This window comes from Psammomys obesus, unplaced genomic scaffold (genome assembly GCF_907164565.1).
Source record: "Psammomys obesus unplaced genomic scaffold, mPsaObe1.curated_primary_1811, whole genome shotgun sequence".
NCBI classification, from domain to species: Eukaryota; Metazoa; Chordata; class Mammalia; order Rodentia; family Muridae; genus Psammomys; species Psammomys obesus.
Window position 1 is genome coordinate 47339306 of NW_026585644.1, and position 71826 is coordinate 47411131.

A 71826-nucleotide genomic window follows, 5' to 3' on the forward strand; every position below is an offset into this window, starting at 1 on the left:
GGAACAGCTCTGGGCAGCTGAGCATTTCAGCCTCACACAACCTCTGGAGTCCTTTCCTACCCCTGACCTCCACACAGCCCGTGCTCCTGTAGATGCTCTCTCTCCCGTTACTCACTTGGGCAGCTGGGTCTCTCTGGAGCAGGCACTGACTGGGGTGGTTATTATGCTTGGTGATCTCATTTATTTCTGCGTTTTGTTTCTTGCTTTTGTTTTCAGACATGGGCTTTCTCTGTAGCTCACATTGACTACTTTCTCTATAGCTCAGGCTGGCCTCAGGCTAGCAGGAATCCTTCTACCCCAGCCTCTGCATGCTGGGATAGTTAGGCATGAGGACCGTACCCCACAACATTTTCATTTCTGTGGCCTAAGAGGCTGGGTGTGAAGAGGTTAACTTCATTTTGGTAGCTATTCCCTTTTGGCATCTACAAGTGGACTGGCTAGGATCTCTGCTTTCCTGTTGCCGCAGCAATGACACAGAACCCAGAGCAGAAGTGGATCTGGAGACGGTTAACTGGCTGTGCTCCCGGCAGGCAAAGGCTCCTCCTCACAGAAATGGCTGGAAACTTTCTCATTCTAGAGTTCCTCATCACTAGGGTGAGAAAAGGGTGTGGTTCTGGGTCTCCCCAGAAAGTCTGGCTCTGGACAAAAGAGATGTAGCTTGTCCATAGGTCGATGCAGGACTCCTGGCTCTGTGACACTGAGTGTTCTGGAGCTCTGGGTTCTCAGTACTAAGAAAGCATGAGGCTTGACAAAAAGCATGCCCAGATCAATCTTTGTCAGCTCCACTGAACTGCTGGTTTGGTGGTTTTGATTGTTTTTGTTTTGCCTGTCATCTATCTATCTATCTATCTATCTATCTATCTATCTATCCATCCATCCATTATCTATCTATCTATCCATCAAGACAGGATCTCACTATGTAGCCTAGGCTGGCCTGAGGCACATGATCCTCCTATCTGAGCCCTGCTGGGATTACAAGCACCATGTTTGTTTTCTTTGTCCTACTCCTGGGGCGTTGCTACCCCAGTACCTCCTGTAGGGCTTTCTGAATGTCTCTGGACCAGCCCCTACTCAGACCTCAGATCTCAGTTTGAATAGCACTTCCTTAAGGAAGACTTCTGCAGCTAGACTAGGGCCGTTTCCTGTTTCAGGCTTCCTGGTGTACTGACTGTCTGCTTTCAGACAGACACATGCCTTGTCCCTCACATTTGTCCAGTTTCTTCTGCCACCCATGAGGTGGAGGTTGACTGTGGCTTCTTTGAATTGAAGTCTGGGCAGAGGGTCCATTAGATGAGCAGCACTATTCACAACTTTGGGAAAGAAAGAGATTGGGTGAGGGTGGGGGTGGGGCAGGTCACCGGGTCACCAGGTGCCTCCTGGGAGTCATGGGCAGGGAGATTCAGCCAATCCGGAGGTCGGGACTCTCTTGCCAGGACGGCTTTGCTCTCCCCGGTGGCTTTCATTATTTTTCATTCCCAGACTATTTTGGAAGCTGGCTGCTATGGGAACTGAGTCTTTGGAAGGCCCAGGCCTCTTTTTTCCCTCCTACCCCCACCCCCTTCCATCTCTATTCCTTCTTAATTGGTTTTTAGTTCCCTGGCTTTCAGGCCCTCTGTTTATTTTGATTGCAACTCCACAGAACAAATCTTTAATGAAGCAGCTTGTGGAGAGAGCCATTAGCAGCCGCCTGCCTCAAGGGAGTGGGGGAGGCGCCTGGCCTGGGTCCCAGCCTGGACTTCCACTCAGTGAGGAAGCAGTGGCCAGGTAGTGGGAAGCAGCCTGTGCAGGGGCCCAGCCCTCCTTCAGGTGTAGTCTGGAGATGGGAACAGTTTGCTCTCCATAAGCTGTCAACAGCCTCTGCTGAGATGGCCTTAATAGCTCTCTGGAACACTGACAGGGCTTGGGCTTCCCAGTCCCCCTGAGTCATCCCAGTAAACCCAAAAGGGTCTGTTATGAGCACCTCGCTGTCCAGACAAAGGGAGTAGGCTGCACAACCGAGAAGCCTGTTTTCTGGCCAGCAAACCTCCGAGGAAGACACAGACGAATGGAGTAACCTGCCTAGAGTCACTGCATTCAGGCCGGACCAGCACCCGATGGTCCAGACAGTGCTGTGCAGGCCCCAGCTTTCCAGAGCAAATGTCTTTGTCAATGCTGTGTGGGCCTGATACCATTTATGGGTTTACTCCATTGACAGGGCACAGTCACTTCTGTCCAAAGTTTTGCCAACAGGAAACGCATATGAAGACGTTATTGTTGTGGGTGTGGAGGACAGAACGATCCCAGCAGCTTCCTCACCTTGGACAAGCCTTGTCTTCAGTTGACCTCACTGGCCTGGCCCATTGTCCCTTCCTCACTGACCTCATTCTGCCAAAGCCACTCATCTCAGGAAGAGACCCCAGGGCTGTAGGGTCAGGGAGCTTCCTTCCTTTAAGCAAGCCCTGTGGCCTTCAGACTTGGAGCTGCCTCTCTGAGAAACTCTGGGGTGGGCTTCAGCCTCTGTCCCACCCCTGCTTTCTGTCCTGATGCCTCCCTCTTCTGCCATCCTTGATTTTGTTCTCACGGTCACAAACAGCCTCCTCACTTCCAGTCATCACAGTTGAGTTCCAGGCCAAGAGAATGAGGGAAAGGGGAAAGTTGACATCGCCAAATCGGTATTTTTATCAAGAAAACATGACCTTTTCAAGAGCCCTAGCATAAAACTCTTTATACTCCTAATTGGTCAGAAATAGGTTGTATCTTGGCTAGAATTGGGGAGATCGTGCGGAGAAATTTTGCAGAGGATTTTCATAAGAGATGAGGAAAGGGAGAAATGCATACTGGGAAGAAAGAATGGTCTTCCGTAACAGGATTGGCATCAGCAAGGCAACTGAGGCAGGGATCAGCCCAGGATCTATAGTCTCTTTCTCCGAACACCTGAGGCTGTTTCCGGGTCACCACCTCTTTCCGAAGACACCTTGGCAGTCATGCACTGCCCTGGGCTGGAGCATAAATTCCTTGCTAGACTCCCTGGGTGCGTAAGATGCAGACTGACGTCCCTGCCCCTCGCCTCCGAGATGAGGTTGTAAACCACAGCTAGTCTGATTCATCCTTTGTGCACACCCTCTCATTAGAACGTGGCTGATTCTTCTGCTGGTAGAAACTGTCATCTTTGGGGACATCTCATCCCCAAAGCTGAATCACCTGTTCGGAACCTTTGCTGCCCTAGGCTTTTTCCAACCTGTGCTACCCAATCTGAACACTTGTCATGGAGGTATCACTTCAAAAGGAGAGTTCCCAGTGGAGCGGAAGCACACCCACACGTCTGTCTACTCCTGTCATAGGCAGATACTGGGGTGCGAACAACTCAGCTGTGGCGAGCTCCCTCTGGGTGCTGTGGGAGTGTCCTGGAAATATCAACAGATTTCAGAATATCCACTTAAGGATTTACTTGCTATGATTTGAGAAGTTCAAAGTCAGCGTTAAACCTCAGTGGCCAGTAGGGGATGTGCTCCTCCATGATCTGCCACTGTGGAAACCACCCCCCCCACACACACACACACAACACATTGTCTGGCACCTGTAGGAACTGGGGGGTGGGGGACATGCTTGCTAAAGATGATTTTGGCCAGCACCCTGACTACAGTCTGTGATCTAGGCCCTGTGCCACAATCTGGAAGGAACTCTCTTCTTAATCCTAGCTCAGGGACCCTCTCGTCCCTCAGAGGCTCCCCAGCCCTCTAGAGATCAGGATTCCACCACCAAGAATTCCAGTGCTCTTGCATGTTCTATTCTCCTACCTTCAGTGATTCAATGGGTCAACTACCGTGTTCCAGCAACAAGAGAGGCTGGGATGTAGTACTCCTAGAAGCTCAGCCACAGGAGGACGCAGGGTTAGGGAGGGATCTGATGTGAGAAATGAACAGAGGGGCCACCTGGTGCTAAAGTCCTGTGGTTGCCTCCCTATGGTCTTCATGGTGCAAATCCAACACGCGCGTGGCAGAGTGGGTGCACAGCCAGAGGAGGTGATCCAGACAGCAGGAGACTATCTGGGGACCAGCGAGCCCCTTTTGTAGGATTCTCATGTTTATCTTCTCATGTTACCTCCCCTGAATAAGAGGAATGGGCAAGAGGCCTCTGAGAAGAGGATGTGCCTTCTGGATCTGGGAATGCTGGGAGTGAACTTCTCTCCTCTTGGAGGCATTGAGGATATAGCCCTCTATGTCTGCAACTCATTTTCCTTAAAAATGAACCTCACTGGGTAGGGATGGGGTAGAGTGGAAAGCGGTTGCTGGCTACATGCCTCTGTGGAGAAATTATAAGAGTGTATGTAGTTCAGTTAAGTTTCATAAAAGAAACATGTATGCATCCTGTACCCAGCTCAAGAAACAGGACATTGCCAGAGTCCCAGAAGCCCCTTTTGTGAGTCCTTCTGGTCCTTGTATCTCTCTGCCTGGGGAATCATTACCTTGAACACGACAGTTTAGGCTGCAAGGCACTTTACACAAATGAAGGCATATGCTGTAGCCTTACAGGGAATTGTCTGTTCAAAATTATATGGGTGAGATTCTGCTGTGTCATTGTGTGAGGTGTGGTTTATTCATTCTTAGTTTTGTATAATATTTCACTGTATGAGTATATAGCAATTTCCCTAGTTTACTTTGATGAGCACTTGAAAGTTTTTCTAGTTCTTAGCTATGACAAATGATGCTGCCATGAACATTTGGAATAGGTCTACAATTGTGTGGGGTATTTGTATTGGTAATGGAATACCATTAGCAGGGAAGGGATCTATTTAGTTTAGGTAGTTTAAGCAGTTTGTAAGGCAGTTGTACTAACTTATGTCCCAACAGTATGTAAGAGCTCTAGTTGCTCCAGAGTCCTGTGAACACTTGCTATTATCAGTGCTTTTCTTTAGCCACTCAGTCTAGTACTTGTGTAATGATGTTTCATTATGGCTTGGTTTTCATTTGTGCTTTCTTCACAGGACCATTGTTGACTGTTGGCTTTACCTTCTAAATGCCATCTCCAGTAAGGAAGAGAAATGGGAAGAGGTCTCCGTGAAGGGATGTGTCTTCTGGACCCAGGAATGCTGGGAATATACCATTTTGCTACTTGGAGGCCAAACAGAAGTAGAGTGCCTGGGAGTGATGGCTAGGATCAGGGGTAGCCTGGTCTTTATAGTGAGTTTTAGTCCAGCCCGGGCTACATAGCAACACCCTATCTCAAAAAGCAAAATGAAACAAACAAACAGCAAATAGCCATGTTTCAAGCTAGGCCTGATGGCATAGGGCTGCAGGCCCAGCTGCTTGTGAGGCTGAGGTAGGAGGATCACAAGTGTGAGGTTTTCCAGATCTATAGAATGAGTTCCGGGTTGGCTTAAACAAGTAAGACTCTATCTCAAAAACTGAAAGGTAAAAAGAATTGGAATATGGTAGAGTGCTTGCCTAGGTTCTACCCTCAGTACTGGAAAAGAGGAGGAGGAGGAAGGAAAAGGAAAGAGGGAAGAAGGAAGAGATGGAGGAAAAGCAAGAAGAGGAGGAGGAGGAGGAGGAGGAGGAGGAGGAGGAGGAGGAGGAGGAGGAGGAGGAGGAGGAGGAGAAGGTGTTGTTTCCCCTAAAAGAATGTTAGATTGAAATTGTTCATGCAAGCCTGGCATGGTGGCAAGCACCTTTAACCCCAGCACTCGGGGAGGCAGAGACAGGGGGATCTCTATGAGTCTGAGGCCAGCCTGGTCTACAAAGTGAATCCAGGACAGCCAGGGCCACACAGAGAAACTGTGTCTCAAAGAACCAAAGAAAGGTGTAGCTCAGTGGTAGAGTGATTGCCTAGCATGTGAGGGGCCTTGGCTTTATTCTTAGTGTCACAAAGGAAGGAAGGAAGGAAGAGGGGGGAGGGAGGGAAGGACGAGGGAGGGAAAGAGGGAAGAAGAATGAATTGTGAGTTTAATCTTTCTTCCACTGTAGTGCAGCCGTAACTCAGTTTCATGACTGCCAGAACAGCTTTCTACAGTTGAGCAAGGGCTTGCCACAGTTTAGATGTGATTCATCTTGTAACAACTTTGTTTTCTCATTTTTTACTTTTTATTTTTATTATTTATTTTGTTTTATTTATTTATCCTTTTGAAGACAGGATCTCACTGTGTAGTCCACACTGGCCTCCAACCTAAGTCCTCTGAAGGACGCACAGAGTGCTAGGAATAGAAATGTGTGTTGCTGTCTGACTTCTGTTTTGTTGTGATCTGTGTTCATCCATGTAAGGGGGAACAGTCACAGAACTGTTAGCAGAGGAACACTAAATCAGGCTGCGGTCAAAGCCCATCAAAAAGAATGACAAATTAACGGTCTTGCTAATTGGTGGCCTTCTGATAGTGCACTTTTGTTGCAGATCACCATCTGAAAATATTACGAGTTTTCCTCCAGCCTGGTGTTGTGCTCCTGCGGGCTGGTTTGGGAGCTGTCTTAGTGAGTGTTCTATTGCTGTGAAGAGACACCATGACCACAGCAACTCTTATAAAGGAAAATATTTAATTGGGGCTGGCTTACAGTTTCAGAGGTTTCCTCCATTGTCATCATGGCCAGGTGCTGGAGAAGTAGCTGAGAATTTTACATTTGAATTTGGATCTGCAGGCAGCAGAGAGAGGGAGATGGAGGGAGGGAAGGAGGGGCTGAGACTGGCTTGACTTCCTGACTCCTCAAAGCCCATCCCCTGTGACACAATTCCTCCAACAAGGCCACACCCACCCCAACAAGGCCACACCTCCTACTCCCTCTAAGTAATGCCACTCCCTAATGACCAAGCATTCAAATCTATGAGACTATGGGGGCCATACCTATTGAAACCACCACAGGAAAAATACATGCAAACAAGCATCCATGTTGCTGAGGATTGAAGTGGAGATGGCCAGGAAGCAAGACGGAGGAATAAACAAGTTCTTTTTTTTTTTTTTAGTTCTCAACTTCAGGGGAAGCTTCACTGGGGCCCACACTGCCACAAGGCAGAAGGCCTGACTCTATAGGGTTGTCCTCACAATATTATTCTTGTGTTTACTTGTTTACCGGTATGTGTAATGTGCTTTGCGTGGGGCGTGTGTTCTGCTGTGTGCATGTTCTTGTGTGCACAGGAAGATGTCTAGAGTCTTTCCTGAATCACTCACTATGTTTGTTTCTTGAGACAATGTCTCCCACTGAATGTGAAGCTCATGGACTTGGCTAGGCTAGTTGTCCAAAACACTTTGAGGATTTGCTTCTTTTTTACCCTCATTCCACCATCTGCCTTTGCAGTTCTGGGATTATAGGTATGTAATCTACAACATGAGTCTTCTATGCTCCACAACACCAGTTTTATATACTCTCTCAAAATAACCCAGTGCCACAAAGAATAGTCTAGAATTACAAGTACTTACTTTTAACCTGACTGAGATTGTCCATCTGGAAACACCTACTCCTGGGGTTATCAACCCTTTTCTGTGAAGGGCCAGACTGTCAATGTTTTTAGTGTTGTGGGCCATATGCCCTCTTCCAAACATTGAGGTCTGCCACCTTGAAGGATCAGCATGCAGTTCCAAGGAAAGAGGCCTGACTATGGCCAGGGTTGGCCTGCAGGCTGAAGCTAATGGAACACTGCTGTAGAACACACCTCACCGGCCAACAGTATTGGCTTCCTAAAATAGCCAAGGAGGGGCATAGAAGGAAGTCAAGGCCTCGGGGACAGCGGCAAACCTCCACTGCATCTTGTACACTTGTCCTCTGGGACACAACCCTGTTCTCTTCTTTTTATTTTTATTTGCATGTTTAATTTCAGACTTGCGGAAGATGTTTTGTTGTTTTTCAAAACCGTAAAACAGCCAAGTTTCATGCTCCACGGGAAAGCCCCATCTGCTCTAGTGAGTGCTGTGTTTCTTTTGCTGATGTGGCCACTCTACAAGACCCTGATGGCCACTCAGGGCGTCCTCTGTCCACACCACCTCCCAAGTGTCAGGCAATGGAGAAAGGACAAAAAGTATTCTCAAGTCAAGGCTGATGGAACGTTGAGAAGTGCTTTAATCTCTCTGGTCCAACAAGTTCTGCCCTTGATCTTGGAGCAATGAGAAAATCTCCTTCATGAGATCTCTATGAACTGGAACCCGCATCTAAGGCTGTCATCTTGAATGCTAGAGTCAGCCTTGCCTCATGAGAAGCAAATACCCTCACGTACTTCATTTGAGCTGTTTAACCTACAGGCCAGTCTTATTCCAATATCAATCCCTGAACAATCTCAAAGCTTTGATTGAGTGTGTGTGTGTGTGTATGTGTGTGTGTGTGTGTGTTGAGACAGGATTTCTTTGTGTAGGCCTGCCTTTCCTGGAACTCACTATGTAAACCAGGCTGGCCTCAAACCCACAGAGATTTGCTTCCTTCTGCCTCTCAAGAATTGGGATTAAAGGGTAAGGACTACCATATCCAGCCTGATTTATATTTTTAAATAAAATATTGTTCTAGCAATATGAAAACATTAGTTTTTTTCTCTGTTTTAGAATATAAGGAGTTTTTTTTTTTAAATAAATACCACATAAATTGCTTGACAGCATTGTCTACTCTCTACAAAAGATTAGAATTCTTGCTACTGTGGTGTTCAAAAGCAACAGTACCCAGAAGCCCAAAGCAGATATTTTGGGGTCCAGAATAAGAGTGTTGAGAACCATACTTTGTCCCCAGAAACGGAGCAGTTCTGAGAGAGAAGAGCCACTCACATGCAGAGTCCCCTTGAGCATCTCTGCTGTGGGGAATTAGTGTTGGTCCTCCCAGACTTATTGACCCCTAAGTAACTCTTCTAAGTCCAGATAATCCTCTGAAGATCAATGCACACACCCATCACCATCAGCTCGTCAAAGCCTGACAGGCTCAGGGCTGGGAGGAAGGCAGTCTGGGCTAGTTGAGACTGACCCCTTGGTCACTATTCAGGATGATCATTCAGGTCTGGAATGGAGCAGCTGGCAGGGGTGCCCAGCCTGAACGTCAGAGAGGGCTCTCTTCTCCATCCCATACTGGGTCTGTTGGGGAAAAAGAGAAATTTACTTAGAATCATCCTAGACCAACATTTGCTTTGTTCTTTTTGGATCTACTCTGCTTTGCAAAGACACCCCAGAGGGAATGCTAAACGTGGCACCCGGGTAATGCAATGGTAATCGAAACAGACGCTGGAGGATCAACCCCGGAGAACCTGAAGCCTGTTCCCAGACAGCCTGGACTGGAGGGTAGATCAACAGAGACAAACTTAATCCCTGTCCTCACAGAGACCTGCCCACTGGGCTTTAGCAAAAGCCACTGTGCTTTTCCTCTGTTCCTGGAGAATTTTGACAAAACAGCCCCGAGCCCTATGAGGAAGGAGGGCAGAAGGTCCCACCACAAATGGATTGGGGACTTTAGAAGTCTGTTGAGCTCTGCATCTGGAGGGTCTGAGCAGACTGCAATGAGAAACAGGCCTTGAGAGGGAATCAAGACCAAGCTGTCTCTAGAGTCGAAGGGGGAAAAAAAACAATTCATTTGATCTGCTCCCTTCCCCATACAATAATAAGCACTGAGAAACAGAGTGGGGTCTACGGCCATACCACTCCAAACATGCCCGGTCTTGACTGGTCTCAGAAGCTAAGCAGAGTCTGGTTAGGACTTGGATGGAAGAAACAGAGTGAATGAGACCCACCCATGCCAGACCCAACTGGGACATTTCAAGTGTATAACTCCCCAATTCCAGTCTAATCCTCTTCTCAGAGCATACAGTCTGGTAGAGTGAAGTACTAAGGATGTAATTCATTCATTCATGCATTCATTGGTTTACTAAGTAGCAGCTGTGTGCCTAGCTCTGTGTAAGAGCTGTGGGGGACTCAAAAGAAACACACCATCTGGTTTTTGTACTCCAGGAACTTAAATTCCAAATGCAATTGTGCACAAAAATATGCACACTCACACCTGAGACTACATGAGCACATGCATACATGTAGACACACAACTGGGAGCAGTTCCATTTTGGTATAGCTGTAGAGTTCCTCCCATAATGAACCATAAGGACCGAAAGTGTCACAGGTGACCAAAGTGTGAGGAAAGGGTGTGTGCTGGGTGGGTACATAGATGTCAAAGCACTGTGTTTCTCAGAGTACTTCCTGCCCAGCACCTCAGCCAACTCCTCACTCTGAGTCCCCGGAATGCTCTCGTTAGGGCGGTGTTTACCCACATCCCCCAGCCTGGACTCGCACAATGCAAGTCATCTGGGAGTTGAAGTCAGTGGATTTGACTTAAAGCAGGACTTTGGAGACAGAACTAGGTCCTCCTGTAAGTATGGAACCCAGGTGATGGGACTGGAGGAGAGAACAGAGATGCCGCCTCTTTCTGGAACTCAAACCCATCTACAGCCTGGGGTCTTTCTTCCTCCTGGGATTCCAGGCTGTGTGACACATTCCGGGAGGATTGAAATCTGTAACTACCTCTGATCTCCAGGCTGTGTCAGGAATGGAGGGTTGTGCGTCCAGGGCTGGGTTTGTCTGAGGTAGAGATATGAGGAGGCTTGCCCAGTCACCTGCAGAATAATGGCTGTTCAAGGTTTCTGTGCCAGGAAAAAGAACATCATTCTGTCTCTAAGCCCTGGGTCTAACACAAAGACGTGGAGGAGGGGCACAGTGTCCCTAGGGTAAAGACCTAAGGAGAAGAGATAGGAAGGAAAAACAAAAAAAACAACACCCCCCAAAGCTAGTGATATGAGCATCAGCAAACGGCGTGGCTATCTGTAGTTGGTGACCATAGGACTCTCCCACCAGAACAATCACACCTACCAGCATGGCCACAGAGGCCACACTGATACTATCATCTCTAAATCTTTGGGCTCTCCTGGGCCTAAGCATCCTTGATTATCCTCAAGGGCACAGATATGTCCTCTGTAGGTGATGAGGATTGATTCACACTCATCCCGAATCGATGCAGGCTGCTCACATCTGTTCCTGGAGATTCAGTGATGGTTCATGACCATCTGCAGCATTTGAGGCCTCACCAGAGGCTCCAGGAATCAGATTAATTCTATCTCTGCCTTCTTGGAGCTGAAGTAAAGAAAGAAAGGTAGACACTAGATGACATGGGTGGGAAGGGGGACAGGTGTGCTGTTGGGATACATGACCACACCCTGAGCTGTGGGCCAGAGTTAGTCAGACGGACAAGGAAGGGGAGGAAGACACTGTGGGTTGAAGGAAAGCAAGCATACAGAGACACCTCCACCCCCACTAAGTGCCTGCTAGGGAGCGCTGGGAGATCTGTGGAAGTATACATGGTACAAATCTCTCAGAAAAGAAGACGCTGTAAATAAAGAGACATGAGAGCGTGGCCTCTTTGACCTGATGATTTCATTTCTAGAAATGTATCCAAAAGATACAACACAGAGGTGTATGACGGGGTGTGGCCTAAACATCTCTCCGTGGGGTTGGTTGGATCCATCATAGCACATTTTACGATAACACTCTATGTAGTTTCAAAAATAAATGAATGCCACGGCTGTCTCTCTTGGTCTATTTTTCAAAATTGCAGGGGTGAAGCAGTAGAGAGAAAGAGAGATCTGTGAAGAGAAGGGGAGAGTCACTGGGGCTCCTGGGTGGTTCTGGGGGAGACAGGGAGGTCAGGCAGAGGTTGGGCATACAGAAGAGAAGGGAGGCTCAGGTCCAAATGGCCCTGACCTGGGGCAGGGGGTGGCGTGCTCTGGCTCTGGGACAGCTGGGCCCCTGGCACCGGCTCCAGGCTCTGGGTTTAAAGGGCTTTAAAAGCTTATTAAAAAGGTTCCGTAGACATCAAATGGCTCTTAAAAATCAATATTTTAATGATTTGAGTGCAAGGGAATCAGAAACATATGGATCAAATTGCCCTCAAATTATACACACTTTTAAAAAATGTGTTGGTCTTTAGCAGGCTCCAAATATTTGAAAAACAGACAGACACAAAGTCCTCATCTCCAGACAGAGGTCACCTTGAAGAATCTGCAGAGGAGGTCCATAGGAGCTGGCAGATCTCAGTGGGAGAGTCGTGGTAAGTCCTCTAGGGGGCCTTCTGCATAGGTGAGACGGCACGGAGCAGTTACATTCTTGAGTATACGAAGAGGTTTGCTGCTATGGCTCTGGTTTCCCCATAAGACAGGTAGGCTCTGAGAGCAGAGTTCAAAAATCACAGTTCTCATTTCAAACCCTCGTTCTCCCGAAGCCCAAGGCAGGAAGAACAAAGGTGTGTCTGGGATCTAAAGGAAAGGTGTTTCACATATGAGCTTGGCTTGACTCAGTTCAAACCCACTCCTGGTTTCTGCACCCGCTTCTTCCTCTGTCCTGGCACCAAACCTTACCTTGGGAGAAGCAGCAGAGGCCATGGGGACTGGTCATCAGTCTGGTGGAATGCCAGCTAGGGGGGCTGTGGGCTTCATTTTGGGCGAAGAGCTGCAGCCTTCCAGTTTTCAGAGGTGGCAGTTGAGTTGGGAGCGGGGCACTCTGTCTTTTGAACTCTGTCCCTGAAGCCCGGAGGACATGAAGCACACCTGGAGCCTGGCCTAAGGACAAAGCAACTCCAGGGGAATAAATAGGGACCTGTCTGGTTTCCTCTTCCAGACCATTCTGCCCCCTTAGGCCTTTTTGGTCAAAACAAAGTCCCGAGTAAGCTGAATGGAGGGAGAAGATGAGAGATTACTGTCCTGGAAGGAAGGAAGGAAGGAAGGAAGGAAGGAAGGAAGGAAGGAAGGAAGGAAGGAAGGAAGGTGGCTCAGATTCATCCTTGGCTACTCCATCTTTTTAGGATTTGCCTTGTCCTTGGACCTCTGAGCCTCGGCTCTCTCCATCATAAACTTGCGATGCCCATTAGTCCCTAAATGCTGGACTAATGCATTCCAGGCCCCCAATGGCAGTCCCCAGGGCCTCACAGTTCCGATGCTGGCTCCTAGGTGGTCCTTGTATGTCTTGAGTGCTCCTCTATCAGAATCGGCACGTTCCACATGGATGAGCATGGGCCAGGATCAAGGCTTGCGTCTCTCTCAGCTCCTCAAGCCCACAGTTACTGTCCAGTCTGAGGAGGACCAGAAACTGAAAAGGTGGCAACTGGGCAAGGTCTCAAAGCAGATGTTGGTGGCCCAGGACTATGGGACGAAACAGGTCACTAGCAGGTGGCCACTGGCCTTTGGGGAGACATTAGGAGCCTCAAAGGAGATAAGCCAGCCACGTCTGCTCACTTTATAGATTCTTTGCAGCCTGCGCCCTGCACTTTCTCAGAGAATTCTGATGACGGGCCTCACACCTGAATGGGAATAGGAGGGTTGGTAAAGTGGGGGAATTCACTGGGATCTAGACAGAAAAAAGAAGCAGGATGCAGAGTTCGAGGACACCTGAATGCTTTTGGGTGTCTCAGGAAAGGGCTGAGAGTTGGTGACTGAATCCTGAGGACCATGGCCATTTTGCCTGCACAAGCTGGTGTATGGCATTAAAAATGCAGAGGAAAACAACAAGCAGGGACTTATAGGTGTCTTTTTAACACAATGAAAGGAAGGGGAGCAGGAAGTGGTGCCTGCCTCAAATTGCTTCTCCTTGTCACTTAGCACTCAACTCTGGAGATCCCACCACAGAGAGAAGCAAGGACCTGACTTGGACCAGACAGCTGAAATGGCAGCCGAGGGGAAAGAGACTCCTCTGTACACAGGGCTGCCCTCCTAAGAGTGTGCCGGGGTCTGCGCCAGGACAAAGGAAGGTCTCCGAGTCAGGACTAGGCCTGGGCCTCGGTAGATCTGCAATGGCCCTCCAGCCCTGCCTTCACACTTGACAGTCTAACATCCGAGGACGCCACATCACTTGCCCGAGAGAACACCCCCTCTCTGAAGCTTGGTGTAACCCCTGCCACCACTTCTGATGGTGAGGGCTAATCACTGACTCCCACATCGACACGGTGCATCTGGGGATCACGCTAAACTCAAATTTAGTAGGGTGCACCCCATCCTCCACCCGTTCTCCTGCCTCTCCACCCTCTCCCCTCCATAGCACACCGACGTCTGGGTTCAGATTCCTTTCTCCAAAATCTCCACGCTGGCATCTTTGTCTCAGATCTCCATCTTTAAGGTCCAATGGGATGCACAGCCAAAGCTTCTCTCTCTCTCTCTCTCTGGACTCCTGTATGTCATTTGCCGCTCAGTCGAACAGACCACAATTCTAGGATTTATCCTTGACCTTGACCTTGTCCTCATCCCCTCAGGTCAGTTCATCATAGGCCTTCCTACTCGCTCTGCCTCTCACATCTGCCCCTCATCTTCTTCCAGTAGGCTCTAATGTCACCCAGTCTTTTTTTTTTTTTTCCTTTCTCTCTTTTTTTAATTGTAGAAATGAAACCCAGGGCCTCATGCATGCTAGGCAATTGTTTTACCACGGAGCTATTTCCCTAGTCCTCGTTTTACTTTTAAAGTTTGTATGTGTATGTGTGCACAAGTGCCAGATAGTGACGGCAGGCGTTCGCGCTGAGCATGCTCCACCTTGTGATTCATTTCCCCATTATTTTTGAATCACAGCCTGTCACCGCACCTGGAGCTTACTCATTTGGCTTAACTGGCTGGCCAGAAAGCCCCAGGGATGCTCCTGCCTCTGCCTCCCCAGGGATGGGGTCCCTGTGCTGGCTTTTACATGGGTGCTGGGGGTCTTCATCCTATGCCGTAAGCACTTTACCGACTCAGCTGCCTCCCTGGCTCTCACTTTTTATTTTCTGATTCAGAGTCTCAGCTAAGTTGCTCAGACTAGCCTTTGAATTCACTGTGTAGTTCAAGTGGGCAGTGATATTCCTGCCTGAGCCTTCCTCGTAGCGGGAATTACAGGCCTGTGCCACCATGCCTGGTGAACTTGTCCCATCTTCCTTCCCACCCATCCTTGCTGCTCTTTCGAAGAGAGCAGGCCGTCTGGAACAGGCTTCTCGGGCTCTCTCTCAAGAATCTGGTGGGCGCCTCACTGCCTACCCATGACTTCCGAGGCAGAAACTGGCTTCTGTGAGCTGGCCCCATGCTTCTTCTAGCCTCTCTGGCTCCTACCCTGCCCCCACCCTCTAACTCAGGCCCAGGGAACCCCTGGCAAGCCCAGGTATCTTCATTCTACTCACCTCTGTGCCTTTGCATATGCTGAGCCCTGAGCCTGCACCTATGCTCACCAGCCCCTCTCTAGGCCCAGGCCTCCCTGACATCCCCAGTTCCCAGACTGTCACACCCAGCCCAGAACAGTCTTCAGCAGCACTGCTTCTTCATCTTCCTCCTAAAGGGCTAGCTGCTCTCAGTGACGGCTCAGTGCTGGGCGATTGTGCCTCCGACAAAGAACGCAAAGGCTGTGTCTAAGCAGTTGTCGCCAGCCACGCCCTCAGGACTTCTTTTTCAGGTCCTACTCAGTGTGCTCTTCTGGCTTGCATGCCTTGTCACCAGGCACCTGTTCCTTTGCAACACACAACCCAGTTTTAATTTTGTTGTTTTGTTCATTTGTTTTCCTGTGGAGGTGCATACATGTGGAGGCGGTCAGAGGACGAATTTGTGGGGCTGGAGCTCTCTTCCACCTTCTCAAAGAAAGGTTCCAAAGATTGCTCTCAGGTCGCCAGGCTTGCACAGCAATCTCCATTGCCTGCTAAGCCAACTCACTGGCCCTTAAAAAAAAAAAAAAGTTTAGGATGTTTTGGGTAGTCAGGCTGGTAGGGCAGGCTTGGGGACTCTCCTTGTCCCTTCTGGCAACCAAGGGAAAGTGCAGAGAGCCAGGTTCCCTCACAGTGAGCCCCTGGAAGGTAAGCTTTGGGCCTGGCACAAAGCTGTGGTAAGAGGATGGGAGAAAAAAACCAAAAATAAAAAGCAAAAAAACAAAAAAAAACCCAAAATGTCTCCCTGACCTCACTGCAGACAGAGCTGGCCAGGCCCCTGCGCACACAGTCCCCAGGCCCTTCAGCATTCTGTTGTCAGTGTTCCCTCCCAGCCTGCTCCCACTCTGCATGCTGGCTCTTGGAGACACTAATGCTGTCACCGTCCCAGTGGATGTGTGCCGGGGCCAGAAGGACTGTGTGTGCGTGTGTGCAGGCACGAGGGGCTCTGAGGGGGCTGAAAACAAAGGCCCAGAATGAGATCCAGGGCACAGCTGAACTGCCCTGAACTTGCCTTTTTGTTTTCAAGGAAATGCATAATCCAAGAACCACCCACAGCCTGGCGGCCCAGCTAAGCTCGGCTGGAATGCACTGCCCCTCCCGTTTGTTTTTTTTTTTTTTTTTTTTTTTTTTTTTTTTAGCCTGTAACCCTTCCCCTGCCGCTCCCAGCTCCTCAGCTGCTGGGGGCCGGCTCTGCCTTAGCCTCCTCATAGATCCTCCACTGGGAAGGTTGGACACCGAGCCCTACATTCCTGATGGCTCTCCAGCTCTGTCCTACGTGTGCAGACGTGGCCAGTGGGTGCAGGGACGAACTGTGGCCTGCAGTTTCTTCCTCCACTCAGAGAGGCACTACAGGTAGGCCAGGCTGGAGAACTGCCAAGGACTGGGGAGACCTGGAGGGTCCCGAGACCCTTTTTATGACTGTGAACGGTGTCACTGTGAGCTAGTAGAAGAATATGAGGAGGGGGACTCTGGTGAGTGGCCAAGAGCGTCAGTAGGAGGGGCAGCACTGCTCCACAGTTCCCTCAGACCCTCTATGTCCACCCACCCATGCCAGCATTCCATCCAGCCTTCACCTCAGGAGGAGGCGGCACTGTCTGCCCCATGTTTCTTCCCTCAGCTGTCTCCCTCACAAACACCAGGGCAGAGCAAGCCCCCGCCCCCCCATCTGATCTTGGTGCTAAACCGAGCTGTACCTTCTCAATCCCAGAGGCTAAGAGGTCAGGTGTTTAACCTCTGCCCACCTCACCTCCATCCCATTCCCACCCCAGCCAGCCCTCTGTTCTTCAGGTTAGAGACCTCCTGCAGAATTCCCTGAGGTGACTGTGGCTCCAGGCCGGCCTCTGCTCACTCGGAGGCGGGTGTGGGGGTAAGAGACAGAACGGAGCACTGCCTGTTGAATCCTCCACGTCCTCCTTTGGAGGCCTGGCCTCTGGCCAGGAAGGAGTGCTAGAGGTCAGCTCAGCCTCTGTCTCTCCTGAAGATAGGAAGGTGAGTCCCTTCAAACGGAGGTGCTTAGAACCACGGTGGAGCTATCGATTTCAGAGGCTGGGAGACTGGGGTCTATCCTGAAAAAGACCAAGACCCTTGGGTTGAGTCTCAGGCTTTAGGGTCCAGGCTGGCTAGTGCCCTGGGCAGCTGGCAAGAAGGACAGAGCCAGGACGAAGCTCAGCGTGGCCCCACTGAACATTTGGTGCAAATCAAAGGCCTTTTCCAGCCAGGACAGGAATGCTGCCGAGTGGGATTTAGGACCAGACCTGGCAGGGATTGAGTCCTAATTGAGGCCCTTTTAGACTTTTAATTATAAGCAATATTTTCCCCAAGCTTCCTAAATTGACCGTGGAGACCCGCTGGTGTTAGTGCCTGTGCCATGAACAGGAAGGGGGTAAATGGTTGTTTAAAAAAAGTGTTTGCAGCAGGCTTATTTTAGTAAGCGTTTTGAGGTGAGAACGCTCACCCAAAAGCAGACACTGAAGTCATGTTTCTGGGAGGAACAGGCATGAGTTTAGAGGTGGACGCCTGCAGGCATGATCAGACACATGGGCGGAACACGCGCTTAGACAAACACCTGTAGAGGAACACACAGTACAGACAGTTGCATAAACACTAAACTGGAAATCCCTCCCCGAGCACCTGGAAGCTTCAGAAAAGAACATACTGTTGATGGCTCCGCCCACTCCTCACCTTTACCTCCTCCCAGCCCTCTAGGCTTCTGAGGCCTTCCAAAGGCCTGCTTACAGAGGCCTGGTTACCAGTATGCAGTGGGCTGGCTGCTAAGTGCTTTTGCTTGTGTCCCGGCCTCAGGGAGGCTCAACTGTCTGGGAAGAAATACCAAGCCTTTGTAGGAAAGACAGTCAGCCTTCAGCGTCCCAGTTAAAATCTTGAGGCACCTTCCTAGTGAGATACCCCAGTAGTCTGAGGAACAGCCTGTCCAAATTAGAGGCAAAGCTCACAGGTGTCTCTGGAAATCTGGCTTCCAGGGAGCAAGCTTCCCTAAGCACAGGATTGCCTACCTTCAACAGGGCTCCCAGAGCAAGCTACAGGGATCCCACAGTGGGCCTGGTGTATAGCCTGTCTTTACAGGCTCACCCATTCTCCCTTCACCCTGGAAGCACTTGACCCCTTTGCTATAACACTGAACCGTCAATGCTGGGCTCTGAAGGTCCCAGGAGCTAGAAAAAGCAAATACACAGACAAGGGTGACAGCTTGGACCTGAGAATCCCTTCCTAGTGTCCACCAATGAGCTCACAAATGGCCACAGATAGGCCTCTGAGAGGGAGGGAGGCCAGAGACAACCTTGCCTGCTCCGGCATCCTGCCAAGAGTACTCTGGGACAGTGGGAGGCATGTGGAGCCCAAAGGCCAGACCAAGATCTTCTAGCCGGGGTTTGAGCAGAAGGAACCTTGGTGGCTGTTACAGGCCGTTGCTGTTGTACTTATCTGGGGCTCCTGGTTCTTACACCACGTCCTCAACGGCCTCTGGAGTCAAGGGGCCCTGTTGTTCCCTCCCCAAACAGACCGTTATGGTTTCCGTTGTTTGGGGAGGGGGGGTGGGGGCTGTCTGCTTAATTAATCATTTTGGGCCACCCTGGGAAACTCATTAAACCACCTCAGGCTGGGAGCCGGAACGCTGCCCTCAAAGTTAGACAGAACTTTCTAGTTTGCTATACTGGGGTCCTGTTTTCTTTCCATTCATACATACATATGTGTAGGAAAGGGTGTGTGTGTGTGTGTGTGTGTGTGTGTGTGTAGCAAGCGTACTCTTGCAGCTACCATTCTCTGTGTGTTTTTGTTTCCTAGATTCTGCAAGGAACTTCCCCTGATTCTTCTTAATTACCAGAGGAGAAGAAATTCAAGATGCCTAGAGCAAAGGTCAAACTCCACCTGTTTTCCTTGCACTTCTTTTGCTGGCAGTTCCCACAATAGTGTAGATAAGTAAAAGATTAAGGCAATCTTTTCTAATTAAAGTAATTTTAAAACGGGGGTGATTGTACCTTTCATCTGAAAGGGAAAATATTTACTCATCTAACTGCAGGCCCTTTAAAAGCATTCAGGAGATCTATTTGGATAAAAGGATGCGGATGCTTCTCCCCTTCCCCCACCGCCTGCTCTCCGCCTGCACACACACACACACACACACACACACACACACACACACACACAGAGATTGGTTTATGGAATAGTCAGGCAAGGGCACCCGGAAAGCCAGGCAGGAAGAGGGGAAGCTAAGAGCCCTGGACCCTTTGGCCTGCATCCTGCCAAGCATAGTGGGGTCAGCTTCTGGGGCCCTTGGAATTTGGGTTTGACCCATGGTGGCGCTTTCTTTTTTTGTGCTTGTTTTCATTTTTACGAAGCCAGGTCTTCTTGCATAGACTGGCTTTTTACAAGAAGAAATTTCTTACAACTTACCACGCAGTCAAGGCTGGCCTGGCTTATCCTCGTGCTTCGGCCTCCGAGGTGCTGGGTCTTCAGGCATGACTGGCTCTATGAGTGATGTTTCACCATTGCTCTCTCTTCCTAGGCAATGACCCAAGGCCCTTGGCTGGCCTCTGGCTGCTGTGTCCCCTTTAAGCCTCTTCCCTCTTACTTGGATGGGTGGTTGGTCAGCCTTCCCCACCCACGGCCCAGCGGACAGTTCTTACACTGGTCTTTTGTACGAGTCCATGTGCCAACCAATAAACATTTACTCAGTAATAGAGGGTGTGTATGTGGCATGGGCTTCCTGCAAAATGAGCAAAATCTAGCAGTGGTCTTCTGCTCCTACCCCAAAACTAAGCCCAAGCTGTGTGGTGTGGTGTCTCTTTGGTTTCTAGAGGCAAATGAATCACCCAGTTTTCTGGTATGTGAGGCTGAATGGCACAAGTTGAAACTTTCCAAGATAGGGGGCTTCTCTAGTGAGGTGTGGCACTGGAGACAGAGGCAGTCTACTCCAGGGGGCAGGGGCTGGGAGGAACAGGAGATGTGACAAGGCAGGAAGTTAACAACCAGGTCAAGAGTCTCCTCTCTACACCTAGTCTCCACTACTAGGAGATGCTTCAGAGACGGGCAGCTTCCCAGGTCCTTCAGAACCTGTCAGGGATGCTCCAAGAATAGGCCAGCTCACTTGGTCTCTAGCAAGGGCTTGGCCACCTCTGTCTATCCCAAGCCAGATAGCAACCTTGGCCTGATCCATAGCCCCTATCTGCAACACTTGCACAAGATGACCTGGACAGAGCCAGTGTGGGCAGACCTAAGTCTACAATGGAGCCATCCCATCCAGGGAAGACTGGACAAGGAGCAGGGATGGGCATGGAGCTCTCTCTATGTTGTAAGCTCACTGTCAACAGTCCTTTCTTTGGATTCTCTAGTAAAGCCATCCCCAAACCTCCCTCTTCCTAGGCCTGCCCAAACCAGTTATGGACTCTAGAGTGACTGACCTCATTCTGTCATTTCTCTGCCTGATCACCAACTGTAATACCTCTAACCCCAGGAAACAGATTCACTGTTGTACCTCACGCAGAGGACCTTGAAACCCACCGCACACTGCATGCTTGAGTATGCCATGGCCTTACTCCCTGAAACGTCTTCAGCTCAGGGCTCCTGCAAACCTATGTGCACAGGTGTCCACTACAAAAAGGACAACTGAATACAGGGTGCCTGGATGCCCTGAAGCCCATGAATAGAGCCCAAGGGGTAAGCTTTTCTCTTCCGGTGCATTGCAATGCCTGGGTAACCCTGGCCTCCTTCCAGTGCCAATGTTATCTGTCTACACTAGCCCCCTCTGCTCTGGTGCTGCCTCAGCCTGAAGCGGCAAGGCGCTGGCAGCACGGTGCTGGACTCCATCAGTGCGGGGGAGTGTGTCTGACCTAACCTAAGCATTTGGTGATTAACTTACTCAATGGAAACTGTCCCTGGGGAACTGGAATCCTTGCTACAAAAATAAATTGTCCCTCTGGACCAGCTTTTCTGATCTTCCTTTTTCTGCACAATGCGCCCTCCTCCACGCTAGTCTTTCTATATCCCTATCAGCTTTTACTTTATTCTTTCCTCCCACTGAGACCCAAACAAATCTGGTAAACAGACCATCAGGCCACTCTCTTAAAGAGATAGCTCATGGCTATTGCAAGCTTAGTTTCCCTTCCTGCTGGTAGGCTGCAAAGGATGAGTGGGAGACGGGGTTAGGAGGTGGCCCATCACTTAGGAGACTAGGGGTAAGGGGAAGCCAGCCTAAGGCAGAAAATTACCCTAGGATCATTTATCACCCCAGGAAGGAACCAGGGGAGTGTGTGTGTGTGTGTGTGTGTGTGTGTGTGTGTGTGTGTCTGTCTGTCTGTCTGTATCACAACAGCAGACTCCTCTGAGTGGGACCAACTATTTGGGTTTAAACATCGAGACCATTGTTTTCTTTTATCCCTGAGATCAGAAAAAGCTTTTTTCTTTTTGTAGTATGACTTGAAAAATATATTTTCCTATGTACCTCCTCCTCTCCTGCCATCCAACCAAGTAAACACATCTATGGAATGATAGAGGATAAGAGATAATGATATCAGATATCTGGGTCCTTAGTAGTTACATGCTTTCCTCTGGATTTCATCTGCTTGTATGTTGCTGTTGTAGTGATTGAAGTCACACTGGGGGTCAGTGTGTGCGAGTGTGCACATGTGTGTTTGCTTGTGTGCTGGGCCACTATTGCATTGAGAAGCCTCTGCCTCAAATAAAGACCCTCTATAGCCCAAGTACGTGTACTCCTCATTCCCATCCCATCCAAGTGGGAAACTGACAGCTTATAGAGGGCAGGCTAGGCTCATTCTGTTCCCAGTGAATGGGACAAGGTCTTGAAGACAGCTGGGAATCATGCACAGGCTGTTTGCTGAGATCCTGCAGACCCAGCAGCTGCTCCAGGACCAGACCACAGTCCAAGTAGTGAAGTATAAGAGAGTTGTTCCTGCCCGCCTCCGCCCGCATTGAGGTGGCAAAGCTGCCTCTGCCCATTTCTTGCCCCCAGCATCAAGTACCCATAGCTCTTAACCTGAGCCTCCAATGAACCAAATGACATGGAACCAAGGTGGCCTTTCCCCTTTAAGAGAATACAGAGCCTTTCCCACTCCCACTTGGAGCCAGGCAGGAAAATCTCCTGGTGGGCAGGATTACACGATTACTCAGTTTTCCCAAAACAGACCTGAAGGCTTGGGTCTAAAATGAGTTTTTGTGTGAGCCTTTCCCAAAGATTTATGGCAGATGTGGTAGCCCACATCACTCTCTTCCTTCCCTCTTCAGCACCAGTAACTTGCTGTTACCGTCTTCGGGCGCCTAAGATTTCCAGGGACACAGTTCTCAGAGCTGAGTCTGTGGTTCAAATGGCCCCGGCTTGGTGGGAATGTAGCATGTCCTTGGGGCCTGGATCTGCTTTGCCTAGTTTTTTTCATGCCACCATGAGTAGTTCTTGAAACCATTGTGGCTCAGAACAGCAGGAGGCCCTAATAGGGCTTAAGCCAGGAAGGCCCCTTCCTCAGTTTCCTGTAATCTTTCTGTCTGCTCTCCATCCAGGGCCCAACTTCCTAGTGTTGTCCCCCCACCACGTCCAGTGACCTGGACCTGTCCTGCAGCCTCAGCTTACAAGCTGGCCTGTACTTTGCAGAAAGCAAAGTCCTAAACACCAGCCACAGAGCCCTGGCTGGTGTGCTGAATGTCACTGTGGATGGATCCCAGGTTTGGCTTTGAACCAGGCAGATGTTTCCTAGAATTCCCAGCAGCTCTCCTACTACAGAAGTCTCCTTTGGAGAAGCCACATCCTCACAGCTCTTGTTTCCGTAGGGCACTTTCTCCTTGGAGAAGCTGGTGGCAAAGAAATGAAATTTAAATAAATCATTCTTTCAGTAATGCCTGGGACCCTTACAACCAGCATGAACCTCTTCTTAGCCATTTGCCACCAGGATCTGACCTGAAGGTCTGTGTAGAGATAAGATTCTGCCAGCCTAGCAATGTGACAGGCACTGGGGCCTCCCTGGGTGGTTAGATCCCAGGCCATTTTCAGAAACCAGAAGCCTGAGCCCAGAGCAGATTCCAGAAAATAACAGGCCCACGAGCAGAGTTCCAGTCATCTGGGAGCCTTGCTGGTGTGGTGAGGAACACAATAGTTACCATAGGTACAGGATACAAGGCTCTCAGAGCCAGCTCTGGAGGTACAGCCCTTGCCTAGGATGCATGCCAGAGGTTCAGTCGCCAGCACTGCAAACAACACTAAATGTCAAGGCTGGACAGACGTCTCTACAACTCTTAACAGTCATCTGTCAGAATCACCTAGAATGTCCTGATTTAGTAGGAAGGAGGCCTGAGGATCCGCATTTCCAGGAGTGATGCTGACGCTGAAGGGCACAGCTGGAGAGATGGCTCAGCTCTTAAAGGCTCACAGTGGAAAACATGGGAAGACAGTCTCTTTAAAGGTGCAGAGACCAAGGCTCAGATGCATTGTGGGAAGGGTGTTAGGATATACTTAAAAAGTTCACGCACTCAACAGATCTAAATATGAAGAAATTTATTTGGGGGAAAGAAAGGGGAAAGAACCTAGAGAAGAGAAAGATGAGCGTGCCCCCCCCCACCTGAGAGAAAAGTCAGAGAGGAGGGAAGGGGAAAGACACCAAAGCAGAGAGAGAGTGGGTGGGAGTGGCAGACGGGTTGTATCTGGAGCACCTGGCCCAGGTGATGACAGAGGACTGCAGGCAGTGACAGAGGGTGTTGTCAAGACTCTAAGGGCCCCTGAGAGCAGGCCAGTTGAATTGCCTGCACAACAGAACAAAGGGAGAGTATAATTCAGGGGGGTTACCAAGGACTAGCTTGTAGAGCTGGAAGCAAAGGTCTCACGTACTTGGTAAGGTTCTGTCACCAGCTGTCCCTGTTGGCTGCCGTGGCCTGTTGGGGCACCATTTAGAGCCAGCTGTGACTTGGAAAAGTGTGCCCGTAGCAGTCAGTTGGTGCTAGAAACGGAAGTGGCATGTTTTGGCATATCCTGGCCTCCAGGTTGAAAACTGTTTATTTGGCTATTAAGAACACAGTTTCAGCTGAACCACAAAACCAGCCAGAAGTCTTTATCTTGGGTAGCATGCTCCTGGTTTCCTCCTGTGCCTTGGCAGGGCTGTGGAGTGGGGCTGTTTGGGGGAGGGTGGGTCTGGGAAGGGCGTTAGCATTTTTGCCCTCCACTCTGCTTTCAGGAGATCAGTCAGGTGTATAGGGTCAAGCCTTCTTGGTTACCGTTGGTGTTAGTGACAGGGTGGGGAATGAGGGTGCTGGAAAGGTCCCCACCTTTTTCTTTTCTTAGGGACCCTAACACTACTCTGGAGTCCCTGGAGGCAAGTGTGGGGCTGCTTCTGTAACTGACTGTAAGATCAATAACAGCAGGACCATCTTCCCTGCTCCAGAGATCTTGTCTCAAGCTATCTCCTTTCTTGGTTTCAACCAAGATATGGGTAAATTCACCACCCCCCTCGGCTCTGACTCCAGCGCCCCCAATGCCTAGTTTCTCCTTCAGTCCCTATTCCTCTGGGCTTCCTAGTGCCTTTACCACATGGAGGAGCTCATTGGTAGATAAGGAAGATATTTGCTTACAGTTCTTATATCTGAAGTGGCTCCCATAGCAGGAGAGCCTGACGCCCCAGGACTTCAACTCCCACTGAGGATTATGGTTGGGGAGGGCGGGAAAACCAAAGACAATAGCCTTCTGGCCACCCCACTCCCACAACCTCCCAATCAAAGCAAACACAACAAACACCAGGGGGTTGAACAGATCCCTTCTGAGAAGTTGTTTCTGTTGACTAAACACTGGCTCAGTAACTCCACCAACATGGGGGTGGGGGAAGGCATGAGGACCTTTCAGTGAGGGGCCATGTGCTGTGAGGGAAATGAGACAGGTCTGGAAAGAGCTACAACCAGAGCTGCACCTGGAGGCCTGGAGGAAGGGCAACGGTCAGCTGAGGGCAGGCCTGCCTTAGCCTCGCACTGGCTAGCCAGATGGACTGAGAGGAAAAACAGAACTCAAGCACAGGGTTCCTCCCCCAGCCCCAACCCTACATGAGCAGAGCTGGCCCACCCTCGTCACAGCTGGTCAGCATTAGCCATTTCATGGAGACATAGTCTCCTGACTGTTACTGGGGACTCCCCGCCCCCATCATCGCTCTACCTCTTTCCTGGTACTACACTCTCTCGCCTTCTCTTTCTCCTTCTGGAATGCAGCAATAAATTTCCAGGTCTCCCTTAACACCCGTAGGATTTGTTTCCAGAATCTTAGGTTTTAAAATTGCATATCTTATTCTGTCTCTGAATGGGTCAGGCTTGTCAGTCTCATCTCCCTGGTTGTACACAATGAAAACTTGTTAGGGTGGGGACCACGTCTCTTGTCAGTCACAAGCCTCTTTCCCCCGTGACCCACCGGGGTCTCCCTTTGTGGCTGATGAGTGGTTTGGGCATTGACCATTTTGGCTAATGAGTCTTATTCCAGGAGTGTGTGTCAGAGAAAAAGGAGGGGACTCTGGAACACAGCTGGGCAGTTTTCATCTGCCTCAGAGGCTGCCTTGGAACACCGCCCACCCCCATCTGCCTGAGGACGGGATGGGTATGAGGGTTAAGGGCCTGGGAGGTAGGAGAAGGCTCCCTTGGGGAGTACCTTCTCACACTGCTCAGTGACCAACCTGGTAGGAGGTAACCCAGCAAAGGGAGTGTAGGGTAGGCGTGCCATAGAACCTGTGACCCCTGCCCCCGCCTGTTTCTCCTGCCCAGCTCCTGGCTCAATTTCTAAAGTGAGAAATAGCAGCAAAGAAAATAACTGCAGTGCTGCGAGGGCCAGAGATGGCCCACGGGGATGGGAGCTACAGGCAAGATAAGTGTAGGGGCACCGGGACGTGAAGATTAGGCAGCTGAATGAAGACTTCTGCATTGTTTCAAAGCTGGTCAATCACTTCCATATTTATAGACTCCTGACAAACCACATGGCCTAGGAAATGGGAGCGAAGCTTAAGCCACATGCACACGAGCCTGGGAGAACATGATGGTAGTCTGAAAGCCCACCAGGCCAGCGGCTCAAGTGAGAGTACTCGCTGCTCCCTCTTCCTCCCAGCCTCCGGGTCCAACCTCATCTTTCTCACATGGAGTCCATCCCTCCAAGAAAGGAGACAAGGGGCAGGAGCAGAGGAAAGATAGAGGAATTTTCTCCTTGATTTTTGTTCGGTGAGCATCTCCTCGGCATAAGCTGCACACCCTGGGAGAGATCCCCCTAAACTCACACTTCAGAGACGAGGCCAGACTGCTGCTCCGTAGTAAGAACCCATCTGGTTTCTCGAGGGCGTGCCAGGCCCCGGGCCCTGAGCCTTGCCGCTCTTACCTCATTCCCTCATTATAGAACCCTCTTAAGGTGGGAATTATCGTTCCTCGTTTACAGAAGAGGAAAAGATCTCAGGCCAGGGGGCCTGTGCAAACCACAGGGTTCTTAAATGGCAGAGTTGGGAACTGGCATCAAAGTCCTTTGTTACCCAACCCGGCCATGATTCGCTCCAGGGGGCAGGGCCTGCCCTCTCAGAGTCCGTGGTTCAGGGCAGGCCGGAGCAGACGTGCTGTCGCCAGGCCTGGCCTCTCTCTGCGGCAGTGTGGGCTGTTGTGACCCTGTCTCTGAAGGCTGTCATGCTTCCTGCAGGCGAGCAGCCGTTCCTCTGAGAGCTGAGCCCAGAGGCTAATCATCTGGGCAGGCCTGACTCCTCACCAGAGGTGTGAACATGCCTGGGTGTTGGGCTGGAATGAAGCTGCTTTAATGGACAAGTTGGAATCCGTTTGTGAGCAGTAAATTGCCCCAGTCCCCAGGGCCATTTTCCATCATAAATCTAAACTACTTGACTTTGCAGATCCCTAGTGCTAAAGCCATAGCTGGGACAACAGGAAGGCTTATGCGGCCTGTGGGGTGCTAGGGCCAGCCCTAATAGAAGCCACAAACCCTTGGCGTCTCTTGCCCTCTTAATCCTGTCATGCTTAGTCCAAAGGTCCTTGTATGAACTGCCTCCCTGTGCCTGGACCATTCCTCTGGTTGCTTCCTGTCTCTCATAACTTATTTTGTTGCCTCCCCATAAATCTCTTCAAGAGTCTCTCTCCTGAGGATGCCATCTGCACCCATGGCTTCAGAGGCCTCCCTGCATAGGATTTCACAGTTACAACTGTAGGTTCTGACTCTTTCCCATCCCCTTCCCCTGGTAAGCATCTCTACCCAGGGGCCCCACAGGATTCTCAAGCCTATGCTGTCCAACTTGAACTGAACATCTCCTAGCTCCACCCCAGCAGGCCCAAAGCCTGTCTGGAATTACCTTTGGCTTCTCTATCTCTTATTCCCCAGGCAGTTCCTGGTCCTGCTTCTCAACCCTGAGAGGCCATGTCTCCATTTTTTTCCTGTTTCTTCTCGGTGAAATCAAAACACTGGGGCATTTGTAGCCAGATCTTCCTGACTGTTAGCTCCTCCCAGCTGGTACAGCATGTGGTCCTGAGGGCTTGACCCCAAAGCTAGGCTCAAAGTATGTTGTTTCCCAACTTAAACACTGTTGGTGGCTTTGAAACGTCCAAAGCACATCACTCATACTCCAGGCGCCTCTGTGGACCTGGCTCCCAGGCCTATTTTCTCTCTCTTGCTTCTTAGAACTTGCCTGACAGCTACTCTAGAGCAGTGGTTCTTGATCTGTGGGTCATGACTCCTTTGGGTGGTCAAACAACTCTTTCACAGGGCTTACATATCAGACATTAACATTCTGACTCATAACAGTAGCAAAATTATCTGACTCTTGCCTGCTCTTGGGACTCTCCCTCCTGCTGGGTTGCCTCTCCCAGCTACGTTCCAGGAGGGTATGTGCCTAGTCTTATTGTGACTTGGTATGCCATGTTTGGTTGATATCCCTGGGAGGTCTGCTCTTTTCTGAAGGGAAATGGAGGAGGAGTGGATCTGGGAGAGAAGGGAGGGACTTGAAGGATTGGAAGGAGGGGGAGGGAGCAGTGGTCGGGATGTAATATATGAGAGAATAATTTTTTTTAAAGTAACAAAATTACAATTATGAAGCAGCAACAAAAAATAATTTTATGGTTGGGGGTCACCACAGCATGAGAAAGGTAGCAGTGTTAGGAGGGTTGAGAACCGCTGATCTAGACAACGCCATCTCTGCCTATCCCATTCCCACCCTTTGTCCAAGGTCTAGCCAGACATCACACACCCAACCCAAAGGCATCTACAAGCAGACTAACTGGGCTCACGGCTCACTACATGACCTCGCTGTAGGTTTGACGTTTGGACTAGCTGATTCCTTAACCCTTGTGCGTTGTTTTACCAGTCTGTAAACATGAGGAAGTAGTAGCTTTGCCACACTGGAGGCTGTATAGAGAAATTAAGACAGTGGAAAGTGAGAGAGAGAGAGAGAGAGAGAGAGACCATGTTTCCATACTGGAGAGTAGTAGCATGTACCTATAAGTCTCATGGGCAGTGAGTTTCAGCTAATTCTACAAAGCTTCCATCTGCAAAGTGAAAGCAGGATATTTGGTGGGTAGAGAACACTGCCCAAGCAGTATGACCAGATGCTAGTGGCCATGTTCTGACCTGGGTTTATAACCTGGGTTATAAACCTGGGTTTGGGTATTGTAGGATCTGTCGGTGTATTTGTGATATAACCTCCTTGTTTGATCCAGTGTGTCTCTTACAATTTTCAGTTTCCTTCAAAGACTTTTACTATAAGAACCAGGCAATCTGGTTAGAAAAGGGTTTATTTGGCTTATACTTCCAGATCACAGTCCATCACTCAGGAAGCTCAGAACAGAAACTCAATCCAGGAACCTGGATGTAGGAACCATGAAGGAATGCTGGTATGTAACTTGTTTCCTGGCTCATGCTCAGCTAGTATATACATACTGCATGACTCATATTCACATTACTCATAAACGAACATTAAAAAAAATGGCCTCAAGCATGTCCACAGGCCAATCCAATCAAGGCAATTGTTCAATTGAAGTTTGCTCATTCCAGGTGACTCCATGTTTAAGTGGACAATAAAAAAAAAATTAACCAGAATGATAACCACTTTCTACTTGGAAAAGGCATTTGGCCTCTGTAGATTTTTAAAAAATTATTATTGTTATGATTACGATTTTATTTTATAGGTATGAGTGTTTTGCCTGTGTGTCTCTGTGCAGCACACATGCCTGATATCTGCAGAGGCCCAGAGAAGGTGTCCAATCACCTAAAACTCAACTTACAGTCAGTTGTGAGCTGGGTGCTAGGAATTGAACCAGGTCCTTTGGAAGAGCAGCCAGTGCTCTTTGCCACTGAGCCATCTCTCCAGCACCTTCCATGGGTCTTAAAGGTCTTTCTGTTGTAAGATGTAAAGATTCTTGGAGCGTCCTCTCCTTTCTGTGTGGAGGTAGAAGAGACTTGCTGTTCTTCTGGAATCTAATAGGCCTGGTCACTGAGAGTATGCATGGTGGCAAATGCTCTTCTCATCAAAGACCTTCCCATTAGGAAGTATGAGGAAGCCAGAGACCTTCAGAATCACACCATCAGCATTTTACATCCTTCCTTTACTTTACTTCCTTCCTTCTAGTTATTTTGTTTATGCATATATGAGTTTTGTATGAATATTTGTCTTATATGTGCAGGTTCCAGAGGAAGCCAGAAGGTGTTGGATCTCTTGAAGCTGGAGTTAACAGAGAGTTGTGAGCCACCATGTAGGTGCTGGGAACCAAACTCAGGTCCCCTGGAAGAGTAGCAAGTGCTCTTAACATCTGACCCAGCCCAGCACCATGATTTTCTAGCTTAACCTACTCTTGTTAGCAGGCCTCTAGGGCCTGCTCTGGCCTGGCTGTCCTCATATTCCTCTTGATCCAATCTTAGGGTAGTCTCCTGGCCCTTCATAAACTGACTCAACATTCAGCTTGACTCAACCTCAGGCCGTCCCCAGCTCTAGCAGTCAGTCCCAAGGACCCAGGGAGAACCACAAAGGTCCTAGCTCTTCTCAGGAAGATTCATTGTTGACCTGGGATAGCCAGACCAGAAATTCTGCAAAACGCAAACGCAAGCACTTTCAAGCTACAGCTTCATATTTTCAGTCCCTACGGCCTTGTTCCGCCAAAGGCAGTAATGTCCAGATGGAAGAAATTCATCTCAGCGGGAACATGTGTTTCTCTCTGTGATTTTGCCCAGGACTCAGGTCAAAAGCTCTGAAGAAACTGCCTGGAACCAGGCTAGGACAGGAAGCAGGGCCTTTGAGCCTGGAGCCAGAACAGAGCACTCTAACCATAGAGCCTGAACCTTGAACCTTAGGATGCCTAGGAAATGTGACTTGTTCAGGGGCCTCATTCTAGATAAATCCAGGGAGAATATTTGAATTTGCATTGTGATCTCGGGTTCAAACGCTCTTAGGTCTTGAAGGAGATGGCATCTGTGTTCCCAGCATTCACCTCAGACTTTCTGTATGTCTTCCTCTTTCCCCTCTATGCTTTGGGCCACAGATAAAACAATGGAGGTGTAACTGGGTACATGGGTAGAAACAATAATTCACGTTTTCCTGAGAGCCCTAAGCTTTTGCATCTTGCCAGGCTTAGTTATTTTTCCCTTAGTACATTGACTCTATCACCAGGAATGACCTCCATGACCTAATACCAACCACATCCTCCCCATCTACAACATGGGTTCATCCAGCCTTCCCTTCCCTCCCCTCCCCTCTCCCCTTCCCTTTTTTCCCTTCCTTCCTTCACCTGGAACACTCAGGATCCTCTCTTTTGAGCTCTTTATTCTTGGTGACTGCAGGTAGCATCAATCCACACTCAACACCATGACATCTATTGTCTCGTTCGCTTATAAAGTGTCAATTTGACAAAATCACAATTTAGAAATCTTAATTGGTTTTATTGTCCATTCTGGAATCATTAAACTTCATTATATATGAGTGTGTGTGTGCATACACACACACACACACACACACACACACACACACACACACACATGATGTTTTATAAACAGAGAAGAGCTGGAAAAAGCAGAAACAAGACAAAATGCAACACAATTTTACCTTGAGTCTCCTGCATCAGCATCCTTAGTGAATGGAGTAGAGTTGTGAACCACCTCACCAGGCTGAGATTGGTGATTTCAAAGATACTCTGAAAGATGGGAACAGTGAGACAGAGAAGTAGAAAATAATTGGACCGTCTGGGGTGTCTTTATTTTCAAGAAAGAGTTAAGGCAGAGTTATGCCGGTAGTTTGGGAAATCTGACTGCTACCCCTCCTAGTTTCTTGGAAGGTTAGACACTGGTTTGATGTTTTAGTAAAAGCATCTCCATTTTGATTTTGGTCTGGTGTATTAGGGCTTAATGATGGAGCATAATAAAAAACATGAGCCTTCTGTAAATTTTATTGTTAATATGCACATCCTCTGTGTCCAGACACTTTTTTATTTTTTTGAGACAGGGTTTCTTTGTGTAGCCCTGGCTGTCCTGGAACTCCCTCTGTAGACCAGGCTGGTCTCAAACTCACAGAGATCCACCTGCCTCTGCCTCCTGAGTGCTGGAATTAAAGGCGTGCGCCACCACCACTTGGCTTACTTGCCCCTCTCTCTCTCTTGTTCTTTTAAAGATAGAATCTTGCTATGTAACATAGGCTAGCCTTGAACTTGATGCAATTGTTTCATATCCACCTCCCTAAATTTGGGTTGCAGGTATGAGACGCCACCCAGCTCACAAACACACTTTTTTCCTTTTTTTTTTTGAGACATGATTTCAGTGTGTAGACCAAAATGGCCTTGAATTCACAGAGACCTGCCTGCCTCTTATTCATGCACGCTACCACATATGGTGAGGCAGCTCCAGCACACTTTAAAGCAGTTCTCTCCAACAGAAGTTTAAAGTGAAGCATATATGTAATGTAGAATTTTCCATTAGTTAGATTTTAAAGTACAAATAAACCCAAGTAAATTTAATTTTAGCAATACATTTTATTTAACTCAATATATAAAATTGCGACTTTAAGATAGAATCATTATAAAACTATTTTATTTTTTGGCCAAATTTTGATATGCATTCTTTTTTTTTTTTTTTTTCCTCACCAGCAGTGTGAATTTGACTGCAAAAATTCACAGAAAAACTCATCTTAATGACTTAATGACTTCTGTCTCATCCACCCGAGCTTCCCTTTGACAGGCTCCAAGATGGAGCCCAAAAAGCCTGGGCATTCTGGGAGTTAAGCATCTGTGAGTTCACAGAGGAGTCTTTGGAGAGTAGTGGTGATGGTGCTGAGTTGACACTGGGGAGACTCCTGGCAGTGTGCAAGGGAGAGAGGTTGGAAGGCAGAGCAGAGAGACCCCTCACTCTCCACCCTCTGGGGCTCTCTGTGGGAGCAGAAGCAGAGGAAGGGGGCCTGGAAAGAGCAGACAGGTGGGAGTCTGGAGGCTCCTTGACCCCTTCAGGCAGTCAGTGCTGCAGAGGCACAAGATGTCATGGCTTGCATCTCAGTGGCTGAGAACAAGGTAGCTGTTCCTAACGCCAGATAGCCTGACCCAGGGTGGGTAGAGTCATAGACCCTAGAAGTTCCACCTCCTCCAGGAAGCCTGCGCTGTCAGCCTGATGCAGTGGTTTGGACACTTTGCTCGTGAATACTGTCACAGCTGGTGACTGTCCTGCACGAAGTTTCTGCCTGCTTGTAGATAGCCTTTAAGCAGTTAGAACCTCAGCATGTCTTCTAAATAACACGCAATCTTGGATCAACGAACACCTATCTGGGCTGAACAGGGCTTGGGCAGAGAAGGAGAAGGTAGCCAACCTGAACAGAGGGCCAGGATAACCACACCTTGTTGGTGTAGACAACAGAGGCCCAAAGAAAGTCAGAGATCAGCTTAGATCAACCCTTAAGTTAAAAGAAACAGACCAAACACAATGTGTGTGTGTGTGTGTGTGTGTGTGTGAGAGAGAGAGAGAGAGAGAGAGAGAGAGAGAGAGAGTTGGAGGGAGAGGATCCTGGTTGTAGTGGCACTGCGGGGTCCTGAGCCAGGCAATGAAGGCTGTGCCCAAGAAGGCTTTGAGAGGAAACTGGAATAAAAGGCCAGCCCACATGGAGAGGCCCCCACAGCCAGCAGTAAGGAGACCCTCAACTAGGACACCAGCACCGAGCAACCTGATTTCAGAAACTGGAGGTGCTATGGCCTTTCTGTTCCTGGTTAGGAATGTCAGGGTTTTATTGCCTAAAGTCCATATGCAGCCCAAGGCCATATTCTTATGGAAGAGAGACCAAGGCAGACTCAAAGTCACGTTGGAACTAGGTCTAATCTCACAGGCTTTGACTCTTCCCCACCCTCCCCCCCAGGCATTCTCACTGGTCCCCATCCCACATAGTCCCACGTCCCATGTTCCCAGTTTCATCCTCTTTCAAGACTGAGGTATTTTCATGATTCCATCTTCTGGAGAGGAAGCATTTCCCGTGCATGGTTGATTTTAGCAGCATCAGAACAAACTCCTGAAAGAGCTGACTAGCTGTCACCTAGTGGTCTGCAGATTAGGGCCACAAACAGGCTATGGGCCTTTGAGTCGTTTAAAGTCGGGTGGTGGTGTTCTAAACATGAAATCGCATTCGGTTAATGTCACGCTGGAGACTTGTTTTCTGCCCACCCTAAAGTTTGTACTCGCAATGCAAGTTTCTGACACCAGATGGCAGCACTACTCCGTCCTGAACCAAAGATTGCTTGCCGTGCAGAGATGTTCTGAAACTCCTTCATTCATTCATTCATTCATTCATCCCACAAGTATTTATTGAGTGTTTACAATGTGCTGAAAACATTCCTAGATCCTTGGGATACAATATTGAATTCAACACAGGCAAAGCTATGCCCTCTGGGAGCTTCCTCTTCAAGCAGGAAGACAGTGAGTAAAGGGGAAACACATCTGGTTTGTGGAGTGGTGGAAGAAAGAGAACAGAGCCTTAGGGAGAAAGTTGGGAGTGTGAGGTTAAAGCGGACATCAGAGATGAGGAAGGCAGCGATGGAAGTGGGGTGGGATTCTCCGAGGCTGGAACGGGAGGAAGGTGCTGGTAGGGTTTGTTGCTGTATTAGTTACTTGTCTCGCTGCTGAGATAAAACACCCCAGAGAAGGAACTCAAGGAAGGAAGGTTTACTCTGGCTCACAGCTCGAGGGTACAGCCGTGATGGCAGGGAAGTCTGGCGGCAAGAGTCTGAGGCAGCTGACCTCATCGCATCCACAATCAGGAAGCGAAGACACCTCCTTTATACTTAATATTTGGCTTCAGCACGTGAAATGGTACCTCCCACATCAGGGTGGATCTTCCCACCTTAGTCAACCTAATCTAGACAAACCCTCTCAGACACGCAGAGATGTTTCCACCCGGTGAACTTCAAACAATGAGCTACAGTCAAGATGAAACATCACAGTTACACTTGTTGGATGAGGAGACTGGCCTTAGGAGAGGAACAGAGACTGTCCAATGAGAAGCCTAAATCTGGAGGGCTCCAAGTCTCTCCTAGCCTATCTGGATGTCCCATTCAGTCCTGGGACCTCATCCCCTAATTTGGCAGGGCCACAGGCCTATTAAACCCTGCCTGCTTTTCTTTCTGGGCACATTTGTAACCAACCTTCAGTTATTATGTGTAGTTATTGATCTCTTGACAATAAAATATAAATCAGGAGCAATGTATATCAACCCCACCACACCACACCACACCCCCCTTCCCATATCTATGAAACCAGAGGAGGCAGGAGACTCTGGAGTTCTAATAAACCAGGAAGTCCCCAAACAGAGGGTGACTGGGTGCCCGATGACACCATGAAAGTGAATGAATGAATGAATGAATGAATGAATGAATGTCTTAGTCTGCTTTCTGCTGCTGTGACAGAATGCCACAGACAGGCGGTTTCTGGTGAAAAGGAAGTTATCTCCCATGGTCCATGAGACTGAGAAATCCAAAAGACCTTCTTGCTACCTCATAGCATCATTGGGGGATTCATATGTTGAGAAAGAGAGAGAGAGAGAGAGAACAAGCTTTTATAACAAATCCATTCCAGAGAGAACTAGTCTATCTAACCCCTCAATGATGGCATTAATTCACTCATAACAACTGAGCCCCATGAGCAGACCACTTCTTCAAGATCCCACTTCCTATCTCATTACAGTGGCAGTTACATTTTGGTGTCATTTCGGGGGGCGGACACTGAAACCCTGACTGCTGGAGTACTGTGAGGAGGAAAAGCAATCCTGTTACTAGAGGCCCTCTCTTTTGTGAAGCTATTTGGCTTTTAAGACAAGCACTTACTATGTAGCCCAGGCTGCCCTTGACTTTGCAGTCCTGCCTTGACCTTCCAAGGGCTGGCAGCCTGAGAACATACTCCCTTTGCTTGGAGATTGGTTCTGGGATAAAGTCACAAAGTCATGCTTGTGGTTCAAAATGCAGGTGCCAAAGAGTTTTTCTCCAGTGCTCTGAGTGATGACAACCAGGACAGCACAGAGATTCTGGAACCAACATCCAAGGCCCAAGGAGGGACTGCTGGCAGGATGAAGATAACTTGTAGGAGAAATCAACCAAGTAAGCAAAGAAAGTCACGCTCTCCTACATCATTCAGATCTCGTGCAACTCCAAGCTGGGGGTAGCTTGCCTAGAGACAAAGGCCAGTGGGTTATCCTTCAGTAGGGTCTGGCCTGAGTGTGTGTCCTTTAGAACAGAGTTCTGAATAATAAGTAATCATTGAACTAAAACACACTATGCATTCATGGTCTAAGCTGAGGAATAGAATTGTGAGCCAGTGTGGTCCCCCCATCTCCCCCCTCCAATCCCTCCCTCTGTCCCTCGTCCCTTAAGCACAAATGTCTTCAGTGTAGAATGGAATTCAAGGTAACTGTACAAAACAGCCTGGTGAGGAGCTAAGCCATGTTTGCCCCTTTCTCAGGGTTGGAGCTTATCAGTGAGGAGGAAATAAAGTTTCCTTCACCCTTCTTGGCTTTTGAGTTCTTGAGGTTTGAACTTTCCTTATCATGAGGCAGGAAGGAAGTCTTTGGTCTGTGTTTCCGGGTGAATGGAGAAGTTGTCAGGCTGAGGTAGCCCCTGTGATTTGGAAGGGCTGTGACCACTGGAGGGTGAGCAGGTGTCTAAGGACAAGACCATGGGAGAGGCGTGGCAGTCAGAGCTCTGAGACCTTTTGGACTGAACAGAAGTGCTGGGGGAGTCTTGTTGAGCTAAAGGTATAGGGACCAGGAATGTCTCGCCACAGACGCTAAGCTGGCCAGATCCTAGACAAAGGTAGTGGTTACCCCGTGCCTTTGAGAGATGGCTGGAGTACCAAAGCTGAGGAACCTGGAAGGAAGTCCCCAGCTCACATCTGCCTCAAAGGGGCCCAGATCCCTCTATGTGACTCTCAGGGACAGCACTAGGGATGACTGTGGATTGACGATTAAGTCCCCATTGTCTGCTTCCATTGGTGGCTAGACCCTGTCGCCATCTATAATCATTGCCAGCAACTTTCTATCATCTTGGTAAATAAGGGTTTTAGCTGGATGTAACAATTTAAGAAATGTAACACTTACTTTTAAAGTTAAAGAAAGAGACAGAGAAAGAATGCACCCAAGTGGAGGGCTGAGGACAAATTTTAGTCTGTGTAGCCCTCTTCTCCCATTTTATGAGTGAATAGAGTGCTCCAGGAGTTCTTGACAATGTCTCCTCTCTCTTTCTCTCTCTTACTCTGTGTGGGTGTGTGGGTGTGCTCTGTCTTTGTCCCTCTTTCTGTGTCTCTCTGGCTGGCTGGTTCTCTTTCTCTCTGTCTCTTTCTGTCTCTCTCTGCCTTTTGCTGTAGTAATGTTGGGATTACAGATTAAGCCATAGCATCCTACTTTTTATAAGGGTTTCAGGGATTGCACTCAGGTCGTTGGGTCTGTGGGACAAGCACTTTTACTTCCTGAACCATCTCCCTGGCCTACAACATTTTTGAATGCTAAACTTTCTAACTTATTTTGCATTATATTTATTTTTTCCTTGATATGAACTGGAAAGTAAGATTTCTGGGCTCTGTGAGGCCATATAATAAGAAGAGCCAATCATTTCAGGAGGAGTAAATGATTTTTTTTTTCCTCTGTGAGGTTTTGCTATAGAAAGCCTCCTAGTTGCAGTCAGGATAGGTTAAATGGAGTGTTGGAAATCTTGCTTCCTGGGGGTTTATTATTTACATATTTATTTGCTTTGACTTTTGTTGAGGCAAGGTCTCAGGGTCTTGATAAGAAGTGGATTCCAGCCTTTGTTTCCTGCTGCAGTCGACTTTCTGTTGGGGCAAGCAATAACAAGCACCAATTTTTGAGCCAAGGTTTCAGGCTCTCTTGATCCTTATTGTTCGTCTTAGCAGAGGAAGAAAGAAACCACATGTTTAGCAGGGCTCTGATTGGTACCGTCAGGTCACCTGTCCATCCCTGAACCAATCAGCTGCCCAAGAGGATTGGGAAACTATGTCCAACCTACACATCCATCTTTTTCAATCCCTCTTCCAACCTCAAGGGGCAAGTATCATCAACTCCCGTTTTACAGATGAACAATTGACACGGGGACAGATTAATTTACTTGTCAAAAATTGTGGTGAATGACCTCATTGACGCCAGCACTGAGTTGTGAGGAAAGGAAGGCTTCTGAGACAGTGTTCTGGCTTGTAGGTCTTTAAGTCAGATAGAAGAGCTCTCTCCTACTTTCATCGCCACACTACCCCCTCCTTTCGGAGAAAGTCTTGCTGTGTAGCATCTGGAGCTGTGGTAACCATTGTTCAGCCATAAGGAGAAGATTCAGACAGTATCCAGACCCTGGCCTCTCGGAATCATTCATGTTCAACGTGACTGAGAGCTGCCAACCTCAAGATGTCTTCATAAGTAATCATTACCTTCTTCTGTGGCTCAAGTTCTTGTTAGTTAGAGTTCCTGTTACAGGGAGACACATGGGGACTGTTACAGGGCCCATGGAGGCTGGCAAGAAGGGAGCATCCTTAGGGCACAAATGAGATCCTGAGAGGTTGCCTAAGGCACCCTGGAATGGAAGAACTTCCTGTCCCAAGCAATTGCTGAGCATGACTACGGATAAGATGAGAGATGGCCTTGCGTGGGGGCGGGGCTGTCTGGAACACCAGGAGAGAAATAGGGAGCCGCTGAAAAATTCTCAATGTTTCCCCCACCCCCGCTTGGGGAATCGGAGGGCCTCTGGCTAGAAAATGTGGAGGCAGACCGGCAGATGGAACAACAAAGAACAGAGCACCGTCCAGCAGGGACTTCCTGTGGCTGCACTACAGAGCGCCCGCAGGAAGGAAGGAAAGGCTGTGGCCGAGACTCAGTTTGGACTATATGGACCTTAATTTAGATCACACATCCAGGAAGACGCTAGGAAATCATTAATGATTGTCTTTCGCCCTGCAAGGCTTTGTCTTACCCAGGCACATCCAGCTGGTTTCTTATTTGCCCCTCCAGGGCCAAATGTGCACCTCCAGGCCTTCTGAGAACACTCATGGAGAGAGAGAAAGAAAGCCACGCAGTGCAGGGAAGAGAGCCCTCTTCCCGGCTGTCACACTAGGCAGCATTTGCTGCCTCCTGACTCCGTGGTGCACGTCCGACCACAGCTGACTTTACCGATACGTCAATAAACTTCTCACAAACTTGCTGGCATTGAACTGTCGGCTTGTGGAGCCCATACTAGCTTCCCTGACACAGTGAACTCCCTCTGACCCCTTTGTTAAGACCCAGGGGTTCCTTTCTGGTGACAGTCCTGTCTCAGCTCTTATCTCCACAACTCGGGGTCACATGTATCCCTAAATTCATTTTTGACTTGCTGTGTTGGCTTCTTCCTGATCCTATCCCCCTAAATTCCTGTCTCAGGTCCCTGTTGGTGGCCTGTTAGATGGTGTCTTGTGACATGCATTCCTTTCCACATCAACTGTACCATTGCCAGCCTGGAGCGGCCCTGATGGCTGGCCTGGGAACACGCTTCTACACTGTGCCCTGGGATTCTGGAAGGTTATGGAAGAAAAAATAAATCTTGGGAGCTTGCCCCAGGTTCCTTTCATTTTCTGACTGCCCCTTCCACAAGCTCAGAGACACCCCAAGGAAGACTGTGCTCCCCCTATGTTCTTGGTGAGCACTCTCCGCTGCCTTGATTTTCTTCCGAACCTCAGAGCACAAACAGACTTCACCCACAGCCCTTCCAATGCCTGCCCTTCTCAGCCTCAGCTTCAGAACACTGTCCTTTCTGGTGCCTGCACCTATTTCCTGTGTTCACACCTGTGCCCTTTCCTGCTTTTTTTTTTTTTCCATCAAGGTTTATCCCAATTCTACCACCCGAATTCTGACCACCCAGAGGCCCACAGAACTCCCAGACAAGTTTCCTGTATTCCCCAGCACCACCTCCTCTAGCAAGCCCTGCTGTCCTGTCTGCTTATCCTTGGCCATCCTGGTTGTGACTGGATTCTGACATTAATGTGGGCAGCTCTGATGACCACTATGGCCAGAGGGCATTGCTATTTCAGCACCATCGTACTGTCATGGTGCTTACTGATAATGGCCTCTGCCGTGGACATTTCCGGAGACCAGGGCTGTGCGTGCCCTTTAGCCAGACACAGCAGACACACCACGGAAGCCCAGGACGAAGATATGCCGTGTACTTCTTCAGCCATGACTGCCAAAGACATTTGTTTCAAGAGGTAACTAAGCTCAAGAGCAAGTTCTTTTGTGGGTATGTATACATATGGTCACGCGCAGTGAAGGCCATGTGTGCCTGTATACGTGTGTGCACATGGAGGCCGGAGGTTGGCATCAGCTTTTAGTGTGCCTCCCTCAATCACTCTCCACCTTACTTTTTGAGGCAGGTCCTCTCTCTGAAACTGGAGCTCACTAATTCAGCTAGACTGACTGGCCACCCCACCCCAGGGGCCTCCGACCTTCACCTCCCTACTACTGGGATCACAGATGTGTGCAGACGCACTCAGCTTTTTGCATGGGTGCTGGGATCCAAACTCAGGTCATGAGGCTTGTGCGACATGCACTTTACGCACTGAGCCATCTCCGCAGCCCTCAAGAGCAAGTCTTTCACATGCCCCATGACCTCATACCGCCATATTAGGGAGACCAATGTCAGAGCCACAAGGATCCAAAGGAAAGGCACTCTGGGCAGGGCAGCCAACTGTGAGTAAAGACAGCAAGACTGGGAAGTGGGATTTTTGGCTCTGAAACAACCCATCCTTACTGGGAGGCTAACTCCAGGGAGGTCAGAGGTCAGGGAATGTTTGGACCACCCCGGGATATGGGACAAGCCCTCTCTCCAACCCCACTGCCACTGCCCAGCCTCTTTCAGAGGGAATATGGGTTCCAGCTCCCAGCTGGAACCCGCCAGCAGGAATGTTCTCGTGGTTTTCCTGTTGGAATCATCTGGGCAAGAATGTTCTCGTGGGTTTCCTGTTGGAATTCCATGAAAAGCGCTTTCATTCTTCCAGCTGTGTGCTCTGGAGTTTGTGGGGTGTGGAGTCCGAGCGGGGGTATTCCCAAGCCCAGCCCTCCTAGTCTACCCACAGCCACTAGGCGTCTAATTACCGTAGAAACCTGGAGCCGTGAGCAGTGCTCATTGGCGTTGGCAATGGGGAGGTGTGAGCTAAGTCATAGCCATTCCCCATCAGCAGCTGGGAACAGAGTGCACCCTCGGATGGCCAGCCCTGAGCCAAGGAAGGAGGTAGAGTGGGTGGTGGTCGGGGAGGGGAGGGTCATACTACCTGAACCTGGGTCCAGTTACTTACCAGGTGGCTGTCCAATTCTCCCACACTCTAAGCCTCATCTTCCTCTTCAGAATGGTGATGAACATCCATGTGAGAATTGTTATTAGGGAATCACAAGCTAGGTCTGTCCACTCCTTTCCCTGGAGCCTTTATTAGAGCCATCTGGTCACCGATTGTCTTTGCTGGGCCTTTGTCTTCCAAGTGTTTCCTCTATCTCACATCCTAGGACCACTTCTTGTTCCTAAGAGCTCCAGATAAGTGTCAATGGTGACATTGGTGGCTCCACCCCCAGAGTGCTTGGCAGGCTCAAGGGCTTGCTTTAGACCAGGGTATCAGAGAAAGGGGTCAGAGGAAGAGACCAGTTGGCATGCGTGATTTAAACAAGGCTTAGTCCCAGGCCATAGCTCAGTGGCTCTCCCATTTTGCCCCTTTCAGGAGAGAGCAACCTGGAGGAGTGCACTCTTCTTCTCCATCTACATCATCCACTCCCTCCCCCACTTCATCCTCTTCTCCACCTCCATCTATCTCAGCCCTTTTCTCCTCGTCTCTTTCTGTTTCTCTGGGCACTCGCCTGCGTACACCCTTCTCTGAGTTCCCACCAAGCATACGTAAGGAGGTGGGACACATGCCGCCACCTCACCTGAGAAGCAGGTGACGCTCAGGGAAGATAGATATCAACACATGGTTTCTATGGTAACGTATAACAGGGTGTGGGCCAGGCAATACCTTCTTGTGGATGGCAAATCCGAATTATATGCAGAGGTATGTGTCTGAAGTCTCATTACCGCTCCACCTTCTCCCCCAAAGGCATCCCCACTTGCTAGCTTCATATGGACCCTTCCAGAATGTCCTAAGATAAACTTGAACCAATAGGGTCATGCGGTCTTATTTCTCTACTTGCTGCCTGGAAGGGAGGATGTGGGTCACATTTTTTCTTCGAGCTTTTCCCCTCCCTGTGGCTGTCAGAACTTCTCCCCTACAGTTTGCTGAGAGCCCCTCCTTCTTCTTTGATCGCTGACCTCCTCCTCTGAGCACTCACTGTGGCTGAAGGAGCCATGTGGGCCACCTCATCCAACACGGCCCCGGCTGTTTTCCTCCATGTGCAGGTGAAGAGACAGCCCCACCCAGACTCCATGCAGTTTGTTCTGGAAGCAGTGCTCCCAAGGGCTACTCCTTGAAGTTCTAGAAGTTTCATACCGCCCACACTGAGTGGCGTGATAGTGTACCACCTTCGGGTCCTTCTGGGGTCTTGAACTAGCATCAGCAGCTCTATACCTTCTGTTAGCACCCCCTCCCCCCAGCACTATCGCAGCACGCACAAGCAGAACCAGTCAGAAGAGGGTTAAATGATCCAAATCATATGCCACTGTTCCATCCTTTGCTGGATGAGGACATGAAGTTCTGGGTCGGGGGTTGGGGTGGAAACAGCATTTGTAGAGTTGTAGGGAGGTGGGTTGCAGTTCAGGTCTTGGGGCTTCTTCTCAGTAGCCTGGGTGGTTTCATTCTCCTTTGTGTGAGTTACTGTTCTTGAGGCTGTAGCAAAACGCTTGACAGAAGAAACTTTAGGAAGAGAAGGTGTGTTTGAGCCCAGGGTGTCGGTCCATCATGGCTAGGGAAGCAGGTGTTAGGTCTCTTCACATAGAGTCTGCACCAGGAAGCAGACATCTCAGACTAGCAACTGAAATGGATATGACTGAGGACCACCCCCAGCAACCCACTTTTGCTACAGTCTGGGCTCCAGTCCCAAAGGTTCTACAACCTCCAGAACAGCACTGAAAGCCTGTGCATATACACCCTCAGAGGGTAGTTCAGATGCAAACACACACCCTCAGGTCTCCACAGTGTCTCCTGAGAGGAGTCTGGCTTCTGGGGCCCCTTCTGAGAAGGAAGTGGGGACTGGCCTGGGTCTCCAGGTGGCCACTGTGGGGATGGGGTTGGGGGGAGGGGTAACTAATGTCCTCACGCTCACCTGGAGCTTCCTGGGACTTGCACAGTGATGCTGTGGAAATTACCATGGCTGTCAAGAACCCTCTCTCACCAGAAACCAGCTTCTGGGGCAGCCAAGATGATAGATGTAGCCGTGTCTCTTGTCTGCCCTTGTACGTATGTTGGGGGATTGGAGTGATCCCTGAGTTTCTTATGGATAGGAAAGCCTAGGACACAGCAGGAGACTGAGGACCCTAGTGGCGTCAGTGTGCATTTGTTGGGGGAGGAGGGGGTACATACAGCCTTCAGGGTACCCTTGGACTTGTTGTAGCAGAGGTGCCATGGTGGATAAAAGTAGTGTCAAGGGCTATCTGGACTTGAGTCGTAGGATTCCACTATGTCTGTACTGTCCTCCTGGACCCTCCTTGCCAGGCTCCTCTGCCTGCCCTTCTCCTCTCCTCTCCTCACCAATACCCACCCTTGCCTCTCCCCAGGAGTGCCAGCAGTGACAGCTGCCCCTTCTGGACTACTCACACCAGTGGAGCTACTCTTTAGGAAGCCCTTATGATAGGTCAGGAGCTTCTTGAGCGCATGTGCACGCTGCACACACACACCCCCTCAGGCCTAGGAAAGGCACGCTTCTCATGGGTCATCCACAGCAGCTGGTAGATGGAGGTTCTGCACACTCTCAGTTCTGCCTTGAATCCCTTTGCCAACAGAGAAAGAAAATTCCCATTCGGGATGTCCCTCTGTGCTTGCCTTCTTGAGCAGGCGTGCTCCATCTTCCTTGACATCCTAAACGGGGCAGGATCATCACGAGAGAACTCTCTCTCACTCAGCCTTTCCTGATGTCTCCATCTTCTTCTTCCCGTGCCTGCCTGCCTCCCTCACCTCACATTACAGTTCTAGACCTTTCATCTCTGTATCTCCACTTATTCTCCTTCCTCCTTCACCCCTCTTTTTTATCTCTTTCCCCATCCAAGCAGAATAGAGGACGCCAGAAACAGAAAGGCTTCTATTAAACTAACTATACTGTTCCAGCCCTAGGTCCTCCTGGGATTCACAGAGTCCCATCTCAGCCCCCAGATACTCCACACCATGGATCTGAAGACAAAGCCATTTCCCCTGTGTGTGATCTCTCAGACTTTTCTTGTAGGGATGATCCCAACGGACCCACATGCCTCATCACACTGGGGTCACCAGAGCAGGTTTGAGTCTCCCTCAACAGCTGGATTCCCCGACTCCTGGCCTCCTCTATTTCCCTTCCTCTCCTTTCCCAGGCCCCAGATCTGAGGCCTGTGGTCACTGCTGACCAGCACATTGTGGCAGGGGGCTGCTTCCCAGACACACCCAGGGAGAATCCCCTGTAGGGCCAAAGGACAAGCCAGGGAAGAGGTCACCCTTGGACAGCACAGATCTTTTGGCATTTCTTGAAAGTTGTGAAAATGTTGGCTTTGTCTGAGCAACTTAAAAAAGAAGGAAGGAAGGAAGGAAGGAAGGAAGGAAGAAAGAAAGAAAGAAAGAAAGAAAGAAAGAAAGAAAGAAAGAAAGAAAGAAAATCCCTGCCACCTCCCACAGATGACAGTGTTTCTCAGGCCATGGAGCCACAGTTGATAGACACATTAAAAATAGCCCGTGTTTCCCAATCTTACAGCCTCTGGGGGCTGCAGGGAGAGGCTTTGGCGGAGCGGGGGATTTGCCAGCCCATTGTTTGCCTGCCCTGGCAAGGGTGGGCGTGGGGGTTGCTGGTAGGAGCAGTAATTCCCGGTCAGAAGAGGGAGGAGAGTGAGTTTCTTGGCCAGGATGAGCCTGATAACGCACACTTGAATGGAGACGCTGTTTGGTGTTTATTTTTCCTTTCCTAGGCCAAGAAATATAGCACACTCCATTTTGAACTTCTGTTTCCATCAACTCCCCTCTCCCCCAGCTTTTTCTTTTTTTTCCAAAAGCGTGCAAGAGATACATGGTCTCATTTCCATCTGGGCTCTGGCCCAAAAGCTCCGACAAAAAAGTTACTTAAGTCATATTTCCATCATCTGCAGATGGCTGTGTATTTATTTCTCACCAAAGTAAAATCCCAAATGGGCTACAGATATTTGCACCAGTCAAAAACAGCTTCCTCCCTGCAGAGCTGGGATGGAGCTTTGATCCTTCAGAGAAAATAGAAAGGTTGACCCCAGCCATCATGTGTCACAGACCCTGTTGGGATAGGATAAGGTCCGGGATCCAAAGAAACTGGCCATGTGCCTCAGGTAGGTACGGTGCTTAGAAAAAGCAGCCTGGAGGGAGCCAAATGATGGGGGTGTGTGACAGAAATCGAAACAAGAGAGGTCACCGGGCAGGTGACTGGCCCAGAGTAACCCTCTGTCAGACCACAGCCACTCTGAACTCTGAGCAAGGCAGTATGTGGAGGGGAAGCCAAATTGTGGAAAATTACCCAAGGAAAAGCGGCTGCAGTCCTGCTGCTAGGCGGTCATCCCCTGTTCTTTGAATCCTTAGCCCTCAGACTATCGTACAGGGAGATGGACGGTTCTTGGACCTAACTTGTTTCATGGGGAGCCTAGGTTATGCTGAAGCTGCCTACCCCTACCACCAGGGGGCGGCCTTCTGAGGGGGGTGAAATCCTCTCAGCGCTCCTTGCTCTTCCTAGATCCCAGTTCCTGGATTCTAGAAGCTCTGAGTGGGGACGGAATCCTGCAAACTGGAGACTCAGAAGGGATTCGGAGGCCAAATGCGGATGAACACAGAGGTAGAGCGTGAAGGCTGGCTGCCAACAGCACTTTCCTCTCCTTGTCCTCTTGTCGACAGACAACAGGAAGGGGATTGCATCGCTCCCTCTGCTCCCTCTATCTCTCGGCCCTTGTTTTCTCCTCCTTTGGCTTCAGAGACCCTCTGGTCATGCTCACTTTGGTAACATGATTCCCACATTCCCTTCGTCAACATCATTCCCAAGACAACATGTAAGTGTGTCCTCAAGGCCATGGGAAGGGAATGTTGCAGCCCCGAGTGGGGCTGAGACCACATGTGGGACCTTATCCGCAGAGGAGCCAGAACACGGCAAGTAATTTTGGTGCCCTCTCTAGAACATTCCAGGCTTCTTCAGCACTCTTCTCCACTCTTTCCCCAGCTCTATGGGATCCCCTAGATGAGGAGTGTCTTAGCTTCCATGTTCTTTGGGGCTGTGGTGGAACCCTTGAGCCCAAATCTGAATCTGGTAGAGATACATTCAGCAATATCTGCCAGCTGGGGCCAGCGCCTGGGTTTGGTTCTTTGAGTTAGTTTCTTGGGCCTCTGGTGGGGAAGCAGCCTCATTCCCCACCTACCCCGCCCTCTCCCACAGCCCTTGGCTCTGCAGTGTCATCTCTTTTTGAGACTTTCAACAGAACAGAGTTAGACACTACCGCCTCTGGCCTGGCCCACCTCGAAGCCTGACCCTGACTCATGGCCCTGGACAGGACGTGGTTCATGCCGGTTTAGAAAACTGTATGAAAAGTCAGAAACCATCTGCGCTTCTCCTTCCTCCCTAGGCGTTATTTATGTGTGTGGCTTTGTGTCTGTGGCTAAATGTGGCTATGTGAGGGCTGTTAATTAACCCTTCAAGAAATGTGCTTCCCAGCAGGACAGGGGCAGGAACTGGGAACATGTTTCTGATCAGGTAGTTAAAGGCAGAAGATTTATCCCTCTTCAGATTAGGTGCTTAATGAAACCAGAGGAAGGCGTGCTCAGGAGGTGTGGTTGAATAAGGCCTGCTCTGTGCACAAAGATTGTCAAAAGGGCAGGAAATGCTAAATCAACTGTGTTTCTGGGCCTGGAAAGAAGGCAGGAGGTGCCCGGGGTCGAGGGCCGGGGGCAGCTTCAAGAGCCAGTGTGTTGACTGAGGCCAGGCACAAGAGGTCCTTGTAGGCAGTGACTGTGTGGTCACTTCATCCTGGCCACCTGTGAAATGGGACCATGCCTGCTTCAGAGGGCACTCGTAGAGGAAGAGGGGGAGTGATTCACAAGCTTTCCCAAGCAGGTTTGACTTCTCCACCTGTGAAAAGGAGGCCATTCTGGAATGTTCACAGCCAGCCATATGATTGTGGTTTCCCCAATGCTGTAAATGGATGCCATATTTTATAGTCAGGAGAGAGCAACTTTTGGGTTCCTCTCATCTTTGGTTTCCTAGCCCAAGACCCATCCCTTATCCCACCCTTCCCAGACCAGATGCTCTAAGCTGGTTCTGTCTGGAGGGCCAGTGGGGAGGGCTGCAGGCAGGAAGTGCCACATGCCCCTGCTGGGTGTGGGGTGGGGTCTCAATGGGCCTCCGAGGCCTGCTGATATTTATAACTGAGACTCTTTACATCCCGTGGGTAGACATGCCTAAAAAGCACCATTGAGAGCCAGGCCTCAGACCCCTGCATGTGGCCAAGCTTCCTGTCACAGCCAAGTGAGCCAGAAAACAAAAAAATGTATTCACAGCTCTCAGTCTTCTCTGCTCCCAAGGCTGATTTCATTTGAAAATATTCAAGATTGGAGGGAGGGCAGGAAAAGGAAACAGAGTCCAGCTGGATTCCCCAGGGACCACGTGACTGCTGGGATGCCCTGGAACCTCCCTATGCCTCCTTGAGCGACTTAGAAGTCATTGTGAGGAGGGGGTGATATGGTGTTCGGAAAGGATAATTTGAAAGGAGACACAATAAAAGGCTGTCTCCTAGACCACATCTTCCCTCCCCTTTCTGTCCTTCCTTTCCCCTCACTTTTCCTGTACCTACCACCTTGCCATTTCTGTGACACCCCTTTGAAATGGACCCAGATCAAACCAGACCAAGGTCCTTCAGGGATTCAACACTAGACAGGCCAAATAAGAAGGGCCTCTGAGCTGGACTGACCCCAGATGTCTGTAATTCAACCTGACGCAAACTGAAGTTTGAGAACCTGTGCTCTGGAGCCTTCAAGAGCTCCCCGAGCCTAGCAGGAAATGACCTCTGACTCTTCCAAGCGGAGACCAGACCAAGTGACAAGATTCCCATTTGGAAAGGGCTCTGCTGGGACCCCCTGCTGGTTGGGGCATCTGCTCTGGTCACCGCCTCCTTCCCAGAGATTCTCCTGGCATTGCTAGCCAGTCAACAGAGACCTACTCTAGAACTCAGGGGGGATGCATTCGGCAGATGCCAGCTGGATTCCCTTAGAGGTTTGCCCCCTCAATCTTGAGGTCAGGAGAGGGCTGAGGGAATGTCCTGAATGTCCCTTTTCTGGACCCTCTCCTACCCAGGAGCAAAGCCACCAGTGTCCCAGCAACTTTAATGATTCAGCCAGGAGTCATATCTCAACAGAACTTTCCATGGAGATAAAAACATTTCGTGTCAGCATTATCCAGCATGGTAGCTGTGAGTCAGTGTAGCTGGCCATTGAGCTTCAGAAACAACTAGAGTGATCCAGAAACAAAACTTAACTTCTTTTATTTAAAAGCATTTCCATAAGTATGTGTGGTTGGTTGCTGCTCTATTGACAGAGAAGCATCAACATCTCTTTTTAGCCTTGGCACATTCTCTGTACCCTGGTACCCACTCCAGTCCTGGAGAATCCTGCCCCATTACACAGAGGGGAAACTGAGGCTTGAGAGAAAGCACATTGGAGAACACAGAAAGCTGGGCTAGGACTTGAGCCCACCCTCTCACTGCCCTCCAGTCCAGGCTTCTGGCCAGCGGCTCCTCTGGACTCTGGCCTCTGGCCGATGCGTGGGAAGTCGAGTGTGCTGAAACCCAAGCCCACTTGGCTGATGCCCAGTTATGGTTTTGCACTTGAGCTGCAGAGCTCGGTGGGGGCAGCTGTGGAGGACTGTCAGAGGGCGGGAACTCAGAGGCTAGGCCAGCAGGCCCTGTGAGCAGCTGTATCCATGGGAGTTTCCAGGCCAAGCAAGCCTTAGCTCCTGATGGTGGACCCTCATGACTGAGGACCCTGGGGTGACCCTGACCCTCCTGATACCCTGCTTAGCTGAGAACCAGTGAGGAAACCGGGAGTATGGCAGATGGGGGACTGTAAGGGACACAACAAGCCAGCTTGATCTTCCCACCGTCGCCACTGGCTACATAATTCATAGAATTCAGTGCAAAACAAAAACTGCAGGGCCTCTGGTGTAAAAAGTAGGAAGCATTTCAGAATAGTGACATCAAGATATGAACCTGAGCATGAGGCGCTCTGACCATGGTGCTCTGTGCAGCTTGCACTGGTCACCAGCACATGGAGCTGGCCTGCCACCAACATCTCTGAAGAGCTGTCCGGCACGGTCACAGCTGAGTGCTACAGGTTCAGGGGACATACTGGGGCTGAGACCCGCAGTACCCTGGGAGCTGAATAAGGCTCTCAGGTCCCACCAGCCTCGTGGAAGTGGAGCAGAGCTAAGGGAGCCTTTGTTGGTCTGTCTTCTTCGCTCTCTCCCATGAAGTAGGCAGGGAAGGTACAGGGCCAAGGAGACACCAGGGGGCTCAGGGTGGAGGGCAAGGTGTAGGTCTTCTTTTATATGTCACTGCTCACTTTTATAAGTCACTGCTCACTTCCCTTTAGCAGGAAGCTGGTTTGGGTATCATCAATGTGGAAGCTGAAGAAGGTATTATAGGGAATTGGGGGGTCCCTTAAAGAGGAGTGGAGCGTGTTACAGACAGAAACAGTATCAAGGGGCTGGAGCTGCACAGCTCAGGTGGTAGAGTGCTGGCCTAATACACAGGAAGTCCAAGAGTCCCATCCCAATGACTCATAAACTGCACCCCAGGAAGCCTAGCACTTGGAGGGTGGAGGCAGGAGGATCAGAACTTCAAGGTCAGTCTGAGATCCACAAGACTCCCATTTGGGGTTAGGGGGCAAAAACGAAACAGAAAGACAAAAGGCAATATCAAGTTGAAATGTCTTAAAAATTGCAGGTCTACCTCCACAAAGAGAGCAACAGAACCAAAAAAAATCTGGGCCCAGGGGTCTTTTCTGAGACTGATACCTGAACCAAGGACCATTCATGGAGATAACCAAGAACCCCTGCACAGATGTAGTCCATGGCAGCTCAGTCTTACTAGGAAGTGGGCTTCCTAGTAAGGGGAACAGGGATTATCTCTGATAGGAACTCAGTGGCTGGCTCTTTGATCACCTTCCCCTTTAAAAAAGAGCAGCCTTACCAGGTTACAGGGGAAGATAGTGCAGCTAGTCCTGGTGAGAATTGATAGGCTAGGGTCAGATGGAAGGGGAGGAAGACCTCCCCCATCAGTGGACTGAGGGGAGGGGCATGGGAGGAGAAGAGGGAGGGCGGGCGGAATTGGGAGGGGACAAGGAAGGGGGCTACAGCTGGAATACAAAGTGAATAAATTGTAATAAACAAAATATATATTAAAAAAATAAGAAAGAAAAAGAAATTGCAGGTCTCCACTAACGGGAAGAAGACAGAAGCTATTGCTTCCAGGGCTGGCTTGGCCCTGTTCACACAGATCTCCAATCTGCTGCATAGATTGGATTTATTTCTATTTATTTCGGCACGTGGGTCTCTCCTCCACCAAAGAAAGTAAGTTGCATATCACCATGCATATCACTATCACTATCCTCCTGACTCTTGCCCAAGGAGGAGCACAAAGATCCTGGTGCTTAGTGATTGCTGGCAGATGGTGGACTAGCCGCTCCCAGCACGAGGGCTCTGCCACAGCGTTGTCAAATACCAAGAGTGGGTGTGGGTGAGACACCGGCTTTGGCCGCCATCATCTTCCGGCCACCTCTGGCAGCCACACCCTTCTTGGCTTTTAATTCCTAACGAGCTACCTCGGTTCCCAAATTCTACTGCCTTTTTGCCAGTGAGGAAGCTGAAGCCCAGAGAAGTTAAGAGACTGCCAAGGACACACAGTGAGGAATTGACAGACCCAGGCTAAGAACTCAGACTTCCTGGCCGCAGCCTTGCTCCTCTGCACACTCTGTGAGTGTTGCTAGCGATGCTCTCTCCGTTCCCTGCCCCTCCCTGCGCAGTGCTGGAGCTGGGTTGGGTGGGGTGGGCCAAGGGAGGACTCGAGGCTTGGCTTGGGCCAGGCACTCATGGAAACTGGACCGTTTTCCTGGGGCGGAAATGAGAAACAGATGTGGCTGGGGAGCTGGGGTGCAGACTCATGCCGTCTTAGGGGGCTCGGGTTACATGAAGGGACTTGTGACTGTGGTTATAGAAACTGCCTGAAACCCCAAAGTTGGGGTCCAGCCTGGGCCTGGGAAGCTCAGTTCCGTCCTCTAACTCTTCACTTTCTGGTATCTCTGAGAGCCTGATGGAGCCAGTAGAACAGGAAACTGGGGGTGGAGGGTGGGGTACGGGGGGGCAGGGGGTGGGACTTGGTGGGGAGGGTCAGACCTCAGCTGCTGTGGCTGCTCACCCCACTCTGGGTGTAGTCAAGTCTGCTTCTCAGCTCAGAGCTGAGCCCTGTACCCCACACGTTCCCTCGGGAGGATGCCCAGGGAGTCCAGAGCTACCCCCCCCACCCCCGGAGAGGACGCCAACAGCCTAGGCCTAGCTGGGGAGGCATACAGCACCTCCCCCCAACATGTTTGCAACCTCACACAATTCCTGTGTCACCAATCTGCCCCCAACCTTTGGAGTGAAGGCGTGGCCCTGTGCAGAGCACTTAATTGTTCTTGGAAAGCATCAAGTGCTGGGAAGGCTTGAAGAAGCTTTACCTGAGTGGTGGCTGCAGACCCCTCCAAATAAGGGCTTGTGGTGAGAAGCAAGGGGCATGGGAAAAAGCAAGTGAGGGTCCCAGGCAGGCAAGAGGCCAGGATGACTTAGCAATACATTACACTGTTTTTGTGCAGATCTGAGCTGATCTGCCTAGGTTCCTAAACCTCACACTTGATAGAAAAGCTCCTCATTCAAGGACACACTCATTCATTCACTTAATAGATGGTTTTGCACACCCACGAGGACGCTAGGAGAAGCCCTGAAGATCTTAGGGAGCATCACTCACATAGAGGGTTCGAGGCTGTGGCCAGGAAGCCTGAGTTCTTAGCCTGGTTCTGTCAATTCCTCACTGTGTGTCCTTGGCAGTCTCTTAACTTCTCTGAGCTTCTGTGCAGAATCCATCTATTAAATGAATGAATGAGTGTGTCATTGAATAAGGCGCTTTTCTGACCAAGTGTGAGGTTTGGGAACCTAGGCAGATCAGCTCAGATCTGCGAAAACAGTCTAACGCATGAATCCCTTCTCCAGGACTCCGTGCTGGCTGCTGGAGGAGCCCAGGTGGAGTCACTAGCTCATTCCTAATGGAGTAGAGTGTGTACTTCATGCCAGCACCCTTCTGAATGATGAAATCTGTCAGTGGCCAAAAACTTCCACAGTGAACTAGATGTCTGCAGGGGAGATAGACGAAGAAGAAGAAGGAGGAGGAGGAGGAGGAGGAGGAGGAGGAGGAGGAGGAGGAGGAGGAAGAAGAAGAAGAAGAAGAAGAAGAAGAAGAAGAAGAAGAAGAAGAAGAAGAAGAAAAGAAACCAAAGACAGGCACAATGGCTCTAATGGAATGGCTCACCTGGAATCTAAGCACTCAGGAGGCAGATAGGAGGATTAGCGGAAATTCAGATCCAGCCTGGTCATAGCAAATTTCCAGACACCCAAGCTACATAGTGAGATTCTATTGAAAAATCTAACACCATGCTGTGTGTGGTAGTGTACACCTGTAATCCCAGCATTTAGGAGGCGGTGGCAGGAGAATTACAGTGAGTTTAAAGTTAGCCTGAAATACGTAGTAAGTTTCAGGCCAACCTGGATGAGAACATGAGATCCTGTCTCAAGAAGAAGAAGGAGGAAGAAGGAAAGGAGGAGGAGGAGGAGAAAAGAGGGAAAAAAAAAAAGGAAGGAAGGAAGAAGGGAAAAGAAAAAAATTAATTAAATAGTGTGTTTGGAAGTCCATGAGTGCTATGGAAAGAGACTAAACATGGGGGCAGGGGTAGAGAGGGTACTGCCCGTGGCCGGCAGAGCACGAAGTAAGCCCACCCAACAAGGCAGGATCTTGCAGTGGCTTCTCCCCTCATAGCAACTAGGAAGCAGAGAGCCAGGGCCAGAACCAGAGACAACTGTCAACTTTAAGGTCCCAAGCGACTGCCCGGCAGGCTCCACCTCCAAAGGGTCCCATGACGTCCCCAGACAACACCAACAGCTGGGGACCAGGTGTTCAAACACACTGCCCTGTAGGAGACATTTTATATTCACAATAGAACAGAGGGTCAAGGAGGTAGCGTCTACTTGGCTTTGTCCCCAAGCCAGGATGGGAGGGGAGACTGTGGTAGAGCATTGAAGCTGACAGAAGGGTGGAGACTAGGTATCTTGGGGGTGTGCAAAGGGCCAGAGGCAGGAGCAGCAACAGGGAGACCATCGAGGAATGGAAGTAGGAGTGGGCCTTTAGCTGTAACTTTGAGTGGAAGATACCAAAGGGGTTTTTATTTTTAAGATTTTTTTGTTTTAATTTATGTGTATGGGTATGCTTGCCCCAGGTGTGGTCACCCATGAAGAACAAAAGAGGCCATTAGACTTCTGGGAGCTGGAGTTACAGGCAGTTGTGAATATATATATATATATGGTCTTGTGTAGCCCAGCCTGTCTTGAACTTACTCCGTAGCCAAGAATGACTTTGAACTTTTGATTTTCAGTCTCCTAACTTCGGTGTACAGGAATTATGGGATTGTACTGCCACACCCAGTTTATTTGGCGCTGGGCTAAAACCCAGGGCCTCATGCCTGCCAGGTAGGCACTCTACCAACTGCCCTGCATTTGACCACGTGGTCATTTGACCACGTGGGCTATAAAGCCCACGATAGACTAGAAATAGCAAGGACAGAGAGGAGTCAGGGGACGGCTATGACAGTTGTGGCGAGGACTGATAGGCCTACACCCAGGAGGTAGCTGTGGGGACAATGGAAGTTCTAGAAGAGAAATCACACAGGGTTTCACGGTAACAGGGAGAAGGGAGTGAGTAACTCTGACTCAGGACCTTTTCCCACGGGAAATGACTCAAGCAGGGTCATGAAAGATGAGAAGCTGACAGCACACCAGCCAGCCACGGCCTCCTTCACTGCCTGTGACAGGCTGAGGGAGAGGGACCGCTCAGCTGTAGCCAAGCACCTGATAGCAGAGAAGCCAGAGCTGTTGAGGATCCCAGAAGAAGAATCTTGTGGACACTAGCAGTTCATGAGGCCCAGGAGGCCACCTGTCCAGCTAACATGAGATCCTAGCCACCAAAAGGGGCTGGAAGGAGAGAAGACAGAAGCAAGTGGAAAGGAGCCACAGTATGCCTGGTCCCAGGCAGTGCTGGGGAAGGGGGTGATGGAAGCCTCCAGTGAAGGAACAGTCTAGCATATGTGCATGGGGATTGTCAGGAAGAGAACCGGGTGGCTATGGGGACAACAGGCCTCGGCAGAACTGGAGACATCTTTGAAAAGGAGGGTGATGGAACAGTTGATGGAGCCAAGGAGAAGACACTCAAAGTTGCATTCACACACACATGCACACCAATAATAATAAACAATATTTTTAAAGATGAGAATAATACAAGAAAAAGTAAAGACACTGGCGTTCCATATCTACACTGTAAAGTGTGATTTTCTAGCCATGGTCGTTCACTTAGCTATGAAGTGCTTGGCTACAGGCATCTCCAGGTTTGTGTTCCGAGGAAGCTCTGCTTAGAAGTGTGGCTCCATCCTCTATACCTCAGTCCCAAGACCGAGGAGAAAATGGGTCCAAAATGAGTCCTAAAGACAGCTCCTCGAGGGGTCTCCCTGGATGATACTGAGAAATCAGACAGACAGACAAGTGTGCTCCACAGTGGCCCAAGGCCCCACTTCAGGTTGAGGGATATGGTATCTCCAGAAGTCTTGGTAGCATCTTGTCAATGGGTCATCGTATGCAACCATTTTCTGTGTGCAGTCCTATGACATGGGGTGGCATTTATAAATGAAGAGATGCCCCTTCACGTCCCAAAGGTTCTTGTTCTCCATGTAGGCCTTCCAGGGGAAGACTGAGGATGAGGCTTCCTGAAGCGGAAGGCTGGTATCAAAGCCTAGTCCTCATCCAGGAGGAGGAAGCTCAATATGATGTCAGATGCTACTGCGGACCTCTAGAGAACCCAAGAAGAGAGAACGTGAGGCTCAAGGTCAGTTCTGTCCCTCACTGCAGAAGGAGACTTGGAGGTAAAGGTGGCAAAGTCTCAGTTGGGTTTGTGGGAAAACAGGCAGAGTCGGACCCTCAGGTGGTAGCCATGAGGTGGTGTAGCTGAACTGGCCCAGCAGAGCAGAGAGCAACTAAAGGTGGTACTGTGCAGAGAAGTGGGAGACATCAGGGTCTAGAAAGTGGATTCACAGAATAGTGCCTGTCCTGATGCAGTGCGGAGAATGGGTCTGGACTGTCCAGGGAGGCAGGACTGTAGGCATAAGGTTATTGTATAACTCAAATGCTGATTTCTGTATCCCCGATATCTGGTTACAATCCTTGTTATGAGAATCTCCTGTCTCAATGTTGTGTAAACACTGTTCCCCAATTGTCCCCTGATCTGCCAATAAAGCAGCTTAGTTATAGCCAATAGCTGAGCAAGGGACAAAATAGGGCTGGACTTCCTGCCAGCCAGGGGAGGAGAGGTTAGAAGAGGAAGTAGGGGATTCAGCCATGGGCAGAAGTCAAGGAGACATCAGGAGAAGGATCTGGAAGCTACCAAATGCAAGTATCTCTGGAATGTATGATGGGAGTAAGCTAAATTAGCTTAGAGGGTTAAGAATGGAGTAATAACTACTCAGTTATTGGGTTGTGAAGCTTATTGTTAACAATTTTTGTGACCAGCAGTTCATGTCTCCTGGTGAAGAAAAAAACCTAAGCCCCCAGGTGGCCTTTAAACCATAAAAATAAAGATGCCAAGACCTTTTAAATTTTCAAAACTTAGGCCTTAGCTGGGCAGTCTCAACTAGCTTACCTAAGTTAACTCATCCATCTTGCCACATCCAGCCACACAGCCAGCTGTTCTTCCAGGTTCACAATCACTTTTCTAATCAGGAAGTTGTGCACTCCTGCCTTAGAAACTGGAGTTGCTCTCTTAAGGAAGAGAACTAAGAAACTGCTTTCTGTTTAAGTTTAGATTTTACATAAGTTCTGCCTAGATTTGTGTGAGTTCTGCCCCAACCTGATATGTCAAAATGTTATTTTTACAAAACTGTGCTTGTTTCTCTGTTTCTCTCTTAACCCTGCTATCACACAAATAATTGGAACTCTATTATATTTTTTAATAACAAGCTTCACAATACAATAACTGAGCAGTTATTACACTATTCTTAACCCTCTTAAGTTAATTTGGCTTCCTCGAAGTGTACAACCCAGAGATACTTGCATTTTGTAGCTTCTAGCTCCTTCTCCTGATATCTCCTCCACTTCTGCCCATGGCTGTGCACTACTTCCTCCTCTAACTCCTCCTTCCCTGGCTGGCAGGAAGTCCAGCCCTATTTTCTCTCCTGCTCAACAATTGGCTGTAAGCTGCTTTATTAGCATGACAATTGGGGAGCAGTGTTTACACAATATTGAGACAGGATTCTCAGAATAAGAACTATAACCAACTATGGTGGTTTTGGGGTACAGAACCCAGCATTTAAATTACACAATAACCTTATGCCTACACAGGATCTGTACCCCAGCCACCTACAGAGACTACAACTTCAGCATTACCGCTCCCTTCATCACACGAGCCCCAGCAACTAAGATGGAGCAGTTCTGTCTAATGATGTGGTGTGGAAAAATAGAGGCCATCCCATGGCCACAGTGGACTCCTCTTCCCTTCCCTGTGCGGTTCATAAATATTTTTAGTAGCATAGTCTCTGAGCTATGAGTGGAAGGGGTGAGGAAATTCTGGGAAACTCCGTGTTTTACTTTAAGAACCCTGGGTTCAATATGTAAACATGGAGCTCTGTGCAATGGGCAAATTAAAAATCTCTCTTTTAATACATTCATTCTTTTACTTATTCACTACCTGTGGGCAGCAGGCATGATTTCATCAGACCAGGATGAAGGTAGTAAAGCCCACTCAACAGTGCTCGTTATGCTAGCATGCAGACCTGAATCCCACCCCCAGAATTCACATTAAAAAAAAAAAGGCCAGGTGTGGCAGCACACGCTTGTACTCCAAGCACTGAGGAGGCAGCCTACCTTAATAAGTGGGTATGAAGCCAAGTGAGGGACTCTGTCTCAAAAGACAAGGCGAAGAACAATTGAGTAAAAGACGTTTAAGTCAAGACATATATGCGCACGCATACACACACACACACATACCAATAATAATAACAAACAATGATTTTTAAAGATGAGAACAACACAAGAAAAAAATGAAGATGCTAGTGTTCTGTATCTGCCTGGTAGAGTGTGAACTTCAGCTCTGCCATCCACACGCCTGTGTAGGTTCATCTGGTGACTTAGATATTTTTTTATTCTAGAGCTTCAAACGTTTCTTTGAGACTCATCATGGGCTTTGCTTTGTGGAGTTTACAGCAGGAAGAGCATCCAGTTGTAAATTACCTATTTGCAGCATAATGAATTGGCCTAAAACCGCACAGCTGAAAATGACAAAGAACAGGTATTTTCGCAGACTCCTGGTAGTTGAGGAATTTGTGAACAGCTTTGCCTGTTGGTTCCGCTTAGGGCCTCCTGAGGCTGTGGTCAAGATGTTGATGGGGGCTGTGGGTATCTGAAGCTGATTCCAAGGTGTACCTGAGTGAGGCCTCTGGCCATCCTCAGACAGACCTCTCTGTAGGGCTGCTAAAGTGCATCATGGTACCATGGGTGGCTCCCCTCTTAATAAGTCATGTGAACTTATTAAGCAGGCAGAAGTTTTGGAAGGGTCTTCCATGCCTACCTGGCCTCGGAAGCCACACATGTTCCCCTTGCTCTCAGAAAGGTCATAGTGATACAGGCCATGAGACATCCTTCTGACAAGACCAGAAAACACTCAGGTCCAAACATAATACGGGCTTTCTGAGGGCAGCCAGTTGCACAGCCAGAAAGCCAGGTGGAACAACACGTGCCCCTTGACCAGACCTGGACAACTATCTCCCTGACACAGATGGGGACCTAGGCACTTGTAAGATGATAAACTCTGGGGAGCTCTCCAAGAGAAGGGACTAGCTCCTGTCTACAGGGCAATGGAGGTATGTAGAGTCACGGAGGACATTCTGAGCTTGGAGGCCTAGAACAGTGGCCAGGTAGGACTCCTGAGGATCTAGAAGCAGTCTAGACACCGCAGCATGGAAGACAGTGCTTGGGGAGAAAGGGAGCAGAAGAAACACGAGGTTGGGCAGCTTGGCCTTCTCTTTAATCAACATGATACATTCTGGGCTCTCACCTTCAGCTGTTGGTTTAGCCGTGTGTTCATTCATTCCCTCCTATCAGATTCTTCGGCTGTAGTTATGGGCAGTGCTTTTCCTCTTCAGGAAGCTCAGTTTAATGGGGGAAGCCCAGTATGGAAGTGCTGTCTATGAAGCCTAAGGAGGGTAGAGAACGGATACCCTGGGCAGTCCGTGTACATGGAAGCTCACCCTGGTGGCAGAGAGTTGGGGAATGAGCACAAGCAGGTAAAGAGTGCTGCGCTGTGAAAGTGTGTTGCAGGTAAAGCAGAATGGGTCAGAAGAGATGTGTGAGCAAGGCAAGGTGGCCTTGGTTCAAAAGCAGCACAATCATGCAGGAATTTAGAAAGGCACAAAGGAACCAGCCTCGTGAGATCATGGCACAGCCGGGAAGATGATCTCTGAAGGTGAGTCCTGGAGGAGAACATGGAACCCCAGCTATTCTCCCAGAGGCCTTTTAGGAGGAGGCACTGACACCAGAGGTGAGAGCCCAACTCCACAGAGAAGTTGAAGATGTAGCTGAGCCCATCCTGGTCATCTCAGTTCTACTGACTCCGGGGTCAAGCTGAACCCTGCTGGCTTCTGGGAAAGAGCTCTTTCCCAGCATTCCTGGCCCCAGTCTTGGCTGCTACACAGGAAGCCTTGCAGGAGACTGAGGACCCTGGGCTGTGGGCAGAGCCAAGTGAAGTCCTGTTGAAGACAAGAGGCCGGAACTGGGCTCCCTTAGGGTGGACTGAGTAAGTGGGGCTATGGAAGGCAAGGAGGAGAGAGGAGCCTGGTGGTTTGGCATTATGGCTGAGAGGCACCTGGGCCCACATCCATGCACTACAGTCTCAAACTGAAGCTCTGGTCCCTGAGTTCTCCAGCAAGGAGCAAACAGTGCTGCTCTCTCCCCCACAGCAGGTGGCGCCCTCCTGCTGGGATTAGATTTAGGAGCTGAGCCTTCTGCCCAGAAAACCTCTTGGGCATGGGAGAGAAGAGAAGGTTCTCTAGGAAGCTGGCCCCCGGGCCCTCACCTAGCCTCACCTTGTCAACTCACTGTAGCCCATCTACTAGCCTCACCCCCAGCAATCCCTGCCCATCCCTTGGGTCTCTGAGACCTTGCTGCTAACCCCTACGGGCAAGTGTGGACTGCAGGGACCTCAGGAGCTGAAGCTCAGGACCAGGGCAGTGGGGGTGCAGTGGACAGTGGACTGCCCCGTTCAGTCTCTCCAGCTTCCCTCAGCTACCTATGGCTTTCTTCCTCATGCCCCGCAAAGGTTCTCCTTGTGCCCAGCTGGAGGATTCTAGGAGGTGCCTGGGGATGCTTGCTTGTGACAAGGTGGCTCTGTCACTGAAGGACAGCGTAGACTCCAACATCCCTTTGCAGAGTCAACAGTGTCCACTGCTGAAGCTGCCCATCAGCTCCTAATCTCCAGGCTTTAGTCCTACAGGAAAACCTGAGGGGTATGGAAGAGTCCCACAGGGCCCTCAGCTCTGCCATGCCAGGCAGGCTAAAAGGTGCGCAGCAAGGGATGGAAGCAGAAGGTGCCCAGAGCACGAGGACCCTGGGAAGAGATAAGCACAGTGAGGCAAGATGTGTCAGAGGGGCTCCATGTAGAAGGGGGACCAGGGCGACAAGACAGGAAGCTGAAGGAGGTCCGTGAAGGAGGAGGAAGAGCATGGAGAGAGGAAGGGTTTGCAGGACTATTGGAACATTGCAAGGAAAGGCAGGAAACATGGAAAGTTTGTGGGGGTTGAGGACAGACAGAGGTACTACGGAACAGCACAGAGAAGACAACAGGCTTTGTAGGAAAGGGGGAGCGTGTTGGAAAGTCAGAAGGGAGGGGCCGAGGGCTCTTGGAGGCAGGCACCTGCCTCTCGTCAACCCTGTGGCACCCAGGTGTGGAAACACCCGACTTGGTGAGTCTCCCAGCCTCATCCTGCCAGCCTCCATCCCATGCAGCTCACAAATGTGAAGCTGGAGCTTAAGAGCTTAAGAGTTTAGCCCATCCCCGCCCATGCTGCCCACCTCCAGAGCACCCTCCACCCTGGCCAGATAGCAGCCACCCCATCTCTCTGATGGAGCTGATCGAGTAATCAGTAACTGTTCATCAAGATGGTGGCTCAGCCAGACAGGGGGGCCTTTGTCTGATCCCAGCCCTGCTGAGAGGCCTAGCCTGGCCCTGAGTTTGCTCAGTATTAATCATTGACCAGCACCCAAAGATACAACCCCCCTGGAAGCACTCCGTCCTGGGTCCGTGGCCTCCCACTGCGTCAGGTGAGGTTCACCTGGAGCAGGGAAGGGAGGAGAGCCCGGGAGAGGAGAGGGCGCTGGCTCCAGGAGGGACTGAAGAATATTCCACTACCACCTGTGCTTGCCGAGCGCCACTTTCATGAAAGCTCCCACCTAGAGGAACTAAAGATTCCCCCACAGGGCATCTCTTCCTCCAGAGGAGTGAAAGAGGCAGAGGAAATACCTTTTTCTCAGAAGATTAGGGGTCATGGATAAGCATGGGCCCCGGAGGTGACATAAGCCTCTCTGAGAAGTGACTCCTGGCCAGTGGTTCCACCTGATACAGCATCCACACAGCTGTAGACCCGTCCTCTGGGAGCTGATGGGAGACTAGCGGTTGACTCACTATGTGCCGGAGGGAAGAAGGATGCCACCCTGATGGTGTACCCTCCTCTGATGCATGCATATGACACTGTCCACCAGGGCAGGGCCACATCCAGGACGCTTGGCCAGGAGTGAGGAGGAAGACAGAAAGAGCTACACATACTAAGAGCAGAGGTAGAGAGGGACACCTTTTACAGGCGCACGTACGCCTGGACATGCTCTCCTTGGATTATGCACATAGGGGCACATAGCTTATGCACATAGGGGCTGTGCCATGACCTTTTCACAAATCAGGAGAATGAGACACAAATCCATCACTTGTCCATGTTCCAGAGTCAGGAAAGACAGCACTGATGGACTGTGTCCAGGCCCAGGACCTTCAGCTCTGGTTCCATTGGAGTCAGAATAGAGGGGTGACAGAAAGGGAGGGGCCCTAGGCACCTTCCGGTAGCAGAGGAAGGCCCCTGGGAGTCGAGCCCCTGGGTTAGGGAAGGAGGTCAGGTAAGCCTGCCTCCCCCAGCCCCCATACCCCTTTGGCCTTACCCTGAGAAGTCAATATTGACGTTTTATGACCTGGGATAGGCACATGTTTTCTTCCCCGTGAGGGTTATCTGGTTTGAAGGGTTAATCAGTGACCGCTTTGCTAGGTGGGGAGTCTGTGAAAAGAAAGCAGCCATTCAGCCTTCAACCCAGCTTCCCCCAACCCAGTGTGCCTGACCTGTATTTTCTGGAAGGAGGGGACATGACCTTTGGGAATCTGAGATTGAGTCCACAGGGTGTGTTTGGAGGACTGGTAGGTAGGATGTGCCCAAGGAATGCAGAACAGGTTGCCCAGGGAATGGGCTGGCAAGGCAGGTGTGTCCTGCACGTGACTGCCATGGAACTGGTCTGGAAAGGAGTGGGCGGGCACAGAAGAAACGAGAGAAAGTACAGAGGATTCATGGATGACTCGAGATCATGTGGGCCGCCCCTGGAGGCTCGGGATATCAGAATTCAATGTCTGATCTGGTCCTAGCTTTCCCAGTATCGTTTTGGATAGGCTGCTTAAAATCCTTGGGAACTAGGTGGCTGACCTATCTCCCGGGATGGTTTCAAAGACCAAATTAAATATTACAGTTAAAGGGGAGAAGAAAGCATAAAACAAATCTTTTTAAAGAGAGGTGGGGGTGTCTAGAGAGAGGCTCAGCCGTTAGGAGTGTTTGCCACTCCTCCAGAGTTCAGCTCCCAGCACCCACATCAGGGACCACACAACCACCTGTAACTCCAGCTTCAAGGCACGTGACACTCTATCCCCGCCTCCACAGGCACCTGCACTCACAGGTACATACCCACACTCAGACACACATCCACACGGAACCGAAGTAAAAGTTTAGCGGGGGTATATATTAAAGGACTATTTAAAATTCAGAGTGTAGCCTGCCTGCTCCGCTTCCGATGAAAGAGTGTTCTCTGGGTCGACACCCCAGGTGCTTAGGAAAACACAGTAATGGGCCGCTAGAGTTTAGGAAACTGAGGATCCCTGAGTCCCCCCCCCGCCACCTACAGGTGAGTGAGGAGGAGACAATCTCTTCTTAACTCATCTTGTAAGGCACCTTCCCTTTACTCCTGGTGTCCTGACTACGCCTGAACTAGATTCACCGTCTCCTGAGGGCTGTTCTCCGATGCCAAGATGAAGGCTCGATGCTATGTTTTCATATGCAGAAGCTGGGGAGGGAAAGGGATACTTGAACCTCTTTTATCAGCCCATTGTCATAGTCCATTTTCTGTTGCTATAAACAAAATCCCTGAGGCTATGTGCTTTATAAAGAAAGGAAGTTTACTTCACTCCCAGGTCTGAAGGATTCCAGAGCGCAGGGCCAGTGGCTAGTGAGACCCCCTGGGGGGCAGGAGCTCATGGCACAGGTGCATGTGGAAGTGGCAGGTGACGTGCCTGGCTACACAGGAATAGGGAGAGGAGACCCCAAACGTGCTCTTGAGTAACAAGTAACTAAGCCGCCCTCACCAGACCCCACACATGTCCAGAGAGCATGCTATCCGTTGATGAGCATGGAGCCACCAGGACCTGGTTATGTCCTACGAGGCAACACCACCTCAACACAGCCCCACAGACAGACCCACTCATGGGGGCTCTGCCCTTGTGTCTTAGCACCTCCTAAAGTCGCACTTCTTAATAACATAGCACAAATAGTAACTTTCCAACACATGCCGCACAGAACAGGTGTGACCAGGGGCTCTGTATGGAACACTCCCATGACCGCTCTCCTGTCCGCTGGAATAAGAACTTGGAGGTGAACCGTGTTGGACCAGGAAGATGAGGATAATATCACAGGATTGTGGAGGTTCAAGGCAGGCAACCCAGAGCCTTGATGAGCGTCATATCCGCTCATTTGTTCCCATGCCGGAGAGACAAGCCTCCATCTTGGTCAAATTGCATCTCTGCTTGCTTTCCGGTTACAGCTGCCAAAGTCTATTGCATAACAAAACTTAGAATACAGTCAGCACTCTGTAGCCACAAGTTCCACATGGGTGACCCAATCAATGTGGACTGAAAATATTCAAGAGAAGAGTATCGTACTGAACACACACAGACTTTTCTCATTATTATTGCCCCAAACAATCGATTAAATGTGTATTTACCTACCATTTACGTTGTGTTAGATATTATAAGCAATCAGGAGATAATGTAAAGCTTCTAGGAGGGTGGGGATATGCTATGTCACTTTACGTAAGGGACCAAGGCATCTTCCCAAGTTGATATCCACAAGGGACAGGGAACACATTCCCTGCGAACACTGGATACTGTGCCTGTAAGCTTCTCATGTGCATGACATCCAATACCCTGGTCAGACAGAGCAGGCCCTGGTGTATCAGACCGGAAGTTAGTGACCATGTGCCCTGACGTAGGCTTAGTGGAATTGTCATCTGTGACAGGAAATGGCACAGGGAGCTTACATGCTCTTTGGGCCTGTAACTATTTGGGAATTGGTGAATAGTTCTCATTACTCCTTGCTGATTTCAACAAATTTCCTTTTTTAAAAAATGAACTCGGGTTCAAGCCAAGGAGGATAGGGAATATAGTTCTGCCAAGAAAGCTCACCTGCTGGCTGCCAGATATCTGAGTTGTCTGAGCCTGGCATCCTGGAGCCTTGAGAACTATGGAGGCCACATGCTTCCAGATTCCAAATGGAAGACAGGGATCTAGGCTGACTCAAGGCGGCAGACTGGGTAGGAACTGTGGCCCTGGGCCTTTCTCAGGCTTTTCCAGTTAGGAATGCTCCACACACAATGGGAGTCAGCCCTGCAGCCAAGACCAGATTAAGGGTGTTCCCTTTTCACCCGGGCCTATTGTCTCAGATGGCCTGGAGATAGTGGCCATTAAGCTCAGAGAGGGGTCTGGGAGGGACCTGGGCAGAGCACCCAGGGAAAGTACAGCCAGAATTGTCAGGCCCACAAACTCTGCCCAGACAAGACCTCTGGCTGGAGTTATCTGAACATGGAACTGGCTAGACGAAACATCCCGAAATCTAAGGAGGCTGCTCTTCAGTGCCTGCTGGAGAGGTGGTGACCCAAGAGGGCCTCCCAGAGGGTAATGCCACAGGCTGAGGAGGACAGGGCACAGGGGAGTTACTTCCAGAAAATGGAAGGACAAGAAGTCCTTACAGCTTCTAACCAGCTTGCTTCCGTTAGTTACCACGGACTGGAGCTGTCTGCTCAACTCCCATTGTTTTGTTTTCCGAGGAAGGGTTGGTTTCAATTGTGGTGTGCGGTCCTTCCATCATTCCACCACACACTGTTCCCTCATTGTATGTTGGAGGAGGGAGGGGCGGATCACTAGCGATTAGTGTACTGGTCTCCAGACCACAGGTGGCGGCGTCCAGACATGACTTCGGGGTTGGGTGCAGGATATTATGGTCCTTGAAGTGGCTTCCCTTGGCAGGTAGCATTTGTGTTTTGCATGTGAGATTAACAGATATCGGGTACTAAAGGAGTGGATTGTGACAGATTGCTAATTGCCCCAAGGCTGAGGTTTCCCTTCCCTCTCAAAACAACCTGACTTTTCGAAAAGCACATGACTGTCTGAAAAAAGCTGCATTTCCTAGGTACTTTTGCAGTCATATGCGGTTGCTACTAAAGTATGGCCAAAAGACTATGTAGAGAACTTCTTTTCAAGATGTAGCTCAGACCTTGCAAAGGAGGAATTCCCTCTCCCTTCTCTTTGCCTCATCCTAATGGTGAGAGGGTAGACATGTTGGAGAGCCATGTTGGACCATGCACAGGAAAGCAAACTCCAAAGGAGGGTGGAACCAAGAATCAGAAGGAAGGCTCTTGAATGCCATGAAGGGTTCGAGGCTGAGCAAGCATGCCAGTTAGGATGTTACTGGGAGAAAGAAAGAAGTCTCACTGAAACCACTTGGTGCAGTGGCTGAGTCTTTCCCAACACATACAGGCGTACCTTAATTACCGTGCTGCAGTTACCAATCTCAGTAACACAAGTACACAGGTGCTGTGGGGGTGCGTGGAAGGGTGCTGACTCCTGTCAGAACCATTTGGAGAGTCTTGCAGGAGGTGATAGCACTTGAACTGAGTCTCGAAGGATGGGAGACTTTTGCAAGTGGGTGACTGAGAAGGGGAAGGGCACTCTTGACAGTGGGCAGCCTGGGCAGACGCTCAGAGTGGTGGGAGCAGCTGAGAAGTGCTCCAGCTTGCAATGTGGGGCTGTGAAGAAGATGGGGCCAGGATTTTGGATGTCATATTGTGGGAACCACTGAGGGTTGAACTGGAAAGTAGCTTCTCTCTCTCTCTCTCTCCTTCCCCCTCCCCCCCAAATTACTCTCCCTCTCAAGTGTGGAAATGCTGCATAAGAAGGCCTGGGGTGGAGAAAGAAGTGGATATAACTTGTGATTTTCTGCTTTCCCCACAGACACAACGTCATAGCAGAGGACTATGTTCCTGGCCTTGGGCCTAACATGCAAACTTTTTGAGAACCAAGCACAAAATCAAACTCAAGTAGTTAGCTATAAAGATGCACACGATCTATTTACATAAATTTTCTAAATAGTTCCTGAATAAACAAATAGGGCTCCAGAGTAAATAACTATAAAGTGTGGATATTTAATTGCAGTGTTTTTATTCTGTAGTTCTGTTAAAAAAAATATCCTCTAAAGCTAGCCCCTGCAGAGTTTTTAAAGGTGTGTGTGTGTGTGTGTGTGTGTGTGTGTGTGTGTGTGTGTGTGTGAACATGCCTCCATGAGGAGGCCAGAAGTGAGCATCAGATCTCCTGGAGCTTGTGTTACAATTGGTTGTGAGCTGCCAGACAGCAGTGCTGAGACCTGAACACGTGGACGCCCTGGAAGAGCAGCAGATACTTTTAACCATTTAGCCATGTCTCCACCTCCTGAACTACAGATTCTGAAGACACAATCTCATCATACACCCTTAAAACCATCACCACAGGGCTGGACAGATGGCTGAGCGGTTAAAAGCACTGGAGAGAGGGATCAGCGTTTAAGAGTACTGTACTTCCAGAGGATTCAGGTTCAATTCCCAGCACCTACTGGGGAGCTGAAAACTATCTATAACTCTTGTTCCAGGGATCCAGCACCCTCTTCTGGCTTCTGTGCACGAATTTGGTGCACAGACATATGTGTGTTGCCAAGACACCCCTCCCTCACACACACACACAAAATAAGATAATAAAAAGAGCACAACAACAACAACAAAAAATCACCACAACCAAGAACTTGACCCATTTTCAATGCTCTTCGGGAGATTCGGGGTCTTTTCTAACACAGTTGATTAGTTCGCACTTTAAAATAACTTTAAATAAATGGAATCATGCAATACTACTATTTTTGTCAGGTTTCCCTCTCTCCACATGGTTATTTTGAAAAGCATCCACCATGAAGTACTTGTCCGTAGTTAACACCTTTTACATTCTGAGTGACATTCCCGTGTGTAGATAAAGCTCCAATTATTCACTCGCCTGTTTCTGCAGGTTTTGACTTGTCTCTGGTTTTAGGCTACTACAGATAAAGCTGCCATGACTATTTGAGAATAGGACTTGAACAAACACATACTTGCACTTCCCTGAGTAAACATCTAGGAATAGAACGGCTGGGTCACATCGTGTGTGTACATTTAACTTTTGAAGGATGGCCAAAATGTTTTCCCCAGTGGTCAGTGGTCGTGAGTCTCATTAGCTATGTTCCTGTGCAGTTCCCTCATGTCTTCGTCAACACTCGGGATGGTAAGTTTTTAATTTTGCGACTACATAATAGCAGCATCGCAAAGCTTTTGTCTGCTTTTCACTGGTTTGTTTTCTTCTTAGCAGATTTTAAGTGTTTAATATATTCTGTATACAATTCCATCACTGTAGATGTGATTGGCAAACGCCTTCTCCCGGTTTGCAGTTCTTCTCATTCCTTGAACAGTGTCTGCTAAGAACAAAGTGTTTCAATTTTCCTAGTACCCAGTTTATCAGTTCACTCTTCTATGGACCGTGCTTCTGGTGTGGTATCTAATTTTTGCTAATCCCACAGTGACAGAGCTTTTCTTCTGGAAATTTCATAGTTTGATATTTACGCCTAAGTCCAGAGTCCATTCTGGGTTCTCTCAACATGGGACAGTTCAGTATTTGCTCATGGGAATGTAGTTGTTCTAGTACGGCTTATTGAAAAAGACTTCTTTGCTGAATGCTCAGCTGTTAAGAGCACGTATTGCTCTTGCAGAAGACCTGAGCTCAGTTCCTAGCATCAAATTAGAGTGTCCATAACTGCCTGTAACTCCTGTGCCAAGAGATCAGACGCCCTCTTTTGGCCTCCACAGGCAGTGCACTCACATTCATAAACCCATATTCAGACACCCAACATACACATAATTAAAAGTAATAAAAACAAAATATTTTGGGGCTGGCAAGATGGCTCAGGGGTTAAGAGCACTTGCTGTTCTTGCAGAGTACCCCGGTTCAGGTCCCAGCCCCCGCCTGGTGGCTCACAACAATTCTAGGGGATCCAACACCCTCTGTGGATCTGTGCTGGCTGCAGGTACTGTGGTGTGCACATGGTACACAGACACCACGCAGGCAAAACACTTCTACACATAAAATAAATAAATCTAAATTATTTAACGTGCTTTTTTGAGGAGTACCTTTTCTGTTCTCATTTCCTGTGCCCTGTTGAAAATCAGGTGTCCTTAAGAATGTGGTCTGCTTCTGGCCCTCTATTCTGTCCCAATGATCTCTGTGTCTCTTTTTATTCTAATACCGAAAACGTTGTCACTATAGTTTTATAACACATTTTGAAATCTGTCTTTGTTTTCCAGCCTTATTCTTCTTGAAAGGTTTTCTGGTACCTTCTGATTTCTTTACATGCCCATATAATATAGATGTTAGAATCACTTTTCAATTACCATTTTTAAGTTTTTAAATTTTGCATATAGAAACATAAAGAAGTGACTAAAAATAATCACAGTAATCTTGCCATTTGTAGATAATCCCTAAAATTAGTTTGGGTGTAAATTTCAGACCTTTTATGTACTAAAATCATGCTTTATTGAATGTACATTGAACACACTAGTCACTGTTCTGCTAACCTCTGGTTCACAGAAGTATAACACATACCGTAAGATGCAGCATTTTTAAGTGTGCCATTCAGTGAGTTTGATACATACACAGGTAACCTCCATCACAATCAAGATACAAATGTTCCTATGACCCTGACAGGTTCCCATGGCAGTTGATCCTCTCTTCCTACACCTCCTCCCTCATCATCCGACTTCTGTCCCCATGATTTTGCATTTCCCCAGAATAGTACTAAATGGAACCACATGTCATCTTTGGGTCTGGCTTCTTCCCCCGGCTGCATTCCTTTTGAGATTGACCAGTGCTGTGTATGTGTGTGGTTTGTTCTTTTTGATTGCTAAGTAGCCACCACAGTTTGGATGCTAAATGACCGTCAATCCCATTGGTCCACAGATTAACAGGTGGATGCGGCACCCTAGGGAAGGGGTGGGCCGCTTAGGAGGCGGAGCCTAGTGGCGTTCTGGAGGCTCTAGGGGCGTGGGGATTGTGGGGCCCTAAGCCCTTCCTCTTCCTCTTCTTTTTTGGCCATGAAGTGAGTCATTTGTTTCCACACACACTCTCCACTGTTGCCATCCAGTATGCCACCAGCAGCCCAAAGCAATGTGTAGCTTTAACCTTAGAACTTTTCTCTTTGTAAGTTAACTATGTCTGGCGTTTCATTACAGTATATGAACCTGACGGAAAGCAACAGACACAGTTTGTTTACGCACTCAACAGGATACAGACTGTTGACACCTAGTTGAGGCACTTGTGAATAAAGCTGCTATAAATCTTCCTACATCACATTTGTGCCCACATGCATTTGTGTGTGTGTGTGTGTGTGTGTGTGTGTGCTTCCATTTCCCACCTCAATCCTGCAGTAGTCCACGCATTAATTGCCTGTCAAGGTGGCCAAAACACTTGGCAGAAGCAACTAAGAGGGAGAAAAGTTCATTTTGGCACATGCTGTCAGAGGTCTTTGGTATATCACAGTTGGGAAGAAACGGCATCAGGGGCTAAGACCGTGATGGTGGGAATGCGCAGCTGTCATCATCCACAGTGATGACAGTGTGTAGATACTGCTCTTCATTTCACATTGGCTGATGAGGAAGCAGAGAGCATAGGCAGGAACCAAAGCGGTCCAAGCCTGTCTTACACCCACCTGTAGTGGCCTGCCTTCATCAGCCAGACCTCACTCTGTAGTGCTCAGGACAGCACCAGGGCCTGGAGGCTAAGCCTCCATTTACAGGCCTGAAGAAGGACATTCCATATCGAACCATAACAGTCCGTAGGGTAGAGGACCATTGAAGCAGGAGTGTTTAAATGTTGTTTGGAAGGAATTTTCATCTGGAGAGACATTGGAGCAGCCTCTGAGCTGCCATTTGTTGTCGTCTTGAGAAAAGGGAACAAGGATGTCATTCTCTTTAGGGTGCTGAGCTCTGCAGGCAGGACGCATGTCCTCAAATACAAGCCTATGCCATTATGGTTCTTACCGCCAGATGGAATGAATTTTATGGGCGGTCCTAAGCAAAGCTCAATCAGCAGAAGTCTCTGTGAGCAGGGGAACCCTGTAATTTAGACAGTCCCTTAGCTATTAAGCAAGGAACACCAGGACCAGGAGCCATATGGTGAAGTGGGTCAGTGTGAGGGAGGCAGAGCTTCTGTTAAAGATGCTCGGAACACGCAGAGCAGAACGCAAACCGTACAGAGAATCATAAGGAAGCAGCTGGAGGCAATGGCTGTGCCTTTTACTTTGGCTGTGGAAACAGTTTCACAAGCATGTATTCCTGGGTCCAAATTCACTCCTGGTGAGTGCTGACTGCAGAGCATAGCAGCCACTACCTTTGTCAGAGTGGCTGTGACTACCCACAAGAACCCCCCAACAAGACCGTGTCTGTTGATGTTCCCTCATAGAAAGGCGGGATAGGAAGGGTCATTACACATTCACCTGAGATCCCAGCCACTTCTCCTGCACGCTTCCCTCCCCTCCATGTGTAATTCTTATAGATGAGCATAGAGAGCAATGGTTCCCAACCTTACTAATAAGAACCATTGCTCTGCTGTCAACTAATAATTTTTTTAAACTTAAAAATATATTAACCATCACCAAGGCAACTCCAGTATGCCTGACCACTGCTAACACCACCGCTCCTGAATCTCAGACCAGAACCTAGTACCCACTGAGGACTCAGCAGTCTGGCACAGACAGACAGGCTGGTTGAAGGGCTACCTGTAGCTGAAAGTGAAAAAACCTCTGGCTATACCAGTTTATAGAAGAACGGCTTGACCTGGATGTGGTGGTGCACACTTGCAAGCCTAGCTTTTGGGAGCCAAAGGTGGGAGGGTCACAGGTTCAAGACATGCACAATGAGACTGTCACAAACACGCACAAAAAGGAACATTTATTGTCTCTTGAGTAAATGGATCAGAAATAGGAAGCAGTGGCTGGGTAGAGCCCCCCAACTCAGGCACCATGTATTCTTATTAAAAGGAACACTATTCTTTCTGTGACTGAACCCACTACAATTTCAAAATCTTTCTTTGAATATAGTGGTAGAGCAATTGGAAAGCCTGGTCCAGTTTGATTTGAGTCTGAAGTCCAGTGGCCATCACTAAGAGTCCTCAGGGGACAGAATTGCTCTGACCATTTAGTCAAGACATTCATATTTCACCCCCACTGACCAAGTGCAGTTAGCCAGGGAACATCCATCTTTCCTAATGTCAAGATCTTATTCTTACAATATTACTGGAAGAAGTGAGTTTTTAAATTTTTAACAAACTGATTCAAGATTCTTTTAAGCCCTAATTTTGAAAAAACTTCCAAGCCTTTTAGCTTAACTGTGAAGGAGGGATTTTAAATCATTAGTTTTAGGTTTTTTTGTTTTTTGTTTTTTTTTAATTTAAAACGTTTCTCCCGTTTTTGTGTGCATGGTTGTTTTGCCTGTCTGTGTCTGTGCACTGTGTGTGTGCGGGGCTCCCGGAGCCCAGAAGAGGGCCAGCTGAGTCCCAGGACTGCAGGCAGCTGGGGATCCAGACTCTAGACCTCACCCTTGGGCAGGAAGTTCTAAGCCGACTAACCCTTCTCCTCAGATCCCTGTACAGAATTAACAAGGGACAGTCACAGTGAGTTGCCATGGGACCAAAGCACTTCGGAATCACTGTTTTTGAGCTGCTCTTACACTAGCTTAAATCTAATGAAAAGCAGTTACTTTCTCATTTATCATTCAAACAGCCCAGTGACTTGACAGCACAGACTGTTTTTGTCCGCCAAAGTCACACACTAACAGATTCTTACTGGAGAAGAGATCCATGTATCTAGAACCTGTTCGTTTTCTGTCCAAGCGAAATGCACATATCATCAAGAGAGTAGAGGGCCTGTCACCTCACTGAGCTTCCGGTTGGGATCCTCCTAAAAACGGCCTCTTTGCAGCATCATTTTGAGAAAGCAGACCACACTGGCTCACACTGAAGTGCTTGGTCAGCATTGGATGAAGCCATCCTCTGAACCTGAGTCAGGACAGGTGACAGACAGCCT